Consider the following 60000-nt stretch of genomic DNA (forward strand, 5'->3'; position numbering starts at 1 on the left):
GGGGCTAGTCAGAACACAGGGAGGCGAGGGCTAGTCAGAACACAGGGAGGAGGGGCTAGTCAGAACACAGGGAGGAGGGGCTAGTCAGAACACAGGGAGGAGGGGCTAGTCTGGACACAGGGAGGGGGGCTAGTCAGAGCACAGGGAGGAGGGGCTAGTCAGAACACAGGGAGGAGGGGCTAGTCAGAGCACAGGGAGGAGGGGCTAGTCAGAACACAGGGAGGAGGGCTAGTCAGAAACACAGGGAGGAGGGGCTAGTCAGAACACAGGGAGGAGGGGCTAGTCAGAACACAGGGAGGAGGGGCTAGTCAAACGCAGGGAGGAGGGGCTAGTCAGAGCACAGGGAGGAGGGGCTAGTCAGAGCACAGGGAGGAGGGGCTAGTCAGAACACAGGGAGGAGGGGCTAGTCAGAACACAGGGAGGAGGGGCTAGTCAGAACACAGGGAGGTGGGGCTAGTCAGAACACAGGGAGGAGGGGCTAGTCAGAACACAGGGATAAGGGGCTAGTCAGAACACAGGGAGGAGGGGCTAGTCAGAATACAGGGAGGAGGGGCTAGTCAGAACACAGGGAGGAGGGGCTAGTCAGAAACACAGGGAGGAGGGGCTAGTCAGGACACAGGGAGGAGGGGCTAGTCAGAGCACAGGGAGGAGGGGCTAGTCAGAACACAGGGAGGAGGGGCTAGTCAGATCACAGGGTACACAGGGGGCCGAGACTCTTTTGAGCACATCAAGAGTGATGGAATGTGAGCAAAGAACTTGTCTCACTTGTTTTGAAATGATAACTCTGGCCCACGTTGCCAACTGTTGTAACCATTTGGTTAAATTGTTTGCAAGGACATGCCCACAACGGGATTTAACTAACCTCCAGATGAGCTTCAATGCTATACAACTCTCCTTCCGTGGCCTCCAACTGCTCTTAAATGCAAGTACAACTCTTCAACCGATCGCTGCCCACACCTGCTCGCCCGTCCAGCATCACTACTCTGGACGGCTCTGACTTAGAATACGTGGACAACTACAAATACCTAGGTATCTGGTTAGACTGTAAGCTCTCCTTCCAGACTCACATCAAGCATCCAATCCAAAATTAAATCTAGAATCGGCTTCCTATATCGCAATAAAGGATCCTTCACTCATGCTGCCAAACATACCCTCGTAAAACTCATCATCCTACTGATCCTCGACTTCGGCGATGTCATCTATAAAATAGCCTCCAACACTCTACTCAACAAATTGGATGCAGTATATCACAGTGCCATCCGTTTTGTCACCAAAGCCCCATACTACCCACCACTGCGACCTGTATGCTCTCGTTGGCTGGCCCTGGCTTCATACTCATCGCCAAACCCACTGGCTACAGGTTATCTACAAGTCTCTGCTAGGTAAAGCCCCGCCTATCTCAGCCCACTGGTCACCATAGCAGCACCCACCCGTAGCACGCGCTCCAGCAGGTATATCTCACTGGTCACCCCCAAAGCCAATTCCTCCTTTGGTCGTCTTTCCTTCCAGTTCTCTGATGCCAATGACTGGAACGAACTGCAAAAATCTCTGAAGCTGAAGACTCATCTCCCTCACTAGCTTTAAGCACCAGCTGTCAGAGCAGCTCACAGATCACTGCATCTGTACATAGCCCATCTGTAAACAGCCCATCTGCTCCTTTGCACCCCAGTATCTCTACTTGCACATTCATCTTCTGCACATCTACCATTCCAGTGTTGGTAGATGTCACTGTATATAGACTTTTTTTTTTCTTTTTTCTACTGTTTTATTGACTGTATGTTTCGTTTATTCCATGTGTAACTCTGTGTCGAATTGCTATGCTTAATCTTGGCCAGGTCGCAGTTGCAAATGAGTACTTGTTCTCAACTGGCCAACCTGGTTAAATAAAGGTGAAATAAATAAAAAAGTGATCTCATTGGTTAATTGTATGTTCTTGACTTGTTTAAAACCTCTGTTCATGAGATGGAAGCCCACCTCCTGTGCCTTTTGTTACTTTGGCTATTGGTTAGTGTCATTTTAAATTGCATGGTTTGTAAATGTTCCTGATGATGAGATAGGACACATGCCCAGTTCTTTATTTCCCTAGGCAAGTCAGTTAAGAACAAATTCTTATTCACAATGACGGTCTAGGAACAGTGGGTTAACTGCCTTGTTCAGTGGAGAACAACAGATTTTACCTTGTCAGCTCAGGGATTTGCTCTTGCAACCTTTCAGTTACTAGTCCAACACTCTAACCACTAGGCTACCTGTCACCTCTACTCTCTAACCACTAGGCTACCTGTCACCTCTACACTCTAACCACTAGGCTACCTGCCACCTCTACACTCTAACCACTAGGCTACTGTCACCTCTACACTCTAACCACTAGACTACCTGTCGCCTCTACACTCTAACCACTAGGCTACCTGTCACTCTACACTCTAACCACTAGGCTACCTACCTCCTCTACACTCTAACCACTAGGCTACCTGCCTCCTCTACACTCTAACCACTAGGCTACCTGCCACCTCTACACTCTAACCACTAGGCTACCTACCACCTCTACACTCTAACCACTAGGCTACCTGCCTCCTCTACACTCTAACCACTAGGCTACCTGCCACCTCACACTCTAACCACTAGGCTACCTACCACCTCTACACTCTAACCACTAGGCTACCTACCTCCTCTACACTCTAACCACTAGGCTACCTGCCTCCTCTACACTCTAACCACTAGGCTACCTGTCACCTCTACTCTCTAACCACTAGGCTACCTGTCACCTCTACACTCTAACCACTAGGCTACCTGCCTCCTCTACACTTAACCACTAGGCTACCTGCCACCTCTACACTCTAACCACTAGGCTACCTGCCACCTCTACACTCTAACCACTAGGCTACCTGCGTCCTCTACACTCTAACCACTAGGCTACCTGCCACCTCTACACTCTAACCACTAGGCTACCTGCCACCTCTACTCTCTAACCACTAGGCTACCTGTCACCTCTACTCTCTAACCACTAGGCTACCTGTCACCTCTACACTCTAACCACTAGGCTACCTGCCACCTCTACACTCTAACCACTAGACTACCTGCCACCTCTACACTCTAACCACTAGGCTACCTGTCGCCCCATTAAAGCTAGTCCCTTATTATGCACCTCTAGCAGTGGTGTAAAGTACTTAAGTAAAAATCAAAGTACTACTTAAGTAGTTTTTGGGGGGTATCTGTACTTTACTTTACAATTTATATTTTTGGCAACATTTACTTTTACTTCACTACATTTCTAAAGAAAATAATGTACTTTTACTCCATACATTTTCTCTGACACCCAAAAGTACTCGCTACATTTTGACAGGAAAATGGTCAAATTCAAACATATCAAGAGAACATCCCTGGTCATCCCTACTGCCTCTGATCTGGCAGACTCACTAAACACATAATGCTTTGTTTGTAAATTATGTCTGAGTTTTGGAATGTGCCTCTGGCTGTCTGTCAACAACAAAAAATTGTGCCTTCTGGTTTGTCTAATATAAGGAATTTGAAATTATTTATAATTTTTCTTTTACTTTTGAGACTTAAATACATTGTAGCAATTCCATTTACTTTTGATACTTATGTAAGTATATTTAAAACCTAATACTTTTAGACTTTTACTCTAGTAGTATTTTACTGGGTGACTCACTTTTACTTGAGTCATTTTATAATAAGGTATCTTACTTTTACTCAAGTATGACAATTGAGTACTTTTCCACCACTGACCTCTGACCTTTGCTCAACCCAGATCCAAAAGAAACTGTCACATTTCCACCTCGTGACAGAAAGGCCGATAGAAAATGAGTTTGCGTCCAACCAGGTGCCTCCATCACAGTCAGCAAGGTTAAACTCTTGAGAAATTAAACAAATTGTTCCTCTAATGCTGAATAAAGCAATCTAAGAAGTTTGAAAACCTCTTGGGTTGTAATTATGTAAAGCTATAGACATCAGAAGACACTGAAATCTTTAATTAGCACTTGAGATAACAAAGGGAATTTAAGTTAATTTTAATAAGGAGAGAGAGAAAGAGGACAAACGACACAGAATACAATCTCTCAAAAACAAAACTGTTAAAGTGAGTATTCAAACACACCATGGAGCATTCACTAAACCAACAGCAAGATGTCAGCTATTCCGCCTCGCTGTTATGAGTTGTGTCACCCTGAAAGAGGCAGCTTACCCATATTCAGTGAAGCACAGAAACTAGACAAAACCAGAACAACTGTGAGGTAGATAGTTCAATGTTTGTTGATCTCTCTCTCTCTCTCTCTCTCTCTACCTCTCTCTCTCTCTCTCTCTCTACCTCTCTCTCTCTCTCTCTCTCTCTATACCTCTCTCTCTCTCTCTCTCTCTCTCCCTCTCTCTCTCTCTACCTCTCTCTCTCTACCTCTCTCTCTACCTCTCTCTCTACCTCTACCTCTACCTCTACCTCTCTCTACCTCTACCTCTCTCTCTACCTCTCTCTACCTCTCTCTCTACCTCTCTCTCTACCTCTACCTCTCTCTCTACCTCTCTCTCTACCTCTCTCTCTACCTCTACCTCTACCTCTCTCTCTCTACCTCTCTCTCTACCTCTCTCTATACCTCTACCTCTACCTCTCTCTCTCTCTCTACCTCTTCTCTCTACCTCTCTCTCTACCTCTACCTCTACCTCTCTCTCTCTACCTCTCTCTCTACCTCTCTCTATACCTCTACCTCTCTCTCTCTCTACCTCTCTCTCTCTACCTCTCTCTACCTCTACCTCTCTCTCTCTAACTCTCTCTACCTCTCTCTATACCTCTACCTCTACCTCTCTCTCTCTCTACCTCTCTCTCTATACCTCTACCTCTCTCTCTCTCTCTACCTCTCTCTCTCTCTCTCTCTCTCTCTCTCTCTACCTCTCTCTCTCTACCTCTACTCTACCTCTACCTCTACCTCTCTCTACCTCTACCTCTCTCTTTCTACTCTCCTCTCTCTCTCTCTCTCTCTCTCTCTCTCTCTCTCTCTCTACCTCTACTCTCTCTTACCTCTCTACCGCTCTACCTCTCTACCGCTCTACCTCTCTCTCTCTACCTCTCTCTCTCTCTCTCTACCTCTCTCTCCTCTCTCTCTCTACCTCTACCTCTCTCTCTACCTCTACCTCTACCTCTCTCCGCTATCTCTCTACATCTCTCCTCTCTCTCTCTCTCTCTCTACCTCTCTCTACCCAATTTCAATTAAAGTAAAGGGGCTTTATTGACATGGGAAACATATGTTTACATTGCCAAACATGTGAAATAGATAATAACAAAAGTGAAATTAACAATACCAAAAATCAAACAGTAAACATTACACTTACACATTTTTGAAAGAATAAGACACTTCAAATGTAATATATGTATATACACAGTGCTGTAACGATGGGAAAATAGTTAAAGTACAAAAGGGAAAATAAATATAAATATGGGTTGTACTAATTGCCCTTTTCTTGTGGTAACAGGTCAACCATTTTGCTGCTGTGATGTCACACTGTGGTATTTCACCTAGTAGCTATGGAGTTTATCAAAATTGGATTTGCTTTCGAATTCTTTGTGGCTCTGTGTAATCTGGGGGAAATATGTGTCTCTAATATGGTCATACATTTGGCAGGAGGTTAGGAAGTGCAGCTCAGTTTCCACCTTCATTTGAGAGCAGTGTGCACATAGGCCTGTCTTCTCTTGAAAGCCATGTCTGCCTTACGGCGGCCTTTCTCAATAGCAAGGCTATGCTCACTGAGTCTGTACATAATCAAAGCTTTCCTTAAATTTGGGTCAGTCACTAGTGGTCAGGTATTCTGCCACTGTCTATTCTCTTTGAGGGCCAAATAGCATTCTCGTTTGCTTAATTCTTTCCAATGTGTCAAGTAATTATCTTTTTGTTTTGTCATGATTTGGTTTGGGTCTAATTGTGTTGCTGTCAAGGGGCTCTGTGGGGTTTGTTTGTGTTTGTGAAACAGAGCCCCAGGGACCAGCTTGCTTAGGGGACTCTTCTCCAGGTTCATGTCTCTGTAGGTGATGGCTATGTTATAGAAGGTTTGGGAATCTCTTCATTTTCGTTGGTTGTAGAATTTAATGTCTCTTTTCTGGATATTGATAATTATTGTGTATTGGCCTAATTCTGCACTGCATGAATTATTTGGTGTTTTACGTTCTGCACAGAGGATATTTTTTGCAGAATTCTGCATGCAGAGTCTCAATTTGGTGTTTGTCCTATTTTGTGAATTCTTGATTGGTGAGCGGACCCCAGACCTCACAACAGTAAAGGGCAAATTGGTTGTCCAACTGATTCAAGTATTTTTATCCAGATCCTAATTGGTATGTTCCTTTTGATGGCATAGAAGGCCCTTCTTGCCTGGTCTCTCAGATCGTTCACCGCTTTGTGGGAGTTACCTGTGTCACTGATGTTTAGGCTGAGATATGTATCGTTTTTAGTGTGCTCTCGGGCAACGGTGTCTAGACGGAATTTGTATTTGAGTCATTATTCTCGTCTTACTGAGATTTACTGTCAGGGCCCAGGTCTGACAGAATCTGTGTAGAAGATCTAGATGCTGCTGGCAGGCCCTCCTTGGTTGGTGACAAAGCACCAGATCATCAGCAAACAGTAGACAATTGACTTCAGATTGCAGTAGGATGAGGTTGGGTGCTGCAGACTGTTCTAGTGCACCCCATCGGTCTCTCTCATAATTCAATTCAATTCAAGGGGCTTTATTGGCATGGGAGACAGATGTTAACATTGACAAAGCAAGTCTCTCTCTCTCTCTTTCTCTCTTCTAGCCACACGCATGGATGCTACAGTACTTTCAACCTCCACAGCTACAGTAGTTAGTATCAAGTAGAGGTCGACCGATTAACCGGAATGGGCCGATTAATTAGGGCCGATTTCAAGTTTTCATAACAATCGGTTAATCGGTATTTTTTGGCAACCGATTTGGCTATTTTTAAAAACATTTTATTTATATATATATACTGCTCAAAAAAAAATAAAGGGAACACTAAAATAACACATCCTAGATCTGAATGAATGAAATAATCTTATGAAATACTTTTTTCTTTACCATAGTTGAATGTGCTGGACAACAAAATCACACAAAAATACTCATGGAAAAACCAATTTATCAACCCATGGAGGTCGGGATTTGGAGTCACACTCAAAATTCAAGTGGAAAAACCACACTACAGGGCTGATCCAACTTTGATGTAATGTCCTTTAAAACAAGTCAAAATGAGGCTCAGTAGTGTGTGTGGCCTCCACGTGCCTGTATGACCCTCCCTACAACGCCTGGGCATGCTCCTGATGAGGTGGCGGATGGTCTCCTGAGGGGATCTCCCTCCCAGACCTGGACTAAAGCATCTGCCAACTCCTGGACAGTCTGTGGTGCAATGTGGCGTTGGTGGATGGAGTGAGACATGATGTCCCAGAAGTGCTCAATTGGATTCAGGTCTGGGGAACGGGTGGGCCAGTCCATAGCATCAATGCCTTCTCTTGCAGGAACTGCTGACACACTCCAGCCACATGAGGTCTAGCATTGTCTTGCATTAGGAGGAACCCAGGGCCAAACCGCACCAATCATATGGTCTCACAAGGGGTCTGAGGATCTTATCTCGGTACCTAATGGCAGTCAGGGCTACCTCTGGCGAGCACATGGAGGGCTGTGCGGCCCCCCCAAAGAAATGCCACCCCACACCATGGACTGACCCCACCGCCAAACCGGTCATGCTGGAGGATGTTGCAGGCAGCAGAACGTTCTCCACGGGTCTCCAGACTGTCACGTCTGTCACATGTGCTCAGTGTGAACCTGCTTTCATCTGTGAAGAGCACAGGGCCGCCAGTGGCGAATTTGCCAATCTTGGTGTTCTCTGGCAAATGCCAAATGTCCTGCACGGTGTTGGGCTGTAAGTACAACCCCCACCTGTGGACGTCGGGCCCTCATACCACCCTCATGGAGTCTGTTTTCTGACAGTTTCAGCAGACACATGAACATTTGTGGCCTGCTGGAGGTCATTTTGCAGGGCTCTGGCAGTGCTCCTCCTGCTCCTCCATGTACAAAGGCGGACCCGGTAGCGGTCCTGCTGCTGGGTTGTTGCCCTCCTACAGCCTCTCCACGTCTTCGGATGTACTGGCCTGTCTCCTGGTAGCGCCTCCATGCTCTGGACACGATGCTGACAGACACAGCAATCCTTCTTGCCACAGCTCGCATTGATGTGCCATCCTGGATGAGCTGCACTACCTGAGCCACTTGTGTGGGTTGTAGACTCCGTCTCATGCTACCACTAGAGTAAAAGCACCGCCAGCATTCAAAAAGTGACCAAACATCAGCCAGGAAGCATAGGAAACTGAGAAGTGGTCTGTGGTTACCACCTGCAGAACCACTCCTTTATTGGGGGTGTCTTGCTAATTGCCTATAATTTCCACCTGTTGTCTATTCCTTTGCACAACAGCATGTGAAATTTATTGTCAATCAGTGTTGCTTCCTAAGTGGACAGTTTGATTTCACAAGAAGTGTGATGACTTGGAGTTACATTGTGTTGTTTAAGTGTTCCCTTATATTTTTTGAGCAGAGTGTATTTTTAACTAGGAAAGTCAGTTAAGAACACATTCTATTTTCAATGACGGCCTAGGAACGGTGGGTTAACTGCCTTGTTCAGGGGCAGAACGACAGATTTTTACCTTGTCAGCTTGGGGATTCAATCTTGAAACCTTACGTGTTAACTAGTCCAACGCTCTAACCACCTGCTTTACATTGCACTCCACGAGGAGCCTGCCTGTACGTGAATGCAGTACGAAGCCAAGGTAAGTGCTAGCTAGCATTAAACGTATCTTATAAAAAACAATCAATCAATCAATCATAATCACTAGTTAACTACACATTGTTACTAGTTTATCTATCCTGTCCTGCGTTGCATATAATCGATGCGGTGCACATTCGCGAAAAAGGTTGCTCCAACTTGTATCTAACCATAAACATCAATGTCTTTCTTAAAATCAATACACAAGTATATATTTTTAAACCTGCATATTAGTTAATATTGCCTGCTAAGATGAATTTCTTTTTAACTAGGGAGAATGTGTCACCTCTGCAACAGAGTCAGGGTATATGCAGCAGTTTGGGCCGCCTGGCTCATTGCGACCTGTGTGAATTACTATTTCTTCCTAACAAAGACAGCCAACTTTGCCAAACGGGGGATGATTTAACAAAAGCGCATTTGCGAAAAAAGCACAATCGTTGCACGACTGTACCTAACCATAAACATCAATGCCTTTCTTAAAATCACTACACAGAAGTATATATTTTTAAACCTGCATATTTAGCTAAAAGAAATCCAGGTTAGCAGGCAATATTAACCAGGTGAAATTGTGTCACTTCTCTTCCGTTCATTGCACGCAGAGTCAGGGTATATGCAACAGTTTGGGCCGCCTGGCTCGTTGCGAACTAATTTGCCAGAATTTACGTAATTATGACATAACATTGAAGATTGTGCAATGTAACCGGAATATTTAGACTTATGGATGCCACCCATTAGATAAAATACTGAACGGTTCCGTATTTCACTGGAAAGAATAAAACGTGATAGTTTCCAGATTCGACCATATTAATGACATAAGGCTCGTGTTTCTGTGTGTTTATTATGTTTATAATTAAGTCTATGATTTGATAGAGCAGTCTGACTGAGCGATGGTAGGCAGCAGCAGACTCGTAAGCATTTCATCAAAACAGCACTTACTGCGTTTTGCCAGCAGCTCTTTGCAATGCATTGCACTGTTTATGACTTCAAGCCTATCAACTCCAAGATTAGGCTGGTGTAACCGATGTGAAATGGACTAGCTAGTTAGCCGGGTGCGCGCTAATAGCGTTTCAAACGTCACTCGCTCTTAGACTTGGAGTAGTTGTTTCCCTTCCTCTACATGGGTACGCTGCTTCGGAGGGTGGCTGTTGTCGATGTGTTCCTGGTTTGAGCCAGGTAGGAGCGAGGAGAGGGACGGAAGCTATACTGTTACACTGGCAATACTAAAGTGCCTATAAGAACATCCAATAGTCAAAGGTATATGAAATACAAATCGTATAGAGAGAAATAGTCCTATAATTCCTATAATGACTACAAACCTAAAACTTCTTACCTGGGAATATTGAAGACTCATGTTAAAAGGAACCACCAGTTTTCATATGTTCTCATGTTCTGAGCAAGGAACTTAAACGTTAGCTTTCTTACATGGCACATAATGCACTTTTGCTTTCTTCTCCAAAACTTTGTTTTTTGCATTATTTAAACCAAATTGAACATGTTTCATTATTTATTTGAGACTAAATTGATTTTATTGATGTATTATATTAAGTTAAAATAAGTGTTCATTCAGTATTGTTGTAATTGTCATTATTACAAATAAAACATTAAAAAAAACGGCCGATTAATTGGTATCGGCTGTTTTTGGTCCTCCAATAATCGGTATTGGTATCGGCGGTGAAAAATTCATAATCGGTCGACCTCTAGTTTCAAGATTACCTGGAAACAAGCAAGGCTCTATGTGTGCAGAACGTAGTGTTCCACATCACTGGTGGGTAGGTTGGCCAATTAGCATTGACAAAGACTCCGTGTGTATTAGTCAGGCAGTGCACCGCCCGGATAGCACATTTCTGTTCAGGAGCCAAAATGGATTGCACTGTGGGGGGTTCTTTATCCCCCACAGTTTCACTGCATAATGTGTCAAATCAGGAAACAGTGTTGCAGGATGTGCCAATGCTGTAGCCATATGCCCACACTCTTTGTAGTGTGCTGTGTTGCATGGGATGGGGCTTAATGAGCGTGCGTGTGAGTGTGTGTGTGTGTGTGTGTGTGTGTGTGTGTCCTAGTCAGTCCTATATAACACCTCTCTAGTCAGTCCTATATAACACCTCTCTAGTCAGTCATATATAACAACTCTCTAGTCACTCATATATAACACCTCTCCAGTCAGTCACATATAACAACTCTCTAGTCACTCATATATAACACCTCTCTAGTCACTCTATATATAACACCTCTCTAGTCAGTCCTCTATTACACCTCTCTAGTCACACATATATTACACCTCTCTAGTCAGTCATATATAACACCTCTCTAGTCAGTCCTATATAACTCCTCTCTAGTCAGTCCTATATAACACCTCTCTAGTCAGTCCTATATAACACCTCTCTAGTCAGTCCTATATAACACCTCTCTAGTCAGTCTTCTATAACACCTCTCTAGTCAGTCTTCTATAACACCTCTCTAGTCAGCCATGTATTACACCTCTCTAGTCAAGTCGTATATAACACCTCTCTAGTCTGCCATATATACCACCTCTCTAGTCAGTCATATATAACACCTCTCTAGTAAGCCATATATAACACCTCTCTAGTCAGTCCTATATAACACCTCTCTAGTCAGTCATATATAACACCTCTCTAGTCAATCATATATAACACCTCTCTAGTCAGTCATATATAACACCTCTCTAGTCAGTCATATATAACACCTCTCTAGTCTGTCATATATAACACCTCTCTAGTCTGCCATATATTACACCTCTCTAGGTCAGTCATATATACACCTCTCTAGTTAGTCATATATAACCCCTCTCTAGTCAGCCATATATTACACCTCCTCTAGTCTTGTCATATAGAACACCTCTCTAGTCAGTCCTCTAGTTAGTCAAATATAACACCTCTCTAGTTGTTTATATATACCACCTCTCTAGTCAGCCATATATTACACCTCTCTAGTCTGTCATATATAACACCTCTCTAGTCAGTCATATATAACACCAATCTAGTCAGCCATATATAACACCTCTCTAGTCAGTCATATATAACACCTCTCTAGTCAGTCATATATAACACCTCTCTAGTCAGTCACATATAACACCTCTCTAGTCAGTCATATATAACACCTCTCTAGTCAGTCTTCTATAACACCTCTCTAGTCAGCCATGTAATACACCTCTCTAGTCAGTCGTATATAACACCTCTCTAGTCACTCATATAACACCTCTCTAGTCACTCTATATATAACACCTCTCTAGTCAGTCCTCTATTACACCTCTCTAGTCACACATATATTACACCTCTCTAGTCAGTCATATATAACACCTCTCTAGTCAGTCCTATATAACTCCTCTCTAGTCAGTCCTATATAACACCTCTCTAGTCAGTCCTATATAACACCTCTCTAGTCAGTCTTCTATAACACCTCTCTAGTCAGTCTTCTATAACACCTCTCTAGTCAGCCATGTATTACACCTCTCTAGTCAGTCGTATATAACACCTCTCTAGTCTGCCATATATACCACCTCTCTAGTCAGTCATATATAACACCTCTCTAGTAAGCCATATATAACACCTCTCTAGTCAGTCCTATATAACACCTCTCTAGTCAGTCATATATAACACCTCTCTAGTAAGCCATATAAAACACCTCTCTAGTCAATCATATATAACACCTCTCTAGTCAGTCATATATAACACCTCTCTAGTCAGTCATATATAACACCTCTCTAGTCTGTCATATATAACACCTCTCTAGTCTGCCATATATTACACCTCTCTAGTCAGTCATATATAACACCTCTCTAGTCAGTCATATATAACACCTCTCTAGTCAGCCATATATTACACCTCTCTAGTCTGTCATATAGAACACCTCTCTAGTCAGTCCTCTAGTTAGTCAAATATAACACCTCTCTAGTTGTTTATATATACCACCTCTCTAGTCAGCCATATATTACACCTCTCTAGTCTGTCATATATAACACCTCTCTAGTCAGTCATATATAACACCAATCTAGTCAGCCATATATAACACCTCTCTAGTCAGTCATATATAACACCTCTCTAGTCAGTCATATATAACACCTCTCTAGTCAGTCACATATAACACCTCTCTAGTCAGTCATATATAACACCTCTCTAGTCAGTCTTCTATAACACCTCTCTAGTCAGCCATGTAATACACCTCTCTAGTCAGTCGTATATAACACCTCTCTAGTCACTCATATATAACACCTCTCTAGTCACTCTATATATAACACCTCTCTAGTCAGTCCTCTATTACACCTCTCTAGTCACACATATATTACACCTCTCTAGTCAGTCATATATAACACCTCTCTAGTCAGTCCTATATAACTCCTCTCTAGTGAGTCCTATATAACACCTCTCTAGTCAGTCCTATATAACACCTCTCTAGTCAGTCCTATATAACACCTCTCTAGTCAGTCTTCTATAACACCTCTCTAGTCAGTCTTCTATAACACCTCTCTAGTCAGCCATGTATTACACCTCTCTAGTCAGTCGTATATAACACCTCTCTAGTAAGCCATATATACCACCTCTCTAGTCAGTCATATATAACACCTCTCTAGTAAGCCATATATAACACCTCTCTAGTCAGTCCTATATAACACCTCTCTAGTCAGTCATATATAACACCTCTCTAGTAAGCCATATAAAACACCTCTCTAGTCAATCATATATAACACCTCTCTAGTCAGTCATATATAACACCTCTCTAGTCAGTCATATATAACACCTCTCTAGTCTGTCATATATGACACCTCTCTAGTCTGCCATATATTACACCTCTCTAGTCAGTCATATATAACACCTCTCTAGTCAGTCATATGTAACACCTCTCTAGTCAGCCATATATTACACCTCTCTAGTCTGTCATATAGAACACCTCTCTAGTCAGTCCTCTAGTTAGTCAAATATAACACCTCTCTAGTCATTTATATATACCACCTCTCTAGTCAGTCATATATAACACCTCTCTAGTCAGCCATATATTACACCTCTCTAGTCTGTCATATATAACACCTCTCTAGTCAGTCATATATAACACCAATCTAGTCAGCCATATATAACACCTCTCTAGTCAGTCATATATAACACCTCTCTAGTCAGTCATATATAACACCTCTCTAGTCAGTCACATATAACACCGCTCTAGTCAGTCATATATAACACCTCTCTAGTCAGTCATATATAACACCTCTCTAGTCAGTCACATATAACACCTCTCTAGTCAGTCATATATAACACCTCTCTAGTCAGTCATATATAACACCTCTCTAGTCAGCCATATATAACACCCCTCTAGTCAGTCACATATAACACCTCTCTAGTCAGTCACATATAACACCTCTCTAGTCAGTCCTCTATAACACCTCTCTAGTCAGTCATATATAACACTTCTCTAGTCAGTCATATATAACACCTCTCTAGTCAGTCCTCTACAACACCTCTCTAGTCAGTCATTTATTACACTTCTCTAGTCAGCCATGTATTACACCTCTCTAGTCAGTCCTCTATAACACCTCTCTAGTCAGTCCTCTTTAACACCTCTCTAGTCAGTCCTATATAACACCTCTCTAGTCAGCCATGTATAACACCTCTCTAGTCAGTCCTATATAACACCTCTCTAGTCAGTCATATATAACACCTCTCTAGTCACTCTATATATAACACCTCTCTAGTCATTCCTCTATTACACCTCTCTAGTCACTCATATATTACACCTCTCTAGTCAGTCATATATAACACCTCTTTAGTCAGTCCTATATAACACCTCTCTAGTCAGTCCTATATAACACCTCTCTAGTCAGTCCTATATAACACCTCTCTTGTCAGTCTTCTATAACACCTCTCTAGTCAGTCTTCTATAACACCTCTCTAGTCTGCCATATGTTACACCTCTCTAGTAAGCCATATATAACACCTCTCTAGTCAGTCCTATATAACACCTCTCTAGTCAGTCATATATAACACCTCTCTAGTCAGTCATATATAACACCTCTCTAGTCTGCCATATGTTACACCTCTCTAGTCAGTCATATATAACACCTCTCTAGTCAGCCATATACACCTCTCTAGTCAGTCACATATAACACCTCTCTAGTCAGTCACATATAACACCTCTCTAGTCAGTCCTCTATAACACCTCTCTAGTCAGTCATATATAACACCTCTCTAGTCAGTCATATATAACACCTCTCTAGTCAGTCCTATATAACACCTCTCTAGTCAGTCATTTATTACACCTCTCTAGTCAGTCATATATAACACCTCTCTAGTCAGTCATATATAACACCTCTCTAGTCAGTCCTATATAACACCTCTCTAGTCAGTCATATATAACACCTCTCTAGTCAGTCCTATATAACTCCTCTCTAGTCAGCCATGTATTACACCTCTCTAGTCAGTCCTCTATAACACCTCTCTAGTCAGTCATATATAACACCTCTCTAGTCAGTCATATATAACACCTCTCTAGTCTGCCATATATTACACCTCTCTAGTCATTCATATATAACACCTCTCTAGTCAGCCATATATAACACCTTTCTAGTCAGTCATATATAACACCTCTCTAGTCAGTCCTCTAGTTAGTCAAATATAACACCTCTCTAGTCATTTATATATACCACCTCTCTAGTCAGCCATATATAACACCTCTCTAGTCAGTCCTCTATAACACCTCTCTAGTCAGCCACATATTACACCTCTCTAGTCATTCATATATAACACCTCTATAGTCAGCCATATATTACACCTCTCTAGTCTGTCATATATAACACCTCTCTAGTCAGTCATATATAACACCAATCTAGTCAGCCATATATAACACCTCTCTAGTCAGTCATATATAACACCTCTCTAGTCAGTCATATATAACACCTCTCTAGTCAGTCACATATAACACCTCTCTAGTCAGTCATATATTACACCTCTCTAGTCAGTCCTATATAACACCTCTCTAGTCAGTCATATATAACACCTCTCTAGTCAGTCATATATAACACCTCCCTAGTCAGTCACATATAACACCTCTCTAGTCAGTCATATATAACACCTCTCTAGTCAGTCATATATAACACCTCTCTAGTCAGTCATATATTACACCTCTCTAGTCAGCCATATATAACACATCTCTAGTCAGCCATATATAACACCTCTCTAGTCAGTCACATATAACACCTCTCTAGTCAGTCACATATAACACCTCTCTAGTCAGTCATATATTACACCTCTCTAGTCAGTCCTATATAACACCTCTCTAGTCAGTCATATATAACACCTCTCTAGTCAGTCATATATAACACCTCTCTAGTCAGTCACATATAACACCTCTCTAGTCAGTCACATATAACACCTCTCTAGTCAGTCATATATTACACCTCTCTAGTCAGTCCTATATAACACCTCTCTAGTCAGTCATATATAACACCACTCTAGTCACTCATATATAACACCTCTCTAGTCAGTCCTCTATAGCACCTCTCTAGGCAGTCCTCTATAACACCTCTCTAGTCAGTCATATATTACACCACTCTAGTCACTCATATATTACACCTCTCTAGTCTGTCGTATATAACACCAATCCTTTTAGTAATTGCAGTAAGGAGTGTTCTACAATAGTAACATGATTTTGAGACTGAATCATCCAAAGTTACGAGAGGAATGCCATTCCTAACTCTTACTGGTTCTGTATATCGATGACAAGAAGACCCTTTGTCTAGCATGAATAGCAGCAGATCAGTGCAGTAGCAATGACTTTGCTGTACTCTTCACATGTGGAGTTAGTCTTGACGTACATTGCGTTAGCTGACAGAACAAGGTTACTACAGAGTTTGAGAAAAGAACTGAACTGCTCTGACTCGATACGAACCTCAAAGACCACAAATCAAGTGATATTCAAATAGGCTGTGAAGTTTCTCACCCTTCTCATCATGAGAACAGGATCAATGAGGAACTGTGCAACACTCTTCGCAGGACTCTAAAATCTAGAAGCTTCGTTTTCGACACAACCGCTTTAAGGAATGTATTTTTCTGAGAAGTTTAGATTCTCTTAGATTTCAGAGTCCTGTGTTAGAATAGTCAATATGTTTCTGCCTTCCATTCTCGTGCTTGGTCAACCTGTAGTTTGTTTGTGTTGCTGTTTCAGGACCCTTACATGTTTTGTCAAGTGGAGAGAGGGCTTCTCTATATCTCAGTTTTACCTCAATTACTCAATTTCTGCACTGTTTCCCCAGAGCATCCTCAAAGACTCACAGCTTCCACTGAAAGCCCCTCCACTCCATGATGAATCATTTTCAGTTCAAAAGGGTGTGAAGTTTTTTTTTTTCTTCCCTCTCTCTTTCTTTCTCTCTATTTTTTCCATCCGTCCCTTTTTTCTGAGAATAATTATTGTGGGAATATAAGAAAGAAAGAGAGAAAAAAAAGTATGAAAAAGTTTAATCTTATTCTATTCAAATTTCTGGGCGACCTCTTTGATTTCCATATTCTGTGTGGAAGGTAACATGGAGGGCTGTGACAAACTGTCATCCTCCCCCTGGGGGAAGGTAAAGCTCTGAGAACTGGTCTCTAGACCTCGTTAATGATGAGGCTCGCTGTCTTGATGAGGCTCGCTTAACTAAGCGAGAGAGAGAGAGGCAAGGTGACAGGGAGAGAGACAGAGAGAGAGAGAGGCAAGGTGACAGGGAGAGAGACAGAGAGAGAGAGAGGCAAGGTGACAGGGAGAGAGACAGAGAGAGAGAGAGGCAAGGTGACAGGGAGAGAGACAGAGAGAGAGAGAGGCAAGGTGACAGGGAGAGAGACAGAGAGAGAGAGAGGCAAGGTGACAGGGAGAGAGACAGAGAGAGAGAGAGGCAAGGTGACAGGGAGAGAGACAGAGAGAGAGAGAGGCAAGGTGACAGGGAGAGAGACAGAGAGAGAGAGAGGCAAGGTGACAGGGAGAGAGAGAGAGAGAGAGAGGCAAGGTGACAGGGAGAGAGACAGAGAGAGAGAGAGGCAAGGTGACAGGGAGAGAGACAGAGAGAGAGAGAGGCAAGGTGACAGGGAGAGAGACAGAGAGGAGAGTAGAGGCAAGGTGACAGGGAGAGAGACAGAGAGAGAGAGAGGCAAGGTGACAGGGAGAGAGACAGAGAGAGAGAGAGGCAAGGTGACAGGGAGAGAGACAGAGGAGAGAGATGTGGAGGGGGAGATGGTGAGGGAGAGAAAGAGAGAACAGAAAAGAGAGACAGAGAAAAGGAGAGAAACATACACACAGACATGCAAAACTTTCTGGCATGGTTGAACTTCTCCTTTCCTCTCCTTCACAAAGTTTAAAACAGGTGTCTCAGAGGTCCGTAGTCATGCTGGTTCTCCAAGGCAAATCATCGATTCGTTAATATCATTGACTGGCAAAGATCTCACATAGGCTACCTGGTCAGTCAAGTATAACTAAGTCTCTGATTAAAAAGTAAGGATTAAAACCAGCAGACAGTGCATCCCTAAAGCATCAAGTGTGCGTATGAGCAAAATTAAACATTCTAAGACTAAATTTGCCGTGCTTTAATTTGACAATCATTCAATCATAAATGCCAAGCGATTTTGGCACTTGAAATTACAACGTTTACCTATCCATCTTGCAAATCTCAAGGTGCGTCAGACAACTTCATAACAGCTCATATAAACATAAGCCATAACACCGAAGTAGTTGTATGGGCGCACAGCGTAATGAAAATATGAAAACAATAAATCTAGAGGACTAGAGCTTAATCAGTGTGTATCCATCAGATGCTCTTCACCAACTTTGTTTGTCTTCAATCATTCAGTAATTGATGCTGTGGCATTTCACACTCACATTACCCAAAACACATTACCCCCTCCATCTCACCCTCCCTCAGTCACTCTCTCTCTCTCCAACACACATTACCCCCCTCCATCTCGCCCTCCCTCAGTCTCTCTCTGTCTCTCCAAAACACATTACCCCCCTCCATCTCACCCCCTCTCAGTCTCTCTCTCTCTCCAAAACACATTACCCCCTCCATCTCGACCTCCCTCAGTCTCTCTCTCTCTCTCTCTCCAAAACACATTACCCCCCTCCATCTCGACCTCCCTCAGTCTCTCTCTCTCTCTCTCTCCAAAACACATTACCCCCCTCCATCTCACCCTCCCTCAGTCTCTCTCTCTCTCTCTCGCCAAAACACATTACCCCCCTCCATCTCACCCTCCCTCAGTCTCTCTCTCTCTCCAAAACACATTACCCCCCCTCCATCTCACCCTCCCTCAGTCACTCTCTCTCTCTCCAACACACATTACCCCCCTCCATCTCGCCCTCCCTCAGTCTCTCTCTCTCTCTCTCCCAAACACATTACCCCCCTCCATCTCACCCTCCCTCAGTCTCTCTCTCTCTCTCTCCAAAATACATTACCCCCCTCCATCTCACCCTCCCTCAGTCTCTCGCTCTCTCTCCAAAACACATTACCCCCCTCCATCTCACCCTCCCTCAGTCTCTCTCTCTCTCCAACACACATTACCCCCCTCCATCTCGCCCTCCCTCAGTCTCTCTCTCTCTCTCTCCAAAACACATTACCCCCCTCCATCTCACCCTCCCTCAGTCTCTCTCTCTCTCTCTCCAAAATACATTACCCCCCTCCATCTCACCCTCCCTCAGTCTCTCGCTCTCTCTCCAAAACACATTACCCCCCTCCATCTCACCCTCCCTCAGTCTCTCTCTCTCTCCAACACACATTACCCCCCTCCATCTCGCCCTCCCTCAGTCTCTCTCTCTCTCCAACACACATTACCCCCCCTCCATCTCGCCCTCCCTCAGTCTCTCTCTCTCTCCAACACACATTACCCCCCCTCCATCTCGCCCTCCCTCAGTCTCTCTCTCTCTCCAAAACATCCAAGGCTTCTTCTTCTTCTTCTCTGCCTGCAAATTTTAGTTTAAATTGATTTTAGCTCTCCTGGAAGCCAATTTGTCCTGTTTGCATGTCCTGATATTCTCCTGATGTGATTCACAGGGGCATGTGGTTGTTAGCTGAAGAGAGACAACCGTGCTCAGAATTGGGGGGTTAGATCTAATATTAAACAATGGTAATGGATGTAAAATATCAGGGGCGATCAAATCAAATATATTTGTCACATACACATGGTTAGCAGGTGTTAATGCAAGTGTAGTGAATTGCTTGTGCTTCTAGTTCCGACCATGTAGTAATATCCAACGAGTAATCTAACCTAACAATTTCACAACAATTACCTTATACACACAAGTGTAAAGGAATGAATAAGAATATGTACATAAAAATATATGAATGACTGATGGTAAAGAACGGCATAGGCAAGATGCAGTAGATGGTATGGAGTACAGTATATACATATGAGATGAGCAATGTAGGGTATGTAAACATTATATAAAGTGGCATTATTTAAAGTGGCTAGTGATACATTACATCAAGATGGCAAGATGCAGTAGATGGTATAGAGTACAGTATATACATATGAGATGAGCAATGTAGGGTATGTAAACATTATATAAAGTGGCATTGTTTAAAGTGGCTAGTGATACATTACATCAAGATGGCAAGATGCAATAGATGGTATAGAGTACAGTATATACATATGAGATGAGTAATGTAGGGTAAGTAAACATTATATATTATAAAGTGGCAAGTGATAAATTGATTACATAAATTTTTCCATTATTAAAGTGGCTGTTGTTGAGTCAGTATGTTGGCAGCAGCCACTCAATCTTAGTGATGGCTGTTTAACAGTCTGATGGCCTTGAGATAGAAGCTGTTTTTCAGTCTCTCTGTCCCCGCTTTGATGCACCTGTATGGACCTCGCCTTCTGGATGATAGCGGGGTGAACAGGCAGTGGCTCGGGTGGTTGTTGTCCTTGATGATCTTCTTGGCCTTCCTGTGACATCGGGTGGTGTAGGTGTCCTGGAGGGCAGGTAGTTTGCACCCGGTGATGCGTTGTGCAGACCTCACTACCCTCTGGAGAGCCTTCCGGTTATGGGCGGAGCAGCTGCCGTACCAGGCGATGACACAGCCCGACAGGATGCTCTCGATTGTGCATCTGTAAAACTTTGTGAGTGTTTTTGGTGACAAGCCAAATTTCTTCAGCCTCCTGAGGTTGAAGAGGCGCTGCTGCGCCTTCTTCACCACGCTGTCTGTGTGGGTGGACCATTTCAGTTTGTCCGTGATGTGTACGCAGAGGAACTTAAAACTTTCCACCTTCTCCACTGCTGTCCCGTCGATGTGGATAGGGTGCTGCTCCCTCTGCTGTTTCCTGAAGTCCACGATCATCTCCTTTGTTTTGTTGACACTGAGTGTGAGGTTATTTTCCTGACACCACACTCCGACGGCCCTCACCTCCTCCCTGTAGGCCGATGGAAGGGAGGGGAGGGAGTCACCGACGAGGCCTGTATCAGTAGACTAGGGGTGAGGAGAGGGAGGCTATGACAAGGCCTGTCTATCTTTCTATCTTGACCTTTGTACATTATTAAATCACACGAGTGATGGAAGAACCTGGGGTTAGAGATTGTGTTTGTGTTTGTGTGTGTGTGTGTGTGTGTGTGTGTGTGTGTGTGTGTGTGTGTGTGTGTGTGTGTGTGTGTGTGTGATCATTTGTGCCACTGCATATGTTACGGGTGTGTATGCGATACGTGTGTGTGTCGTCCCTGACGGGGGGAATTGTGAGATTGTGTGCTGTTGGAGCGTGGCAGTGTGGAGACCCTACTACGTCTCCTCAATACAGCTGACTACATCCTGGAACACACGTCCCACTGCACACGTCCCACTGCACATATCACACATCCCACTGCACACGTCCCACTGCACACGTCCCACTGCACACGTCCCACTGCACATATCACACATCCCACTGCACACGTCCCACTGCACACGTCCCACTGCACACGTCCCACTGCACATATCACACGTCCCACTGCACACATCCCACTGCACACGGCCCACTGCCCAGTAACAGTCAAGCTAGTTCTCTTCAACTCCTGTGAAGTAAAGTCAGAAAGAAAAGTTTTACCAATAGCTCTTTACGGAAGTGAGGTTTGGGGGCCACTCAATAAACTGGACTTTAAAATGTGGGACAAACATCCAATTGAAGCCCTACATGCAGAATTCTGTCGGAAAATCCTACAAGTCCAGAGAAATACACCAACTAATGCATGTAGGGCAGAATTGGGCCGCTTTCCAATAATAATGAAAATACAGAAAAGATCTTTAAAATTTTGGCTACATCTAAATTCAAGTCCAAATTCAAGTCTACAATTTAAAGCACTCCAAACCCAAGAGCTGAGCCCAGAAACGAGCCCTCTCAGTCAGCTGGTGTTGGACCTCACCAACCAAGCTGACACCAGCACTGCTTCAAAAGAAAGAATTAAAATAAACAGAATCATGAACCAATCAAAGGACTCATATTTACAACATTGTAAAAACAAAACAAAATCCCAAAGCCGACTAAATTGCTATCTGACCCTAAACAGAGAATATGAATTGGCTGATTATCTCTACTCTGTCAGAGATACGAAGCAGAGACAGATCCTTACCAAGTACAGGCTGAGTGACCACCTGGCAGAGACAGATCCTTACCAAGTACAGGCTGAGTGACCACCTGGCAGAGACAGATCCTTACCAAGTACAGGCTGAGTGACCACCTGGCAGAGACAGATCCTTACCAAGTACAGGCTGAGTGACCACCTGGCAGAGACAGATCCTTACCAAGTACAGGCTGAGTGACCACCTGGCAGAGGACAGATCCTTACCAAGTACAGGCTGAGTGACCACCTGGCAGAGACAGATCCTTACCAAGTACAGGCTGAGTGACCACCTGGCAGAGACAGATCCTTACCAAGTACAGGCTGAGTGACCACCTGGCAGAGACAGATCCTTACCAAGTACAGGCTGAGTGACCACCTGGCAGAGACAGATCCTTACCAAGTACAGGCTGAGTGACCACCTGGCAGAGACAGATCCTTACCAAGTACAGGCTGAGTGACACCTGGCAGAGACAGATCCTTACCAAGTACAAGGCTGAGTGACCACCTGGCAGAGACAGATCCTTACCAAGTACAGGCTGAGTGACCACCTGGCAGAGACAGATCCTTACCAAGTACAGGCTGAGTGACCACCTGGCAGAGACATATCCTTACCAAGTACAGGCTGAGTGACCACCTGGCAGAGACAGATCCTTACCAAGTACAGGCTGAGTGACCACCTGGCAGAGACAGATCCTTACCAAGTACAGGCTGAGTGACCACCTGGCAGAGACAGATCCTTACCAAGTACAGGCTGAGTGACCACCTGGCAGAGACAGATCCTTACCAAGTACAGGCTGAGTGACCACCGATTGGCAATAGAAACCGGCAGACATAAAAAGACATGGCAACCCAAAGAGGAGCGTGTATGTGGTCACTGCACGACAGGGGAGGTAGAGACAGAGATGCACTTTCTCCTTTACTGTCATGAATATTCCTCACAAAGAGATTCATTATTCACAAAAATCACTACATTTATTCCAAATTGTAACTTATTAAACCCAGAGGGAAAACTAAAAATACTAACGGGCGAAGGTGCAATGGCTCCTCTTGCAGCCAAATATGTATTTGCCTGCCATAGCCTGAGGGACACTGAATAATAACATCTGCATAGTAAACAGTAACTTACTTATTATTACTATTATTGTTATTACTGTTATTGTTATTTCTATTATTATTGTTGTTTATCATTCCAAATAGTAGTGGTATGGGTAGTAATGGTAATGATAACAGTTTAGTGATGGTGGTGGTGGTAGTAGTAGTGGTATGGGTGGGGATGGTAATGATAACAGTTTAGTGATGGTGGTAGTAGTAGTAGTAGTAGTAATGATGATAGTAGTTGTAGTACTGATGTAATGGTGAAGATGACCGTTATTTAGTTATAAGTTAGTTATAGAATCAGTTTCCATATTTAGATTTTTATATTTATTACATTCTACTATTTTACTATTATTTTACTACTATTTTATTGTTATTATTTTTAATTTTGTATTATTATTTACTGCCATGTTATATTATTATTTGTTATTGTTTAAAATTGTATTACAATGTATATTGTATACATTGTTGCTTTGGCAATATTAACACAATGTTTTTCATGCCAATAAAGCAGCTTGAATTTGAATTTGAATTTGAGAGAGAGAGGTAGAGAGAGAGAGAGAGCGAGAGAGAGAGAGAGAGAGACAGAGAGAGAGAGAGAGAGAGAGAGAGAGAGAGAGAGAGAGAGAGAGAGAGAGAGAGAGAGAGAGAGAGAGCGAGAGAGAGAGAGAGAGAGAGAGAGAGAGACAGAGAGAGAGAGAGAGAGAGGAGAGAGAGAGAGAGAAGGATCTTGTATTTAAAAACCTCCTACATTTTGGGATATAAAAGGTATGAGCAAAAAACGCAGGACACAAAGGAATATTTAAGGAAATGTCTTTAGGGTTACTTTCAGGATGCTCATCATATCTGACATGTTAGAAGATATAGCGACAATTGTTGACAGACTTTGCAGAGGTAGTCGCTGTTATTCCATGGAGAGAGAGAGAGAAGTGAACTTCTCCAACTTCCCTCTCTTCCATCTCTCTAAATAATATTAACTCTCCCACCTGTGACATTAAAAAGCAGGAGGTATTCACTCGTTACCTCCAAGCTCTCACTATAATCTACCCCGACACGCCAGAACCTGTGTCAATGCCACTAAGACGCAAAAGGCTAAGCAAGTATTGGTGGTGAGGGGAAATGACAAACTAAAACGCTGCGCCAGCCACCAAGCAATTATAGTGTGTAGGACCCGTCACAGCGTTAGCCAGCCCATCATTCTTGTTGTTGATCAATGTATTTGGGAAAGGTTTTCTAATTAACCAAGAATTGCCATGATGTTGTCCAATAGAATCTTGAGCCTTCACGTACTAGGGATAGGTCATGTGGAAGTCCGAGATCTCCTTCTGCCTCTTCAGATGAGAGATCCCCCCTCACCAAATCGCCGCAAAACCTCCGACCCTTTTCCTATGCCGGAAGCAAGTAACACATTTATTTTGTACTTTACATTTTTTTTTTTTATTGAAAACAGGATTTTATATTTGGATGAGAACAAATGTAAATCTACCTTGTTTCACAATTTCAAAAAGAGTCCTATATCTCTATTGTGAGATCCATTCACTTTTTAAAGGACAGTCACACAAGTCCGGTTGAGGAATTGGAGATCAACTTGAGCTAGACGGAAGATTTACTTTTAAGATGGAGCAGCTAATGGAAAATGATTTTTGAAAATGCATTGATAGAAATTAAATGTTTAATTGGTATGAGTTGAATGACAGATTGCAATATAAAATGTTTCTTATTTTTTATGCAATTCGTATATGTTATGAATGCCATTTCGTACAATATGTTATAAATGTATAAGTTCTTAAGATCCCAGACTGCATCTTCAGTCATCTATGAAAACTGTCTTGGAGTTTACTGGATTTTACAAGACACTTTCTCCCAGGGATCACCAGCGTGTGCACACGCACACGCACGCACGCACGCACATACACACACACACACAAACACACACACACACACACACACACACACACACTGACACACACACACACACACACACATACACACACACACACACACACACAAACACTCTTTCTCTCTCTCTCTGTTGATGTTGAAGTTGGAAAAGACTGTGAGCATTGCCGAGCTTCAGGGAAGAGAACTCAGGGAAACTTCAAGCAGGATGTGGAGAGTAGAGAAAGGAGATGGGAGAGGAGACGAGAGAGAAGACGAGAGGGGAGATGAGAGAGGAGACGAAAGATGAGAGAGGAGATGAGAGAGGAGACGAGAGAGGAGACGAGAGAGTAGACGAGAGATGAAACGAGAGATGAGAGAGGAGATGAGAGAGGAGACGAGAGAGGAGGAGAGGAGACGAGAGAGGAGACGAGAGAGGAGACGAAAGATGAGAGAGGAGATGAGAGAGGAGATGAGAGAGGAGATGAGAGAGGAGAGATGAGATAGGAGACGAGAGCGGAGACGATAGAGGAGAGATGAGATAGGAGACGAGAGCGGAGATGATAGAGGAGAGATGAGATAGGAGACGAGAGCGGAGACGATAGAGGAGAGATGAGATAGGAGACGAGAGCGGAGATGATAGAGGAGAGATAGGAGACGAGAGCGGAGATGATAGAGGAGAGATGAGATAGGAGATGAGAGCGGAGACCAGAGAGGAGACGAGAGAGGAGACGAGAAAGGAGACGAGAGATGAGAGAGGAGATGAGAGAGGAGACTAGAGAGGAGAGATGAGATAGGAGACGAGAGAGGAGACGAGAGATGAAACGAGAGACGAGAGAGGAGATGAGAGAGGAAACGAGAGAGGAGACTAGAGACGAGAGATGAGATAGGAGACGAGAGAGGAGACTAGAGAGGAGAGATGAGATAGGAGACGAGAGCGGAGACGAGAGCGCTGTGAAAATAACTGATTTCCATCAAAACAGATTGCCAACCCAAATGACATATTTTTACCTTGACAGCTCGGGGATTCAATCTAGCAACCTTTCGATTACTGGGCTAACACTCTAACCACTAGGCTACCTGCCACCTCTACACTCTAACCACCAGGCTATCTCACCAGAACTGGTGCAGAATAGATGGATGCAAGGGATGGGGAGAGAGACTTTGATTGGTTAAATGTGCCATCTTCAACAACACATAGACTGTACTCCCTTATATACACTGGAAAAACAATATAAACACAACATGTTAAGTGCTGGTCCCATGTTTCATGAGCTGAAATTAAAGATCCTAGACATGTTCCAGATGCACAAAAAGCTTATTTCCCTCAAATGTTGTGAACATCTTTGTTTACATTTCTGTTAGTGAGCATTTCTCATTTTCCAAGATAATCCATCCACCTGACAGGTGTGGCATATCAAGAAGCTGAATAAACAGCATGATCATTACACAGGTGCACCTTGTGCTGGGGACAATAAAAGGCCACACAACACAATGGCACAGATGTCTCAAGTTTTGAGGTAGTGTGCAATTGCCATGCTGACTGCAGGGATGTCCACCAGAGCTGTTGCCAGAGAATCAAATGTTTATTTCTCTACCATAAGCCACTTCCAACGTAGTTTTAAAGAATTTGTCAGTATGTCCATCTGGCCTCACAACTGCAGACCACGTGTATGGCGTCGTGTGGGTGAGCAGTTTGCTGATGTCAACATTGTGAACAGAGTGCCCCATGGTGGCAGTGGGGTTATGGTATGGGCAGGCATAAGCTACGGACAACAAACACAGTTGCATTATATCGATGGCCATTTGAATGCACAGAGATACTGTGATGAGATCCTGAGGCCCATTGTCGTGCCATTCATCCACCTCCATCACTTCAAAATGTCCCAGTTTTTCCATGGACTGCGTACTCACCAGATATGTCACCCATTGAGCATGTCTGGGATGCTCTGGATCGACGTGTATGACAGCATTTGTGTAACAGTTTGAGTTACAGGCACACATGCTTTGTATCCCAAATGGCTAGGGCTCAATTCAACTAAACTTCCATCCAGTATTATTCAGTAGTTCTTATAGTCAGCATGCTTCTAGGGCTCAGAATAGGAAGTGTGTGCGCAGAGGCAGGGGTTTGTATAAGCTCACAGTAGATGTAGCTATAGCAGGAAGGCTTGGCTTCCAGGCATAGAATCCAACATTCATCATGAAGTCAGCTGATGTGTCCAGGGAGCACAGCATTTTCTTCATTTTCTGGACTGAAGACTTCCTTTGAACCGCAACAGGTTAATTCCTCTCTCAGGAGGCTGGTGTCTGTGTGTGTGTGTGTGTGTGTGTGTGTGTGTGTGTGTGTGTGTGTGTGTGTGTGTGTGTGTGTGTGTGTGTGTGTGTGTGTGTGTGTGTGTGTGTGTGTGTGTGTGTGTGTGCGTGCGTGCGTGCTCTTCATGCACGCCCACAGCGTAGTCTATCTAGGCAGTATGTGCAGACGTTCATTAGGTTCCCCCATAGACTCTCATGGTTGGTGGTGTGATTCTGCATGCGTTTGGCCATTAGCACATTGCATTTTGCTACACCTGCACACTGCTCATCAGCCTGCCTGGCTGGCACCGATCTACACAACGACCCACCTTACAACAAAACGAATTCAATGTATCCTTTAAAACAGGCATGCTTAGCCAGTACACACACTGTCTTGGGCAGACCAAAAAAAGTGTGTGTGTGTGTGTGTGTCTGTACCTTCCTGTTTCCTGTAAATGACGCAAATATAACACATGATTATTTCCCTCTCTGAAATATGATGCTATAATTTACAGTATAGTACCAGGAAGTGGTCTGAAATATGATGCTATAATTTACAGTATAGTACCAGGAAGAGGTCTGAAATATGATGCTATAATTTACAGTATAGTACCAGGAAGAGGTCTGAAATATGATGCTATAATTTACAGTATAGTACCAGGAAGAGGTCTGAAATATGATGCTATAATTTACAGTATAGTACCAGGAAGTGGTCTGAAATATGATGCTATAATTTACAGTATAGTACCAGGAAGTGGTCTGAAATATGATGCTATAATTTACAGTATAGTACCAGGAAGTGGTCTGAAATATGATGCTATAATTTACAGTATAGTACCAGGAAGAGGTCTGAAATATGATGCTATAATTTACAGTATAGTACCAGGAAGAGGTCTGAAATATGATGCTATAATTTACAGTATAGTACCAGGAAGAGGTCTGAAATATGATGCTATAATTTACAGTATAGTACCAGGAAGTGGTCTGAAATATGATGCTATAATTTACAGTATAGTACCAGGAAGAGGTCTGAAATATGATGCTATAATTTACAGTATAGTACCAGGAAGAGGTCTGAAATATGATGCTATAATTTACAGTATAGTACCAGGAAGAGGTCTGAAATATGATGCTATAATTTACAGTATAGTACCAGGAAGAGGTCTGAAATATGATGCTATAATTTACAGTATAGTACCAGGAAGAGGTCTGAAATATGATGCTATAATTTACAGTATAGTACCAGGAAGAGGTCTGAAATATGATGCTATAATTTACAGTATAGTACCAGGAAGAGGTCTGAAATATGATGCTATAATTTACAGTATAGTACCAGGAAGAGGTCTGAAATATGATGCTATAATTTACAGTATAGTACCAGGAAGAGGTCTGAAATATGATGCTATAATTTACAGTATAGTACCAGGAAGTGGTCTGAAATATGATGCTATAATTTACAGCATAGTACCAGGAAGAGGTCTGAAATATGATGCTATAATTTACAGTATAGTACCAGGAAGTGGTCTGAAATATGCTGGTTGGAGGTTGATCATTGAATCTGAGAAATATATTCCCATTCCCTTTAAAAATATTCCCATTCACTCTCTGTAGTGGATTAATTGTAGATTAAACTGAATCCTCCATAGAAGTATATATTCTGTATTTTGCCCTTTACCATGCCTGCATTCTGGGTCTGCTGTGGAGCCGCAGGCTAAATTCACTCCAGTGAATATGGGTCTAATTCAATCATTTTGCCAAGTTTAATGTTGGTGATGAACTGAGGTTGGTTGGACTTGACACGTTCAAGGTTTTATTTTTACTGGTATAGTCTTAAATAGAGTCTGCTCTGATCCATGACGGAGAGAACGTCTGTAGATCTTCAATAGCTTTATGCCTGAAAACTTAGGGTCTGGATCGTAAACTGACTGCCTGAAAACATGTTACACTGTGGACTATCCTGGCTAAATAAAATATAACACAGCAACCGTGTAACCCCAATATTTCAGACAATCTTTCATTGACAAGAGAACTTGAATATCTTGCACAATTTTGAGATTGACATGAATACATGATTTATGTGGAGTTTAAAGATACACGTGCATCACAACTTAAACTTATGCTTTCAATGACTAGTTAGTTATGTAAGTAGTCCTTATCTATGTAGTATTCTGTATTGTGGTAACTATGGTGATTGTACCTTCAGTGTGGATATATTGGCATAAATGTTGTAATGGCTCTGTCCAACCTGCAAATCTCAAATAAATATTTAACATGTCTCTGCTAGTTTAGTTTTGCTGCTTGTTAAATGAAAATGATGGTTTGATATTGGTAGTGTTTCACAGTCCTATACACCAGTATGTAACCCATCACTGCAAACAATTTCCCAAACATTAACCTTGTCTAGCCTACAAGCCACATTTACAACTCAATAACTACTTGTTCATGAAAAAATCTATCCAGACTAAATAATAATGCTAGAATAGCACAAAACTTCAACTGGCAAAAGCTGTTTACACACAGATAGAAGCCCAACAGGATGTTTACAGACAGGTAGAAGCCCAACAGGATGTTTACAGACAGATAGAAGCCCAACAGGATGTTTACAGACAGGTAGAAGCCCAACAGGATGTTTACACACAGGCAGAATCCCAACAGGATGTTTACACACAGGCAGAAGCCCAACAGGATGTTCACAGTCAGGTAGAAGCCCAACAGGATGTTTACAGACAGGTAGAAGCCCAACAGGATGTTTACAGACAGGTAGAGCCCAACAGGATGTTTACAGACAGATAGAAGCCCAACAGGATGTTTACAGACAGATAGAAGCCCAACAGGATGTTTACAGTCAGGTAGAAGCCCAACAGGATGTTTACAGACAGGTAGAAGCCCAACAGGATGTTTACAGACAGGTAGAAGCCCAACAGGATGTTTACAGACAGATAGAAGCCCAACAGGATGTTTACACACAGGTAGAAGCCCAACAGGATGTTTACACACAGGTAGAAGCCCAACAGGATGTTTACAGACAGATAGAAGCCCAACAGGATGTTTACAGACAGATAGAAGCCCAACAGGATGTTTACAGACAGATAGAAGCCCAACAGGATGTTTACACACAGGTAGAAGCCCAACAGGATGTTTACACACAGGCAGAAGCCCAACAGGATGTTTACAGTCAGGTAGAAGCCCAACAGGATGTTTACAGACAGGTAGAAGCCCAACAGGATGTTTACAGACAGGCAGAAGCCCAACAGGCTGTTTACACACAGGCAGAATCCCAACAACGGACACATTCTAACCTGATTAATCCTTCTGATCTATCAAATGACCATACCCACTGACCAGAACCTGTAAAATTGTGTGTGTGTGTGTGTGTGTGTGTGTGTGTGTGTGTGTGTGTGTGTGTGTGTGTGTGTGTGTGTGTGTGTGTGTGTGTGTGTGTGTGTGTGTGTGTGTGTGTGTGTGTGCGTGTGTGTGTGTTTGTGTGTAGGTGTAGGTGTGGGTGTGGGAGTGTGTGGGTGTGTAGGTGTGTAGGTGTATGTGTGTTTCACTGTGTTGTTTGTGTTGCCACACGGGATAGTACCTGATGTACTTTTGACACCCCCCTCTGTGGCAGAACATCTCTCAGCTCACATCTCAGTGTGTTTATGTCATCCACCTAGTTCTGCAGCAGTGCTGATGCACGCTGTTTCCCATTCTAATATGTGTGGTTAAATTGGTAAGGCTGTAAGGCTGGGATGTCTCCTCCCCTCGGCACTGACTGAATCTAATGGGTAGACAGAGGATTTATTGGGGATTATTACATCATAGAAGTTCCTGTATGACATTGGCTTGCTTTGCTTAACTCTACATAGCCTAGTGTATGGTCTGTATAAGTAGGAGGGCTAGGGAGTGGGGAGAGGGGGATATGGGGGAAGAAGGAGAGGCGGGAGAGGGGGGAAGGGGGTACAGGGGGGAGAGGGGTGTGCTTCTTTTGGGAATTGCCAGTTTCAGCAGTATGGATAATGAAAAACAATGAATAAACAGACTTCCCTGTTCTCTCTATTTCTCCACTCTTCTCTCTCTCTTTCTCTCTATTTCTCCTCTCTTCTCTCTCTCTTTCTCTCTCTCCCCCCCTCTCTCTCTCTCTCTCCCCCCTCTCGCTCTCTCTCTCTACATTGCCAAAGCAAGTGAAATGGATAATAAACAAAAGTGATTTAAACAATCAAAAATTGACAGTAAACATTAAACTCACAAAAGTTCCAAAAGAATAAAGACATAATATGTAACATTATGTCTATATACAGTGTTGAAAATAGTTAAAGTACAAAAGGGAAAACATAAACATAAATATTGGTTGTATTTAAAATGGTGTTTATTCTTCACTGGTTTCCCTTTTCTTGTGGCAACAGGTCACAAATCTTGCTGCTGTGATGGCAAACTGTGGTATTTCACCCAGTAGATATGGGAGTTGATCAAAATCGGGTTTGTTTTTGAGTTCTTTGTGGCTCTGTGTAATCTCTACATTACTTCAGGAGGTTAGGAAGTGCAGCTCAGTTCACACCTCATTTTGTGGGCAGTGTGCACATAGCCTGTCTTCTCTTGAGAGCCAGGTCTGCCTACAACGGCCTTTGTCAATATCAAGGCTGTCCTCACTGAGTCTGTACATAGTCAAATATTTCCTTAAGTTTGGGTCAGTCACAGTGGTCAGGTATTCTACCACTGTGTACTCTCTGTTTAGGGCCAGATAACAATCTAGTTTTCTCTGTTTTTTGTAAGTTCTTTCCAAGACGTCAAGTAATTATCTTGTCATTTATTCATGATCTGGTTTGGTCTACTTGTGTTGCTGTCCTGGGGCTCTGTTGGGTCTGTTTGTGTTTGTGAACAGAGCCCCAGGACCAGCTTGCTTTGGGGGCTCTTCTCCTCCAGGTTCATCTCTCCTTTGTTATAGAAGGTTTGGGAATCGCTTCCTGTTAGGTGGTTGTAGAATTCAACGGCTCTTTTCTGGATTTTGATAATTACCGGGTATCGGCCTAATTCTGCTCTGCATGCATTATTTGGTGTTCTACGTTGTACACTGAGGATATTTTTTGCAGAATTCTGCATGCAGAGTCTCAATTTGGTGTTTGTCCTATTTTGTGAATTCTTGGTTGGTGAGCAGACCCCTGACCTCACAACCATAAAGGGCAATGGGTTCTGTAACTGATTCAAGTATTCTTAGCCAGATTCTAATTGGTATGTCAAATGTTATGTTCCTTTTGATGGCATTGAAGGCCCTTCTTGCCTTGTCTCTCAGATCGTTCACAGATTTGCAGAAGTTACCTGTAGCGAGGATGTTTAGACTGAGGTAGGTATAGTTTTTTGTGTGCTCTAGGGCAATGGTGTCTAGATGGAATTTGTATTTGTGGTCCTGGCAGCTGGACCTTTTTTAGAACACCACTATTTTGGTCTTACTGAGATTTACTGTCAGGGCCCAGGTCTGACAGAATCTGTGCAGAAGATCTAAGTTGAATTGGGGTGTGCAGGGTGAATACGTGGTCTGTCGTACTGTAATTTGTTAAAAAGCCAATTTGACATTTTCTCAGTACATTGTTTTTGCTGAGGAAATGTACGAGTCTGCTGTTAAGTAATGATAATGCAGAGATTTTCCCAAGGTTGCTGTTGACGCATATCCTACGGTAGTTATTGGGGTCAAATTGGTCTCAACTTTTGTGGATTGGTGTTATCAGTCTTTTTTTCCAAATATTGGGGAAGATGCCTGAGCTGAGGATGATATTAAAGAGTTTAAGTATAACCAATTGGAATTTGTGGTCTGTATATTTTAGCATTTTGTTTTGGATACCATCAACCCAGCAGGCCTTTTTGGGTTGGAAGGTTTGTATTTTGTACTGTAGTGCATTCCATGTAATTTGGGAATTCAGTGGGTTCTGGAAGTCTTTAACAGTTGATTCTAAGATGTTTCTATTTGAGCCAAAAAGATTGGAGAAGTGGTTTACCCATACATCTCCAGATTGAATAGATAATCGTACTGGTGTTTGTTTAGTTTTCAAGTTTTTCTCAGAAGTGAAGATTCTACTAACTCTTAAATTACATTGAGTTGATTTCTGACGTGCTGTTCCTTCTTTTTCCGTAGTGTATTTCTGTATTGTTTTAGTGATTCACCATAGTGAAGGCGTAGGCTCAGGTTTTCTGGGTCTCTATGTTTTTGGTTGGACAGGTTTCTCAATTTCTTTCTTAGGTTTTTGCATTCTTCATCAAACCATTTGTCACTGTTGTTCATTTTCTTCAGTTTTCTGTTTGAAATGTTTTGATTTGATAGGGAAGCTGAGAGGTCATATACAATGTTTAGGTTTTGTCACACCCTGACCTGAGAGAGACGTTTTATTTCTCTATTTTGTTCAGTCAGGGTGTGGGGTGGGCAGTCTATGTGTTATATTTCTATGTTGTCTTATTCTTTATTGGCCTTGTATGGTTTCCTATCAGAGGCAGCTGTCTATCGTTGTCTCTGATTGGGAATCATACTTAGGCAGCCCTTTCTCCCACGTTCAGTTGTGGGATCTTGTTTTTGTACAGCTCAGTTAGCCTGCAGAAGGTGTCGGTCGGTTTCCATAGTTTATTGTTTTGTTTTCTGAGTTAAATAAAGAAATATCATGAGCACTTACCACGCTGCGCTTTGGTCTACTCCTTTCGACGACAGTCGTCACAGGTTTTCTACTGCCAAGTTTACACCTTCACTACTACAGGGTATTACAATGAAACCTTCTGTCCAGGAAATTGCCTAGAGGGCATTGTTGTTGCCTAATTGTTTTTTTTTTTGGTAGGTTTCCACCATACATTCCTTTCATCTATAGCATTTCTTAATATTATTCAGTTAATTTGGCTTTGATGCCTCATGATTGAGCAAAACTCTGTTCAACTCTGATTTTTCTTCCTGTGATCTAATAGGGGTGTCAGTGGACTGACTGTGAACGCTCTAAGAGACTGGGTTAAGGTCAGTGATAAAGTAGTCGACAATACTACTGCTAGGAGATGAGCTATCGGTGTACCTACCATAGGATTCCCCTCGAACCCTACCATTGACTATGTACATACCCAGCGTCTGACAAAGCTGTAATTGTTACCCGTTTTGGTTGGTTATATTGTCGTAGTTGTCTAGGGGGGCATATGGGAGAGGGAACACTGTCACCTCCAGGTAGGTGTTTGTCTCCCCCGTGAGCTGAGAGGGTCGGGTTCTTATCCAGTTCTGGCCTTTAGCTCGCCACAGACTAGTACATGTCTCTGATCCTGGAAATTGTTGATCTCCCCCTCTAGGATAGAGAACATGCCTCGTTAAAGTATGGGGATTATATTGGGGGATATAGGTAGTCTAGGATAGAGAACATGCCTCGTTAAAGTATGGGGATTCTAGTGGGGGGATATAGGTAGTCTAGGGTAGAGAACATGCATCGTTAAAGTATGGGGATTATATTGGGGGAATATAGGTAGTCTAGGGTAGAGAACATGCATCGTTAAAGTATGGGGATTCTAGTGGGGGGATATAGGTAGTCTAGGATAGAGAACATGCATCGTTAAAGTATGGGGATACTAGTGGGGGGATATAGGTAGTCTAGGATAGAGAACATCCATCGTTAAAGTATGGAAATTCTAGTGGGGGGATATAGGTAGTCTAGGATAGAGAACATCCATCGTTAAAGTATGGGGATTATATTGGGGGGATATAGGTAGTCTAGGATAGAGAACATGCATCGTTAAAGTATGGGGATACTAGTGGGGGGATATAGGTAGTCTAGGATAGAGAACATCCATCGTTAAAGTATGGAAATTCTAGTGGGGGGATATAGGTAGTCTAGGATAGAGAACATCCATCGTTAAAGTATGGAAATTCTAGTGGGGGGATATAGGTAGTCTAGGATAGAGAACATCCATCGTTAAAGTATGGAAATTGTAGTGGGGGGATATAGGTAGTCTAGGATAGAGAACATCCATCGTTAAAGTATGGAAATTCTAGTGGGGGGATATAGGTAGTCTAGGATAGAGAACATGCATCGTTAAAGTATGGGGATTCTAGTGGGGGGATATAGGCAGCACACATGAGGCCAGGTTTCTCTGTTATTCATTGTATTAATTTCTAGCCAGATGTAAAATGTTCCTGTTTTGACTAGTGTGGGTTAGGTCTGCTCTGTACCAAATTAGCATACCCCCTGAGTCTCTTCCTTGTTTCACACCTCATAGTTTGGTGGATGTGACTACCAGCTCTCTGTAACGTAGAGGGCAACCAGTGAGTCCGTCTCTTTTATACCATGTTTCTTGTAGGATGACAATGTCTGTATTTACAAATTCTTTGATGAAGTCTAGGTTCCTACTCTTTAGGACAAAGGCAGATGACCTCAGACCTTGTATATTCCAGGATGAGATGGAACACAAAGCTTTTACTATCTCTCTCTCTGTTTCTCCTGTCTCTTTCTCCTCTCTCTGTTTATCCTCTCTTCATTCTCTCTCTATTTCTCCTGTCTCTCTCTCTCCTCCCTCTCTTTTTTCTCTGCTTTCTTCATTCTCTCTCTCTCTCTCTCTCTCTCTCTCTCTCTCTCTCTCTCTCTCTCTCTCTCTCTCTCTCTCTCTCTCTCTCCAGGGAACTGATTGACACAGGGGTCTTTCCACAGAGACAGGTGTCTGTCTGATGTTTGGGTCTGTGATATATGCCTCATTATTTGGTAGGCAAACAGATGCATTATTAACCAGCCACCGTGCCGTGCATGCTGTCTAACTATCCTCTCTGTGTATTCTCCCTGCTTGCTACTGTGTCTTCTCATTCATGTGTAAATTAGCCCGGTCATCAGGCGGCCATGACGGTGATCGCAGGGGCTTTCAACCTAACAATCACTTTCAACAGAAGGGATAGAAGTTACAGATGCTGCACATCCTGAGTGGTGCAGCAGTCTAAGGCACTGCTTCTCAGTGTTCGAGGTGTCACTACAGACTCCCTGGTTTGATTCCGGGCTGTATCAGAACCGGCTGCAATTGGGAGCCTCATAGGGCAGCGCACAATTGGCCCAGCGTCATCTGGGTTTGGCCGGTGTAGGCTGTCATTGTAATAAAGAATATCTTCTTAACTGGCTTGCCTAGTTAAATAAAATTTCTAAATGGTTGTGAGCAGGTGCTGGATATCAACAAATTATTCAATGTTCCACATCTTGGAAAACTGTGTTTCAATGCAGTTACCGTATGACCACTTTCTGAATCGTTTTTCATCAGCTCTGACCTTTTTGTTGCTGACACGATTATATTCAGATATGTGATGGGTCTTAGCATTAACATGTGATTAAAGAATAAACATTTTGAGGTTTTATTCCTTTGGAGGGGAAGAGCACAGGTGGTTACGTGCCTGTTGCTATGCAGACAAAGCTGTGGCCATTACTGCAGAGCCGTGAAATGAACAGAGATCGTTTGGAGAGAAACATATGAAAGGAGGTTTTAAAGTTGATATAAAAGAGGTCATTAGGGCTAACTATAAAGCCTGCCATTCAGCATGCATTTCCTTTTCAGCTTGCAACCACATTATATATTACATTGACGGGGGGGGCTAAGTATCGTTTAAACCCAGAAGGAAGTGTCGCTACGTTTGCCTGAAAGCACCTGAATATAAAAATACTGCTGTGAAAGGATTATTGTCACCTAGAATCACACTTAGGCCAACTTTAGCCACAAATGGATAACTGAGGAACACTTGAGAAAATGAGTGGTAGACATTTTGTGTGAGGGATTTTACTTGCAGTGACTACTTATATTTACTGGACTATTATTCATTGTTCAATAAAAATGTTAAATACAGTACATGGTCAGTGTTTCTCTTGTGATTATGAGGATGGAGTTGTTCTTCAGCGTCCCCCATGAGGAAAGCATGGAAGTTCTATCAGTTTTTTGGGATTTGTATAGGGAGACAATAGAACACAGCCTGGATGGAACTCTGAACAGCAGGCGGTGAAACATGTATCCTTCTGCCAAGATGACGATCTCTCCAAAAATCAGAGAGATAGTGAGCCAATCTGTGTGTCTGATAGCGTCAAACTTTGGGCCAACTACAGGCATCGGCTTGTCGTCATCCGACAAGCAGTCCGGTCCTCTAATGTTTAGAGGACTCTGTGGAGAACCAGATGAAATACTATTAAAGTGGAGAACAACAGCCCCTCACAATCACATTGTATGTTGATTCATGAGGTCCACTTGGTTTTTCAGCAAAGCGAAATACACACAGCGATAAATGGTCCAAACGTGTAGTTACTTAAACTCTTTAGGGCAGGGGTCTCAAAGTCCACTAAAAGCTTGTAATTTGAAGGCAATCCGGTGACTAACGGTGATTGTCAATGGGATCAAACTTATTTCCATGGTATTTACTCGGTACAGTTTTCATGAAGACGTGAGTAGTTATCCACCGTTTTACGCCACTGTTGGTGACAAATGAATGATCTTATTTCAGCTACTGTAGATAGATCAAACGTCAGGCAAGGAAATTATACACAAAAAATACTCCCTAAATATTGACGATTGAATGGCAGGCGAAGGCTATTAAATTCCAACATCGTTACAGTTGTAATGCTCTCTGGACGACAGCCCTCCAATCAACACCAGAGGACATCAATATGGGATTGCTTTAATCGATTTACTGTTGTGTTTTTCTCTGTCAGTTTTGAAATATTTAGGTATGTGGCATTTTGTTCAAGCCTGACTGGCTAGGAATTACAGTTGTGTGTCTGCGGGGAGCATCTAAGCGTGTGTGTGTATGTGTGTGTGTGTGTGTTTGTGTATGTGTTTAAGAATCCTCGCCAAACGTACAGTTTAACGAATAACTGAAATTACCATTCACTTAGAACTGGCCACAGATAATATGCCTCCGATGACTTTAATATGTCATTTAGACTGTAATGCATAAAGTATTGTCGTGCTGTGAGGGCTCACATTGAAGTTTACGATCCTGCTGGGTGATCAGCTAAAATGGAACATGAGCCCAGAGATGAAGCCACAAAGGATATTTAACAAGAAGCACACCAGCCACCAAGAGACTAACTATGAAACAAAGACGTCTTTAAAACATGAAAATACTATATTAGCTCACTGGGTGGTACCAGTTGTATCGTTATATTTATGGGGCCCAGAAAACACAATATGCTGCTGTCTGTGAATTCATAAAAGTCCCCCCCCCCCCCCACATAAACAGGGATTGATGGTGCTATTGTGGCAGACACATGGTGTTTTATCATTTCACATCTTTGATAAATGCCGTAGATATCAAACACCCAACACAACCATGGTTCACACTTATAAATGAGTGCTGCTGCCAGAAGACGTAAAGATGTGCACGTCAGCCAGGTGGCTAACTTTCATATCCCTGCTACATGGCGCTAACATCAAATCCACTCATCCAGCCAGGTGGCTAACTTTCATATCTGTGCTACATGGCGCTAACATCAAATCCACTCATCCAGCCAGGTGGCTAACTTTCATATCCCTGCTACATGGCGCTAACATCAAATCCACTCATCCAGCCAGGTGGCTAACTTTCATATCTGTGCTACATGGCGCTAACATCAAATCCACTCATCCAGCCAGGTGGCTAACTTTCATATCTGTGCTACATGGCGCTAACATCAAATCCACTCATCCAGCCAGGTGGCTAACTTTCATATCCGTGCTACATGGCGCTAACATCAAATCCACTCATCCAGCCAGGTGGCTAACTTTCATATCTGTGCTACATGGCGCTAACATCAAATCCACTCATCCAGCCAGGTGGCTAACTTTCATATCCATGCTACATGGCGCTAACATCAAATACACTCATCCAGCGACAGTCGGGCTATATGGTGTTTTGGAGTTATCATGGCTAGCAGCAGATCGCCAATATTGTACAAGCTTCCTGTGGAAAGAGATTCATTTTGAGAAATCAGGCCTTGAATAGATAAGCGAATGAGATACTACTATAATAAGGGAAATCAATGGCCCTAAAATAGACTGTTTGAGTTAGTATGGGCTTAATCACAAGTTTATAGAGCGTTATACAGTGCTGTCCAAACAGCTATGGAGAGGGAGGCGATGAGTGGTAGGTTGGTTTCCAGGTCCATTCTACTCTTATAGCTGGCCTGTCATCTGTCTTAGTAACAGCAGGCCTCCCTGCTCTGCTGTGCTCTCAGCTGTTGGTCCCATTAGAACATTTAGGTCTCGTTATGGAAAAATGAATGGCCATATCAACCAGATGTGTACTAGGGGGGGCAGGTAGACTAGTGTATAGAGCGCTGGGCCAGCAACCTTTCAGTTGTTGGTTTGAGTACCCGTGCCGACAAGGTGAAAAGTCTGTAGATGTGCCCTTGACAAGGCACTTAACCCAAATGTGCAAGGTACTATGATGGCTGACCCTCTAAAACAACCCATTTCACTTTACCTATATGTTACAATAAAACATATTTTTGTATAGAAAGTGTACTCATAGTGTCTGGTATGTTCAGGATAGGAACTGTATAGAACTAGTCAAGGCTGATTCCCTAGACAGTTGCCAGCTGGGTTCCACTTCCAATGCCAATTCTGCTGCCATCTTGGATTTTTTTATGAAGATTTCATGGACATTACATTTTATAAGATTGTTTTGAATAATAGGCTATACAAATCTCTTTATTTTGTGCCATTGACATGTTTGATAGGTGAATATAAAGTCACTAAAAGAGATCCTGCTGAGATAATAAACTTCCATCAATATTCGTTTAGAAATGATCATCTGCATAAGAATATTTTAGCATTCTTTTGAGGGTAGCAGATCTCAGCCAATCCCATTGATCCAGCCCTAAAGTAAGCCATCTTGCTGTTGTCATGACTGCTTGGCTTACAGCACAATGCACACCTGCATCATTATCAAAATACCAGACCTGGATTCAAATATTATTTCACTTATTTCAATTACTTTTCAATACATGTATTCAGTTAACCTTTATTTGAAATAACAAGTAGCTGAATATTGGAATGTATTTGGAAATACACTAGGAAATACTAAAATACACTGACTCGAATACACTCCCATGAATTTAACCAAGGTATTTAAAGATAGTATTTGAAAATATATTTGAAAATACTTTCAAATTCAATTTGTTCAACAAATGCTCAAAAAAGTATTTAAATAGAAAAAAATCTAAAATACAGAACAGAAGTGTTTAAATATAAAATACTCAAACACATATTTGACCCCCAGGTTTGGTCTCCACCTTTAGAGAACAAAACTACCTTCCAATCCGTGTGATCACACGCGCAAAGCAATTTGAGCACCGCCTTCGCCTCATCCTGAGACGTTCAAATAACCAATGAAGAAAACTCCAAAACCCGAACTAATGCTGCTCGTCATCACATACGTCCCATTCAATCTCGACAGATTATTCGGGCTCCACGCACAATCTGCCCACGAGAGATAAGGCATAAACATCGACAGTTTATGATACTATAGATGCCTGAAAGCATTTGCAACCTTAGCTGTTTAAAACGATGTACTTATCTAAAACAACCCATGAGCTGTTTAGCATCACGTAGCAACAGTCAAGTAAGTGGTTTCGGGTTCCAAACCACAGATGTTCTGAGGGTCCAATGCAAAGGTCAAAGTAAAGTATTCCAGTGTAGCCTAATAAGACCATAACGGAGATGGTATGTACACATATGATTTGTCATGGTTTCCTCTGGATAACGGCCTGTGGGTTTCAGCAAGGCGAGATTGGGACGCAGCCCCCGAAGGAAACCAACAACGACAAAATCCTAGGTGTACTTACCATCTCTGTTATGTTCCTATAGGGCTAAACTGTAACTACCCCACACCAATTCCTTTTGTTGTACTATCTGTTTCATTTATGGCCGTTATCTTTCACAATGTTTGTTTTAATTAGTTCTCCTTTGACCTACATTAGAGAACCAATGGCAATAAGACTGCGTTGTAGAGGCCTATATTCCACATCTAGGCACCATGAGGTATAACATCTACTTATGTATTTGCTATCCCACACACCCACACACACACACACACACACATTACCTCTGCAAATAGACCAGGCATGTACATAGCCTAACGTTCTACATGATAAGATAGTGAAGACCTGATCCCTTGGTTCCTGCCTGATGGAGGGTTGTTTTTCTACAGCAGGCCCAAAACAATATCACATTGTCTCTGCATTGCATAATTATTTAGCGAAGATAATAACAGTGAGTGAGTACTTCTCTCGCCACTCAAATCAAAATATAGCGGTTTTGAGAATGTCAGTATGCTATTGTATTGTATTGATTTGTCTATGCTTTGATCTCACAATAATGAAACATGCAAAGTTGATAACAATCTGTTTTCAATTTTGAAACCAAGAGAGTTGTATGCGTGTTGGTGTGGGCTCCAGTGCTCTGTGAAGTGTGGCATTGCATTCTGTTCAAGCGGCTGCTCGTTCAGCACCATGGACAGCGTCAGTCAATAGTGCGCTACAGGTCTGAGGACGTTTGCTGTACACTACTTTATTATTGACCGATTCTATCACGATTACTTTCCTGATGCCTTTTCGACCTTGCATGTCATTTGCAAGGCTAAACTGCTAGCCTATATAATGAAAGTGAATACATACGCGTATACAATGCAATATTATTTATTAGGCGGGACATCATATAATTGGGATTTTTCTGTTGTTATTTTCACAATGTACATTTGTGAGCAACGTCACTGGACACAATATCAGTTAAAGCTACGCAGATCCGAAATGTAGAACACACCATAATGTGAATATGTACTTTATAAATTAGATCAATATTTTTTTTGTAAAAGAGTTTCTATAGATGTCTCCATTGGCTGAAATATGTCGCTTTTTGAAAAAATCTTTTATATCATCTCTGGATAGTTAGGCAGCCTATATTTGCCTTCTTTTCAATATGTTCAGCATCCAAACAGAACACCATGAAAAGCACAAAACAAAAACATTCTTCCATTCCTGCAACAACAACAAAAAGCCATCGGCGTGAAAGCACTCTTCTTCTCCTGGACGTCCATAAGAATTCCATACACCTCACTTGACGGAAACATTATTATTTAAGGCTACACAAACACAAAATAGAGAGAGAATTGGTAAATACACGTTAGTTCGGGAAAGTTTTAAGCTTTTCGATTCATATAATATTATTCTCATCTGTTCAGCAGTCAGGGTACACAGAGGTAGACTGACTTGACAGTCTGTTGACAAAAGTTAGTTGACTCCCAAGCGATAAAATCCAAAATAATCGACAAGTTGTAGGCCTATACGTCACGGGTAGATCGATTCGATTATCCTTCCACGTGGGGTTTTAGTCGATGGATTTGGATGTACGAACTCCATGGAAACGTTAATGTTTGAATGAAATAGATACTGTAAAGTGTGTAGTGTGTACACATATGAATCTGTCTTCTTCCTCTGACAGTTCACTTCAAATAAAATAGCAAATGTTTTTTTTTTAATCGTTCCTCAACCATGGAGGAGTCACGTTTGCGATTTCCGTGATCACATATTAAATTATAGTGGAAAGACTAGGAAGCCTGAGAACGTGGAATATTTCCATCCACCCATGAGCGTGCCCCGTTCCAGCTTCAGATACACCCGGTCCTCGCGCTCCAACTGCAGAAGAACGCCGTTGCTTGCCGCCTCCCGAGTGACGTCCTGGTCACCGGCGAAAGCTGATATGATCGGGTAATCGTTCTGCATCAGGTTGACCTGGGGTAACGGAAACAGCACGATCATAATTCAGACCTGTTACATAGTAGGCCTACTCTACTTACGCACCAAATAATCTACCCATTTGTGTAGGCTGCTCCACGACATACAACAATGTTTACGCACCAAATAATCTACCCATTTGGGTAGGCTGCTCCACGACATACAACAATATTTACGCACCAAATAATCTACCCATTTGTGTAGGCTGCTCCACGACATACAACAATGTTTACGCACCAAATAATCTACCCATTTGTGTAGGCTGCTCCACGACATACAACAATGTTTACGCACCAAATAATCTACCCATTTGGGTAGGCTGATCCACGACATACAACAACACACTAAAGAAGACTAATTAGGCCTACCATCAGAAAACTTTGAATAGAGATCATAGTGAAGCAAATGTTGACAATTTGTCTTACCTGTATGGTCTGTCTGTTGTAGACCTTGACCACATGAAAACCGAAGCTGTATATTCCCCTCCTTGGCGCCTGGAAGACACTCGCTTTCAGATCGAAATGGTTGCCGATGTTCACTAAAGCCTGAAAAACAAAGTGCGTCAACATGACGCACAATCAGCACCCAGAGTCAAAGAGTAACAGACTGAGATACGGCAAGAGTTAAACTAGCCAAATGATCAAGCACTTACACTCTGCATGTGGTGACATTAAGGCGCAACGCACAATCAATTGGCCAACGCTGTTTGCCTGTAGGCTACAGCTCACTGTTTTACAGTTGGACAATACATGTTTCTAATTGAAGACGATCAACGCAGCTGTAATAGCTAATGGGGATGTGGGATGGGGGGTGGGGGGGTTTAATTAACATAATACTGTCCATAGTATCCCAGCTCACCAGCGGGGCGCAAAAAAAAATACTCCACTTGATGTTTGGAGCATTTACAGCAGCAGTCACATCTATAGTACACCGCAGTGTCTGCGTCCCTCAAAACTACAGCATAAACAGAACGGACTAGATACAACAGCTGACGTCTTTTCAAATCAACTTGCAACGAGCTGCAGCTTTTATGAATAGGCTATTTGGGGCAAATTACGCACGACGATGTTGCCATTATCATGTTCTGATCCCCAGAACTGCTCTCAAGTTATTTAATGAAAGAGACACAAGGGAAATGTGCGCGTCTCCAAACGGATCAACGCAACCCACGACAAGTTTTCATAACCTTCTACAGGAATACAATCATGTTGTAGCAGCTCCAGAAAAATATATCAAACAACTTCTTCTTAATCCCCACATTAATTATCTATCCAGATAGGGACAATATTTGCATGCGCAAATTCCGGGGATGACTGACCTGGTCAAAGTAGATGGTCATGGACGTGTTGCTCATGTCGGAGGGCTCGTGATTCGTCCCGCGCACCGCGGAGAAAGCTACCTTGGCGCCGGCCGACCGGACGGATATCCCGAGCGATGAAGTCACCCCTCCGTCCGAGGACGGGTTGGAGTCGCAGACCACCAGACACTTCCCCTCAAGTACGATGGGCTCCGTGTCGTTCTGGCCGGCGACGCAGCGCACCACGCCGTATCCCATGAGAAGGCTGAGCGCCAGCATGGCACAGGGGCCCGGGCAGCAGGCTGGTACCACCATATTCTGGTCGGAACTCTGATCCTTCCTGTAAACACTAATCCTGGCCGGCAGCTCCTTGGAGGTTTGATAGGACGTGATCACCTGGTCCAACCTTAGTCCTCTCTCTCGCTCTCTCTAACATGCACACTTTGACACACACACACACACACAACCTATGTTTCTCACACTCCCCTCCCTCCTGTGCGTTTGAGTTGATATTAGGCTGGTCTTCAGACAGCTGGTGTGGTGTTTCCTGGTGAATAAGAGACAAATAACAACGGATTTATGACAGACCCCATTATGTGTTTAAGAGACAGACTACTACACTGAGTGCTAAAACATATTCACTGGAATCCTCCTAGAACTAGATACAACTCGTGCGTAATACGCACAGAAGGTATGTTGTAGGTGTTTCAACTCTATGGTATTTAATTTAAAGCTATATCATTCACATTAATTAATATTAGTCAGACTTATCACTTCCCATGCACGTTAAATACTTGTGGAATTTGGAAATCCTAAAAACAATTAATTGTATATTTATTCCTCTCAAGTTTAATTTGGCTACTCTTATACTAACCTACTCTTTTCTAACACAAGTACCAAACACCATATCCATCTGTTTCCCTGAAAAGGCGCCTGGACGTTACCTGTAGTATCCATAGCGTGTCTCTCTCACTCCGCATAGGAAGCAGCGCGCAGAGTGAACTGAGCAGTGAGCTCGCCTTCTGTGCTGAAAATGGATCCCCCCTCGCTTCCCTTTCGAGGGCGACTCACGCCCATCCTTTATATTCAAGTACAGTAGAATGTCGACAGCACCGCGTACAATGACTCTCCACTCACTAGTAGACTAGTAGAATAAGCACACGTCTCGATTAATGAGTTTGTTTACATAACCAGTTGAATGTTGTGAGATCATACATCACCGGACCTCACGGGACAGCAGAGTTCACGGCTGACTCCCAGTGTGCAGCCGCAATTTATTTCCCCCTGTCTTATCGCGCGCTGATTAATCAGAGATGAAAGGGTAAGACAAGAGGATATCATTGCTTTTTGCGCTATTCCTATAATTGGTTATGCATGATGTCACTAATTTGAGCTCAAAGATGGCAGTTTTACAGGAACCACAGCGAAATACTTGTGCGACACCAAATGGTAGAAAGGCGATACTGTCCGCTGGTGTTTTTTTTTCTCTCACCGCAGGTGAACTAGTCTTTGACTAATGAGGAGAATTGTCAAACTACCATGCTATCCTGTTTTCATTTACAAGGCTTGTGTTTCTGATGCTAAATCAGAAGGTTCAATTGAACAGCAACTTGCAGTCTCTCATCACCACTACGCTGTGATTAGCTATAGCAGTGGGGAAATTACATGAGTCTATATTGCTTTTGCGACCTTCCAATTCATAAACAGGGTATCTATGAATACTGATATTATGTCTATCTGATATTACTGATAATATTGGCTGGAGGGACGATTGGTCGGGATTCAGTTCCATTTGTTTGTCTTGCTTCAAACATGTACAGTGAAGCAACATGTGATTTCAGTTAATTAATTTGGCTTAAAACGGTTAATGAATAATTATTATTTTATTTTTATTTAACCTTTATTTAACTAGGCAAGTCAGCTAAGAACAAATTCTTATTTACAATGAAGTCCTAAGAACAGTGGGTTAACTGCCTTGTTCAGTGGCAGAACGACAGATTTTTACCTTGTCACCTCGAGAATTCGAACTACAACCTTTTTGGTTACTGGCCAACGCTCAAACCACTAGGCTACATGTCGCACCATTGACACTTTGGAATCCCTCACCCCAAGGGCCATTGGTTTACCCACCCTGATCCTAACCACGTGACCGGACCAGGAAAAACTCTGCTCCCTATATACAATGTATTATATGACGTGTAGGCCGTCATTGTAAAACATAATTTGTTCTTAACTGACTTGCCTAGTTAAATAAAGGTTCAATAAAAAAGTGTTATTATTATATATAATGCACACCTCACCTACCCCCAGCCCTACCCTCTCTGCCCAGCCCTGTCCAAACATGTCATAATACCTTTGAAGAACTCTGCAGAAGGGTCCCCATCATGGCTCCTTGTCTCTGATGGAACTAACGGGTTCTTCCTCAACTGCTGAAGCTTCACCTAACCTTCCCAATGAGCTGTCACTCTGCAGCTCTAAGATTAGCTAATTGGCCAGATAACATTTGAATGTCTTGTCCATGTTCTGTTATAATCTCCACCCGACACAGCCAGAAGAGAACTGGCCACCCCTCATAGCCTGGTTCCTCTCTAGGTTTATTCCTAGGTTCTGTCCTTTCTAGGGAGTTTTTCCTAGCCACCGTGCTTCTACACCTGCATTGCTTGCTGTTTGGGGTTTTAGGCTGGGTTTCTGTATAGCACTTTGTGACATCAGCTGATGTAAGAATGGCTTTATAAATACATTTGATTGATTGATCTATAACGCAAGGAGTTCAGATTCACATACTATGATATGTTTGATTACCCCAGGGAAGGAGCGGAGGCAGGAAGGATCGGAGGCAGGAAGGATCGGAGAGGAGATGAGAGGAGGGGGAAGGTGTCTCGTTAAGGATATTTTAGGTACAGTATGTCTTCCACATTTTAAATGCAATTAAAATTAGATCTTTTGACCAGAGGTTGTGTTAGATTGTCATATTTAAGCAATAAGGCACGAGGGGTTTGTGGTATATGGCCAATATACCACGGCTAAGGGCTGTTCTTAAGCACGACGCAACACGGAGTGCCTGGACACAGCCCTTAGCCCTGCTGTATTGGCCATATACCACAAACCCCTGCGGTGCCTTATTGCTATAATAAACTGTTTACCAACGTAAACATTTTTTTTTGTCATACCCGTGGCATATGGCCTGATATACCACGGCTGTCAGCCAATCAACTTTCCGGGCTGGAACCACCCAGTTTATAATCATCCATTTTGCAACGTTATCTATTCATCAATTATTTATTTTTTCTATTCAATAATTGAAGTTCGTCCATCCACCCTCCACCCATCACCCTCTAACCATCACCCTCCACCCATCACCCTCTAACCATCACCCTCCACCCTCCACCATCACCCTCCACCCATCCCCCTCCACCCATCCCCCTCCACCCATCACCCTCCACCCATCACCCATCACCCTCTAACCATCATCCTCCACCCATCACCCTCCACCCATCACCCATCACCCTCTAACCATCACCCTCCACCCATCACCCTCCACCCATCACCCATCACCCTCTAACCATCACCCTCCACCCATCACCCTCCACCCATCACCCTCTAACCATCACCCTCCACCCATCACCCTCCACCCATCACCCATCACCCTCTAACCATCACCCTCCACCCATCACCCTGCACCCATCACCCTCTAACCATCACCCTCCACCCATCACCCTCCACCCATCACCCTCTAACCATCACCCTCAACCATCACCGTCCACCCATCACCCTCCACCCATCACACTCCACCCATCACCCATCACCCATTTGTATTAAGCATATAACAGCTTTGAATGCTGTATGAAATCTGAAATATTTTGACATCATAACCATCAACACACTGGAAGCCTTATCTGTAATTCCACATGCATGTTCCTTTATCTGTAATTCCACATGCATGTTCCTTTATCTGTAATTCCACATGCATGTTCCTTTATCTGTCATTCCATGTGCATGTTCCTTTATCTGTTATTCCACATGTATGTTCCAGGCTGACAAGGTAAAAATCCTTCGTTCTGCACCTGAGCAAGGCAGTTAGCCCACTGTTCCCCAGGTGACGAAGACGTGGATGTCAATCACATGCGGAAGACACATTTCAGTTAAAGGCATTCAGTTGTACAACTGACTAGGTCTCCCCCCTTTCCCATTCAGTTGTACAACTGACTAGGTATCCCCCCTTTCCCTTTCAGTTGTACAACTGACTAGGTCTCCCCCCTTTCCCTTTCAGTTGTATAACTGACTAGGTCTCCCCCCTTTCCCTTTCAGTTGTATAACTGACTAGGTATCCCCCCCTTTCCCTTTCAGTTGTACAACTGACTAGGTATCCCCCTTTCCCTTTCAGTTGTACAACTGACTAGGTATCCCCCCTTTCTCTTTCAGTTGTACAACTGACTAGGTATCCCCCCTTTCTCTTATCTGTTATTCCACATGCATGTTCCTTTGCATTGACACATCTCTGCTTTTCCAACCACTATCCCTGCTGTCATGAAGGGAATGAACATGTTTAGCAGTGTAACATGTGGAATAGAAATCTCCTGACAGCTAACAGGTGTGGGGGCAACCGTATACATCCTAACATACACAACATATACAGTTGAAGTCGGAAGTTTACATACACCTTAGCCAAATACATTTAAACTCAGTTTTTAACAATTCCTGAAATTTAATCCTAGTAAAAATTCCCTGTTTTAGGTCAGTTAGGATCACCACTTCATTTTAAGAGTGTGAAATGTCAGAATAATAGTAGAGAGAATAATTTAATTCAGCTTTTATTTCTTTCATCACATTCCCAGTGGGTCAGAAGTTTACATACACTTAATTAGTATTTGGTAGCATTGCCTATACATTCTTTAACTTGGGTCAAACGGTTCGGGTAGCCTTCCACAAGCTTCCCACAATAAGTTGGGTGAATTTTGGCCCACTCCTCCTGACAGAGCAGGTGTAACTGAGTCAGGTTTGTAGGCCTCCTTGCTCGCACACACTTTTTCAGTTCTGCCCACACATTTTCTATAGGATTGAGGTCAGGGCTTTGTGATGGCCACTCCAATACCTTTACTTTGTTGTCCTTAAGCCATTTTGCCATAACTTTGGAAGTATGCTTGGGGTCATTGTCCATTTGGAAGACCCATTTGCGACCAAGTTTTAACATCCTGACTGATGTCTTGAGATGTTGCTTCAATATATCCACATACTTTTCCTTCTCATGATGCCATCTATTTTGTGAAGTGCACCAGTCCCTCCTGCAGCAAAGCACCCCCACAACATGATGCTTCCACCCCCGTGGCAGCATCTTGCAAGCCTCTCCCTTTTTCCTCCAAACATAACGATAGTCATTATTGCCAAACAGTTCTATTTTTTATTCATCAGACCAGAGGACATTTTTCCAAAAGTACGATCTTTGTCCCCATGTGCAGTTTCAAACCGTAGTCTGGCTTTTTTATGGCGGTTTTGGAGCAGTGGCTTCTTCTTGCTGAGCGGCCTTTCAGGTTACGTCGAGGTAGGACTCGATTTTGTATGTTTGCCCACTGACAAAGAAATGATCAGTCTATAGTTTTAACGTTAGGTTTATTTGAACAGTGAGAGACAGAATAACAACAAAAATATCGAGAGAAAAGCATGTCAAAAATGTTCTAAATTGATTTGCATTTTAATGAGGGAAATAAGTATTTGACCCCCTCTCAATCAGAAAGATTTCTGGCTCCCAGGTGTCTCAGGTGTCTCTTAAAGGGAGTGCTCCTAACCGCAGCTTGTTACCTGTATAAAAGACACCTGTCCACAGAAGCAATCAATCAATCAGATTCCAAACTCTCCACCATGGCCAAGACCAAAGAGCTCTCCAAGGATGTCAGGGACAAGATTGTAGACCTACACAAGGCTGGAATGGGCTACAAGAACATCGCCAAGCAGCTTGGTGAGAAGGTGACAACAGTTGGTGCGATTATTCGCAAATGGAAGAAACACAAAAGAACTGTCAATATCCCTCGGCCTGGGGCTCCATGCAAGATCTCACCTTGTGGAGTTGCAATGATCATGAGAACGGTGAGGAATCAGCCCAGAACTACACGAGAGGATCTTGTCAGTGATCTCAAGGCAGCTGGGACCATAGTCACCAAGAAAACAATTGGTAACACACTACGCTGTGAAGGACTGAAATCCTGCAGCGCCCGCAAGGTCCCCCTGCTCAAGAATACATATACATGCCCGTCTGAAGTTTGCCAATGAACATCTGAATGATTCAGAGGACAACTGGTGAAAGTGTTGTGGTCAGATGAGACCAAAATGGAGCTCTTTGGCATCAACTCAACTCGCCGTGTTTGGAGGAAGAGGAATGCTGCCTATGATCCCAAGAACACCATCTCCACCGTCAAACATGGAGGTGGAAACATTATGCTTTGGGGGTGTTTTTCTGCTAAGGGGACAGGACAACTTCACCGCATCAAAGGGGCGATGGACGGGGCCATGTACCGTCAAATCTTGGGTGAGAACCTCCTTCCCTCAGCCAGGGCATTGAAAATGGGTCGTGGATGGGTATTCCAGCATGACAATGACCCAAAACCCACGGCCAAGACAACAAAGGAGTGGCTCAAGAAGAAGCACATTAAGGTCCTGGAGTGGCCTAGCCAGTCTCCAGACCTTAATCCCATAGAAAATCTGTGGAGGGAGCTGAAGGTTCGAGTTGCCAAACGTCAGCCTCAAAACCTTAATGACTTGGAGAAGATCTGCAAAGAGGAGTGGGACAAAATCCCTCCTGAGATGTGTGCAAACCTGGTGGCCAACTACAAGAAACATCTGACCTCTGTGATTGCCAACAAGGGTTTTGCCACCAAGTACTAAGTCATGTTTTGCAGAGGGGTCAAATATTTATTTCCCTCATTAAAATGCAAATCATTTGATAAAATTTTTGACATGCGTTTTTCTGGATTTTTTTGTTGTTATTCTGTCCCTCACTGTTCATATAAACCTACCATTAAAATTATAGACTGATCACTTCTTTGTAAGTGGGCAAACGTACAAAATCAGCAGGGGATCAAATACTTTTTTCCCCCACTGTACATTTAATCAAATAGCCTATCAAATTGTGTTTTGTTCATCTACATTGGAATAAAACCATATGACGTTATGAAAACACAGAAGGACATTATTAACATCCACCAGTTATCCAAGTCACATCAGCAAGTGACCCACTGGCCTTGCAGTAGTAAAACACCAGACATTATTATAAATGTGTACTTATATAGACATAACATCTGAATTACAGCTACCCAACATGCACTCTTCTATCCCTCCCTTTTTCCCCTCTTACCTCCTTCCCACTTCATTTGACAAAAATCACACTGTCAGTGCTGAGTGACAACTGAAGCAGAAGCATGGCGTCAGACAGCCCAGAGCAATGATCGACCCGCAGGCCTGCAGAAGGAAGAGTTACAGCTACAGACATTAAATGTCAAGAAGAAGAGCAGGCATGGGGTCATGGGGGGGTCACGGGGCCTAGTATTAACATTACCAGAGGCTGCCTCAGCCCTGAGAGAGACCAGCAGTGGTACACGGCTATGTAATCAGGCGAAGGGACTGGCAGTAGGGAGGACGTTACAGCTATCTGCAGTGACAGCTATCTGCTAGCCGAGCAGACCAGCTCCCAGGACTAGGGGGGATCCCGACCCTTCGCAGTGCGCTGCCATGTCTGTCTAAGAGCACAGACATTTTCTCTAATGAAAAGAGACTTATCAGTGCTGCTGGTGGTGGCTGGCTGCCATTGTTTATCTATGGTCGTTATTTAGAATGCAGATGGCTTGGTAAATATTAGTATTAGCGAGATTAGAAACATGGTGCTAATGGAGGAATTTCCCCTGGTGGAGCGTTTGATTTGCCATGATGTGATGAGCTAGGCTTTGATTAAGCAATCAGGGTTGCGATAGTTATGATGTGTCGAAGATGAATTGATGTTTATTTGATCATTCCTCTAGTTCCCATGGCTGTAGTTGGATGTGGATCAGATAAGACCAATCCCCACTCTGCCATATTCTCCAAAGAGCCCAAATACCTTGTGCAGTGTATTAGAAGGAACATGGTGTTTGTGCAGTGTATTAGAAGGAACATGGTGTTTGTGCAGTGTATTAGAAGGAACATGGTGTTTGTGCAGTGTATTAGAAGGAACATGGTGTTTGTGCAGTGTATTAGAAGGAACATGGTGTTTGTGCCGTGTATTAGAAGGAACATGGTGTTTGTGCAGTGTATTAGAAGGAACATGGTGTATATGAGCCCAAGATGGTCAAAGATCTTCAATATGAACCTAGACCTCCATCTTAGCATGTGCCGCAGGAGGCAAATAACATTCATTTCCCAGATTTCCTCCACTGTAGTTTGACCTTTGACAGCCAACCTCCCTGTTGAGTGCTATATTGCTAACCTGGAGCACTAGGGGTTGCTTCCGTTTTAAAAGTTAACTGTATATCCAATAGGGTTATCTCGCCCACCACCCCCAGCCCCACACTCACTCACTCACTCTAATATCTGTAGGAATCCCATTAAAACTATATTAACCTAGGCGCTTGCATGCATTCTTCTCCAGCTGTTTTCTCTCCCTCTCCTCTTCTCACACCCTCTCTCCTCCCTGACCCCTTTCTCAGATCTTTCCTTTGATTGTGTACTCTCACAGTGAATGGCTGAGTTGGAGACAGCTGCAGGTTGTTTACAATTCACACAAACTCTCAATCTCATGTTAACCTAGCAGTGTGTGTGTGTGTGTGTGTGTGTGTGTGTGTGTGTGTGTTTGCCTTTCACTTTACCACTTGACATTCAGCCACCAAGGATAAATTCTTTGTGAGTGTTTCAATATAATTGATAAGACTTTAGCATCACCATATACAGTACCCGTCACAAGTTTGGACACACCTACTCATTCAAGGGTTTTTCTTAATGTTTTAATATTTTCTACATTGTAGAATAATAGTGAATACATCAAAACTATGAAATAATACAGTTGAAGTCGGAAGTTTATATAAACTTAGGTTGGAGTCATTAAAACAATTTTTTCAACCACTCCAGAAATTTCTTGTTAACAAACTATAATTTTGGCAAGTCGGTTAGGATATCTACTACTAATTTTTCCAACAATTGTTTACATACAGATTATTTCACTTATAATTCACTGTATCACAATTCCAGTGGGTCAGAAGTTTACATACACTAAGTTGACTGTGCCTTTAAACAGCTTAGAAAATTCCAGAAAATGATGTCATGGCTTTAGAAGCTTCGGATAGGCTAATTGACATCATTTGAGTCAATTGGAGGTGTACATGTGGATGTATTTCAAGGCCTACCTTCAAACTCAGTGCCTCTATGCTTGACATCATGGGTAAATCAAAATAAATTAGCCAAGACCTAAAAAAAAACATTGTAGACCTCTACATGTCTGGTTCATCCTTGGGAGCAATTTCCAAACGCCTGAAGGTACCACGTTCATCTGTACAAACAATAGTACGGAAGTATAAACACCATGGGACCACGCAGCCATCATACCGCTCAGGAAGGAGACGCATTCTGTCTCCTAGAGATGAACGTACTTTGGTGTGAAATGTGCAAATCAGTCCAAGAACAGCAAAGGACCTTGTGAAGATGCTGGAGGAAACAATTACAAAAGTATCTATATCCACAGTAAAACGAGTCCTATATCGACATAACCTGAAAGGCCACTCAGCAAGGAAGAAGCCCCTGCTCCAAAACCACAATATAAAAACCAGACTCCGTTTTCAACTGCACATGGGGACAAAGATCGTACTTTTTTTAGAAATGTTCTCTGGTCTGATGAAACAACAATAGAACTGTTTGGCCATAATGACCATCGTTATGTTTGGAGGAAAAGGGGGAAGCTTGCAAGCCGAAGAACACCATCCCAACCATGAAGCACGGGGGCGGCAGCATCATGTTGTGGGGATGCTTTGCTGCAGGAGGGACTAGAAGGAAAATGATGTGGATATATTGAAGCAACCTCAAGACATCAGTCAGGAAGTTAAAGCTTGGTTGCAAATGGGTCTTCCAAATGGTCAATGACACCAAGCATACTTCCAAAGTTGTGGCAAAATGGCCTAAGGACAACAAAGTCAAGGTATTGGAGTGGCCATCACAAAGCCCTGACCTCAATCCTGTAGAACATTTGTGGGCAGAACTGAAAAAGCGTGTTCGAGCAAGAAGGCCTACAAACCTGATTCAGTTACACCAGCTCTGTCAAGGAGGAATGGGTCAAAATTCACCCAACTGTGACGATCGACAAAAGGAGTAGACCAAGGTGTAGCGTGGAAAGTGCTCAAATTTATATTTTTTGTAACTCAGAACACTCAAACAAATAACAAACAAAGAAAAACCAACCATCACGTTCTGCAGGCTTACCGAGCTGATAAAAACAAGATCCCACACTGAAGGAGGGAAAAAGGGCTGCCTAAGTATGATTCCCAATCAGAGACAGCGATAGACAGCTGCCTCTGATTGGAAACCATACTAGGCCAATCAAAGAAAAAACAACAACATAGAAATATGACACGTAGAATGCCCACCCCATGTCACACCCTGACCTAACCAAACAGAGAAAAACGGCTCTCTCAGGTCAGGGCGTGACACCAACTTATTGTGGAAAACTTGTGGAAGGCTACCCGAAACGTTTGACCCAAGTTAAAAAATTTAAAGGCAATGCTACCAAATACTAATTGAGTGTATGTACATATCTGACCCTCTGGGGAGGTGATGAAATAAATAAAAGCTGAAATAAATTATTCTCTCTACTATTATTCTGATTTTTCACATTCTTAAAATAAAGTGGTGATCCTAACACCTAAAACAGGGAATTTTTTACTAGGATTAAATGTCAGGAATTGTGAAAAACTGAGTTGAAATGTATTTGGGTAAGGTGTATGCAAACTTCCGCTTTCAACTGTACATATGGACTCATATAGTAACCAAAAATGTGTTAAACAAATCAACATTTGTTTTAGATTTTTCAAAATAGCCACCCTTTGCCTTGATAACAGCTTTGCACACTCTTGGCATTCTCTGATCCAGCTTCACCTGGAATGCATAATTGTGGAGTCCAGGTCATCTAATGCAGCACTCCATCACTCTCCTTGTTGGTTCAATAGCCTGTATACAGGCTAGTGTGATGGGTCATTGTCCGGTTGGAAAACAAATGACAGTTCCACTAAGTGCAGGGCAGATGGGATGGCGTATCACTGCAGAATGCTGTGGTAGCCATGCTGGTTAAGTGTGCCTTGAAATCTAAATAAATCAGGGTCACCAGCAAAGCACCCCCACACCATCACATCTCCTCCTCCATGCTTCACGGTGGGAACCACACATGTAGAGATCATCCGTTCACCTTCTCTGCGTCTGATAAAGACTGGGCAGTTGGAACCAAAAATCAAACATTTGGACTCATCAGACCAAAGTACAGATTTCCACCGATCCAATGTCCATTGCTCATGTTTCTTGGTCCAAGCAAGTCTCTTCTTATTATTGGTGTCCTTTAGTAATGGTTTCTTTGCAGCAATTCAACATTGAAGGCCTGATTCATGTAGTCTCCTCTGAACAGTTGATGTTGAGATGTGTCTGTTACTTGAACTCTGTGAAGCATTTATTTGGGCTGCAATCTGAGGTGCAGTTAACTCTAATGAACTTATCCTCTGCAGCAGTGGTAACTCTGGGTCTTCCTTTCCTTTGGCGGTCCTGATGAGAGCCAGTTTCATCATAGCGCTTGATGGTTTTTGCCCTAAGTAGGTGTGTCCAAACTTTTGGCTGGTACTGTAGGTCCAACAACATCATTCACTAGTAGTCCCTCTAACCATTGCTACATCTCTTGATTTCTCATTAAGACCATTGGAAACCTGATCTTGAACCACCTTTGTCTGGGGCTCAAGACATTCCAAACCTATAGGAGGCAGTGTTGAGGCAGTGTTGAGTAGAGAGTCTTCAAAACTATATAACTTGAATCCTGCAGCCTATCTACGGTAAGCATGGCTGCTAGAGTGATTGGATGCATGCACCGCGAAACGAGGGTCGAGGATGTGCAGGCAAAAAGAAGTCCAGACATTCTAAAATAACCCCCTGAGCACTCAAAGGAAGGTAGAGCGTGGACAGAATGTCCAGCCCTATGTTCCTTAGCACTATGTTCCCTCAGACCTATGTTCCCTCAGACCTATGTTCTTTAGCCCTATGTTTTTTAGCCCTATATTCCCTCAGACCTATGTTCCCTCAGCCCTATGTTCCCTCAACCCTGTGTTGACTGAGTGGGCTGAGTGAACATAGGGCTGAGGGATCATAGGGCTGAGGGAACAGAACATAGGGCTAAGGGAACATAGGGTTGAGAGAACATAAACATTTACTTTTTTGTTAGTTTGTTTGCTTGCTACTTATGGTGCATTATGCTTAGTTCATGTCCAGCTAGCTAGATGCTTGGCTACCAACAATACAAAACAAGTGGCACTACCACAGAAGAAGGCCTCTGTACCCAGCCAGCCAGCAAGGGTACCAACAAAGTGATTCACCTCTCTGGTACCAAGGTCTGGACATGTTGCCGCTTGCTGTGGTGCTGGGAGTCTACCCAAATACCAGGATAAAACTCTAGGGTTGGATGATGTACCCACTTAATCCTAATTTTTGAATGGCAATATGGGCTGTATAAGCATTGCGTCAAAACTTTTTTACAGTAGCTACTTTGAAACTTAAATCATATGTAACAGGGTGGAGGTGCCTCGTGAATTAACGGTAATCATCATGTGATTTAGAAATGTGAACTTATTGGTCCGTTTTAATTAATTGTTTTCATGCTCTGATTGGTTTCAGGAATGGCGATACTGCACCTCCACCTGTTCTCTACAAAAAGGGTGGTCCATTTCTTGTTCTGTTTTCTACAAATAGGGTGGCCAATTTCCTGTTCTGTTCTCTACAAAAAGGGTGGTCCATTTCCTGTTCTGTTCTCTACAAATAGGGTGGTCAATTTCCTGTTCTGTTTTCTACAAAAGGGTGGTCAATTTCCTGTTCTGTTCTCTACAAATAGGGTGGTCAATTTCCTGTTCTGTTCTCTACAAATAGGGTGGTCCATTTCCTGTTCTGTTCTCTACAAAAAGGGTGGTCCATTTCCTGTTCTGTTCTCTACTAAAAGGGTGGTCAATTTCCTGTTCTGTTCTCTACAAATAGGGTGGTCAATTTCCTGTTCTGTCCTCTACAAATAGGGTGGTCCATTTCCTGTTCTGTTCTCTACAAAAAGGGTGGTCCATTTCCTGTTCTATTCTCTACTAAAAGGGTAGTCCATTTCCTGTTCTGTTCTCTACAAAAAGGGTGGTCCATTTCCTGTTCTGTTCTCTACAAATAGGGTGGTCAATTTCCTGTTCTGTTCTCTACAAATAGGGTGGTCCATTTTCTGTTCTGTTCTCTACAAAAAGGGTGGTCCATTTCCTGTTCTGTTCTCTACTAAAAGGGTAGTCCATTTCCTGTTCTGTTCTCTACAAAATGGGGTGGTCCATTTCCTGTTCTGTTCTCTACAAATAGGGTGGTCCATTTCCTGTTCTGTTCTCTACAAATAGGGTGGTCCATTTCCTGTTCTGTTCACTACTAAAAGGGTGGTCCAATTCCTGTTCTGTTCTCTACAATAGGGTGGTCCATTTCCTGTTCTGTTCTCTACTAAAAGGGTGGTCCATTTCCTGTTCTGTTCTCTGCAGAGAGAAGGGACAGAGTTGCTACTGTTTCAAAGTCATACTGTTAGAATTAGATTGAGATTAACTTGATCAGATTCTTCACAGTAGGCCTATTTATTTGATTATGTAGCCTGGAAACTGAAATTCATGAACAATTGACAGATAATCTATACAGGCTCTGTGTGTTTGTATTAAAGAGTTGTGAATATTAAGTACATGTGTTTGGTCGTGAGGGACTTGGAGACAGCCAGCCTGTGCCTTTATTGACCCAGCCTTACCATGTTTGGTCGTGAGGGACTTGGAGACAGCCAGCCTGTCCCTTTATTGACCCAGCCTTACCATGTTTGGTCGTGAGGGACTTGGAGACAGCCAGCCTGTGCCTTTATTGACCCAGCCTTACCATGTTTGTGACACGTGTCATTTGTGTTTTATTAGACTGCCACCTGAGATCCTAATGAACATCCTGTAGTATGTGAATGCCTCTCCTTTCTACTGTGTTGGCTACGTCAGCTGTAGAATAACAAGTAAGGATAGTTCATAGCCAGAGGCCCGTAGGACGCTTTTTCATTATCTAACGATCCTATTCAATCGCATAATAGCTAAATATTTGTTTGATTTACTTGTGATGGATTGTGGTGCAAAATGTACTCTGCAAAATACGGGGAGAGTAAGAAGTGGAAAGGCCAAGCACATGGACGAGGTTCAGTAATTAATTGTAATTCCAATTGAATATCACTTAATTTATCCCACTAAAGTCAAAGTATTGGGTAAAGATAGTAAAGTAGCGTGAATTAAAATACCAGAAAAAGTTAAAAATATGCATATCATATATATGCACACATACTGTAATGAAATATTTAAATACTCAATCTATAGACATACTGTACATAATACAATTATTATAAGTTTTAAGTGTGAATGGTTCATGATTTATTATGCATAGGTATCTATTTATGCTTGTATGTACTAAATATTGTGTTATAAACCCAACGTATTATTTATTTAATTTAATCTTTATTTAAACAGGGAAAGTCTTTTGAGATAAAGAGACCTGGGTAAGGAAGAAGCAGCAATCAATACGCACCATTACACAAACATGTCAGTACATGCAATACAATTACAACAACAGGATCCATCCTGCAGAAAATATTTACAATCCTCCTGAAAGAGTAGAGGAGAGACCAGAGGAGAGACCAGTGGAGAAATTGTAAGAGAGAGTAGTGGAGAGAGAACAGTAGAGGTGAGACCAGAGGAGACAGTAGAGGAGAGATTACAGGAGAGACCAGAGGAGACAGTAGAGGAGAGATTACAGGAGAGACCAGAGGAGAGAGTAGAGAGACCAGAGGAGACAGTAGAGGAGAGATTACAGGAGAGACCAGAGGAGAGAGTAGAGGAGAGATTACAGGAGAGACCAGAGGATATACCATAGGAGAGACCAGAGGAGACAGTAGAGGACAGAGTAGAGGAGAGACCATAGGAGAGACCAGAGGAAAGACTAGGTTTGAGAGAAGACGAGAGACAGTAATGCACTGTTCAGTATTGCACTGGCAGGCAGGGAGCGAAATAGACCGACTGTTGTGGTATATACATAGATAACTATACCATCAGGCTGCGTTCAGCACTGTCAAGACAATCTCCTGTTGT

General features: G+C 42.8%; 1 protein-coding gene across 1 annotated transcript; it reads right to left on the reverse strand.

The window, feature by feature from the left end:
- Positions 1 to 42227: 42227 nt before the first annotated feature.
- LOC115195371 (cerebellin-2-like) lies at positions 42228 to 45887 on the reverse strand. Its single transcript, XM_029755167.1, has 4 exons — positions 45580 to 45887; positions 44657 to 45182; positions 43764 to 43883; positions 42228 to 43335 (listed from the first exon to the last, which is right to left on the reverse strand). The coding sequence occupies exons 2-4, from the start codon at positions 44948 to 44950 to the stop codon at positions 43138 to 43140; spliced, it is 612 nt and encodes a 203-aa protein (XP_029611027.1). The 5' UTR covers positions 44951 to 45182; positions 45580 to 45887; the 3' UTR covers positions 42228 to 43137.
- Between the last annotated feature and the right edge of the window lie 14113 nt (positions 45888 to 60000).

This window comes from Salmo trutta, chromosome 6 (assembly GCF_901001165.1).
Source record: "Salmo trutta chromosome 6, fSalTru1.1, whole genome shotgun sequence".
In the NCBI taxonomy this organism is placed as follows: Eukaryota; Metazoa; Chordata; class Actinopteri; order Salmoniformes; family Salmonidae; genus Salmo; species Salmo trutta.

Coding starts and splice junctions, on each gene's coding strand:
- LOC115195371 (XM_029755167.1), bottom strand. CDS start 44,950: ATGGTGGTACCAGCCTGCTGCCCGGGCCCCTGTGCCATGCTGGCGCTC. Junction 43,884..44,656: donor TGACCATCTACTTTGACCAG/GTCAGTCATCCC, acceptor TTTGTTTTTCAG/GCTTTAGTGAACATCGGCAA. Junction 43,336..43,763: donor ACAACAGACAGACCATACAG/GTAAGACAAATT, acceptor CCGTTACCCCAG/GTCAACCTGATGCAGAACGA.